The sequence below is a fragment of the Phalacrocorax carbo genome, chromosome 29 (assembly GCF_963921805.1).
Source record: "Phalacrocorax carbo chromosome 29, bPhaCar2.1, whole genome shotgun sequence".
NCBI lineage: Eukaryota > Metazoa > Chordata > Aves > Suliformes > Phalacrocoracidae > Phalacrocorax > Phalacrocorax carbo.
In genome coordinates, this window is record NC_087541.1 from 1494278 (window position 1) to 1555303 (window position 61026).

The following is a 61026-nucleotide window of genomic DNA, read 5'->3' on the forward strand; positions in this document are numbered from 1 at the left end:
TGGGTGTCACTCGGCTCATACTGGGCTCATACTGGGCTCATACTGGGTGTCACTGGGCTCATACTGGGCTCATACTGGGCTCATACTGGGCTCATACTGGGTGTCACTGGGCTCATACTGGGCTCATACTGGGTGTCACTGGGGTGTGACTGGGCTCATACTGGGCTCATACTGGGTGTCACTGGGCTCATACTGGGCTCATACTGGGCTCATACTGGGTGTCACTGGGCTGCCCTGTGCCCTCCCATTGCAGCAGCCCCCACATGGGGCGTGTCCATGACAGGGTGGGACGCCCAGGCCCCACCCCATGCCCGGCCCCGCCCACAGCTGGCCCCGCCCCCTGTCCGGCCCCGCCCCTCACCTCCCCACAGCCCTGCCCCCAGGCCCTGTGGCAGCCCGTCATTGCCCCGCACCCCCGCAACCGTCCCCTGGCGTCCTCCTAACGTCCCCTGGCAGCCCCCCAGCGCCCCCCAGCGCCCCCCAGCGCCCCCCAGCGCCCCCCCCAACACCCCCCAGCGCCCCCCAGCGCCCCCCGGCGGCACCTGCTTGTTCATGAGGACGTAGATGACGGGGTTGTAGACGGTGGAGGCCTTGGAGAAGACGGAGGGCAGCGAGGCCAGCCCCACCTCGAAGGGGCGCCCGCGGTGCGTCACCACCCACAGCGCGAAGGCGGCGTAGGGCGCCCAGCACACCAGGAAGCCCAGCACCATCACCACCACCATGCGCGTCACCTCCCGCTCCGCCTTCTGCGTCGTGGCCGACTGCTCCTGCTGCCGGGCCACCTGCGCCCGCCGACAGACACACGGACGCGCTGTGGGGCGGCGCCGGGCTGCCCCGGCCCCGCGGGGACCCCCCGATCCCCCCGGGCTGCCCCGGCCCCGCGGGGACCCCCCGATCCCCCCGGGCTGCCCCAGCCCCGCGGGGACCCCCCGACCCCCCCGGGCTGCCCCGGCCCCGCGGGGACCCCCCCTGACCCCCCCGGGCTGCCCCGGCCCCGCGGGGACCCCCCGATCCCCCCCGGGCTGCCCCGGCCCCGCGGGGACCCCCCGATCCCCCCCGGGCTGCCCCGGCTCTATAGGGACCCCCCTGACCCCCCCGGGCTGCCCCGGCCCCGCGGGGACCCCCCTGACCCCCCCGGGCTGCCCCGGCCCCGCGGGGACCCCCCTGACCCCCCCGGGCTGCCCCGGCCCCGCGGGGACCCCCCTGACCCCCCCGGGCTGCCCCGGCCCCGCGGGGACCCCCCTGACCCCCCCGGGCTGCCCCGGCTCTATAGGGACCCCCCCGATCCCCCCGGGCTGCCCCGGCCCCGCGGGGACCCCCCTGACCCCCCCGGGCTGCCCCGGCTCTATAGGGACCCCCCCGATCCCCCCCGGGCTGCCCCGGCCCCGCGGGGACCCCCCCGATCCCCCCCGGGCTGCCCCGGCTCTATAGGGACCCCCCCCAACCCCCGGGGAGCTGCCCCGGCTCTATAGGGGCCCCCCCTGACCCCCGGGGAGCTGCCCCGGCTCTATAGGGACCCCCCCGACCCCCAGGGAGCTGCCCCGGCTCTATAGGGACCCCCCCCGACCCCCAGGGAGCTGCCCCGGCTCTATAGGGACCCCCCCCAACCCCCGGGGAGCTGCCCCGGCTCTATAGGGACCCCCCCTGACCCCCGGGGAGCTGCCCCGGCTCTATAGGGACCCCCCCTGACCCCTGGGGAGCTGCCCCGGCTCTATAGGGACCCCCCCTGACCCCCGGGGAGCTGCCCCAGCTCTATAGGGACCCCCCCCAACCCCCGGGGAGCTGCCCCGGCTCTATAGGGACCCCCCCCTGACCCCCGGGGAGCTGCCCCGGCTCTATAGGGGCCCCCCCTGACCCCCAGGGAACCAATGGCTCTATAGAGTCCGCCTGAGGAACAGCCACTCCTATAGGGTCCCCCCAAGCAATGACCGTCTCCATAGGGTCCTCTCTGACCCCAGGGGAGCTGCCACCCCTATAGGGACCCCCCTGGGGAACAACCTCCCCTATAGGGTCCCCCGGGCAACCACCGTCCCTCCGGGCCCCCTCCTTGTCCCCCCAATAAAGGCGATGCTGCGCCCCCTCCCTGCCGCATGTCCTCCTTGGGGCCCGGCGGGTGGCCGCGGGGCGGGGCGGGGCGGGGCGGGGCGGGGCGGGGCGGGGCCGTACCGTGCGCAGCGTGAGGAGGAGGCGGCCGTAGGAGAAGATGATGATGGCGAGGGGCACGCCGAAGCAGAAGCAGAAGAGGAAGATGACGTAGGACTCGTTGTTCCACTTGTTGGCGGAGGTGTACCAGTCCGGGCCGCACGAGCACTGCAGCCCCTCGGGGATGTACCTGGGCGGGGCACGGCCACGCCTCGCACCGCGCCCGCGCCCCGCCCGCCCGCCCCGCCCCCGGGCCCCGCGCACCTGCTCCAGCCGAAGAGGGGGGGCAGGGCGGCGACGAGGCCGAAGAGCCAGGTGAGGGCGCAGCCCAGCAGGGCGTGGCTGCCCCGGAAGGTGAAGTTGCCCAGGGGTTTGCAGATCACCAGGAACCGCTCGAAGGCCACCACCGCCAGCGACCACAGGCTCACCATGCCTGCGGGAGGGCCGTGCCACGCCCCGTGCCGCGCCCCGCCCCGCGCCCCGCCCCACGCCCCACGGCCTCGTGAGCTTCTGCCCCACCCAACGTCCTCATGGCCTTGCGTCCTTCCGCCCCGTGTCCCACGCCCAACGTCCCACCCACCCAACGTCTCCATGCCCAACGTCCCCACGCCCTCGTGTCCTTCCACCCCGTGTCCCACCCACCCAACGTCCCCATGGCCAACGTCCCCATGGCCTTGTGTCCTTCTGCCCCATGTCCCACCTACCCCACGTCCCACCCACACAACGTCCCCATGGCCAACGTCCCCATGGCCTTGTGTCCTTCTGCCCCATGTCCCACCCACCCAACGTCCCCATGGCCAACATCCCCACGCCCTCATGTCCTTCCACCCCGTGTCCCACCCACCCAACGTCTCCATGGCCAACCTCCCCATGGCCTTGTGTCCTTCCACCCCGTGTCCCACCCACCCAACGTCCCCATGGCCAACGTCCCCACGCCCTCGTGTCCTTCCACCCCGTGTCCCACCCACCCAACGTCCCCATGGCCAACGTCCCCACGCCCTCGTGTCCTTCCACCCCGTGTCCCACCCACCCAACGTCCCCATGGCCAACGTCCCCATGGCCTTGTGTCCTTCTGCCCCGTGTCCCACCTACCCCACGTCCCACCCACCCAACGTAACGCCCCACACCCAACGTCCCCATGGCCTTGTGTCCTTCTGCCCCGTGTCCCACACCCAATGTCCCACCCACCCAACGTCCCCACGGCCTCATGTCCTCCTGCGCTGTGTCCCACCCACCCAATGTCCCCACACCCAACATCCCCATGGCCAACGTCCCCATGCCCTCACTTCCTTCCACCCCGTGTCCCACCTACCCCACGTCCCACCCACCCAACGTAATGCCCCACACCCAACGTCCCCACGCCCTCGTGTCCTTCCACCCCGTGTCCCACCCACCCCACATTCCTACAACCAACATCCCCATGGCCAACGTCCCCACACCCAACGTCCCCACGCCCTTGTGTCCTTCCACCCCATGTCCCACCCACCCCACATTCCTACAACCAACATCCCCATGGCCAACGTCCCCACACCCAACGTCCCCACGCCCTCGTGTCCTTCCACCCCATGTCCCACCCACCCCACATTCCTACAACCAACATCCCCATGGCCAACGTCCCCACACCCAACGTCCCCACGCCCTTGTGTCCTTCCACCCCATGTCCCACCCACCCCACATTCCTACAACCAACATCCCCATGGCCAACGTCCCCACACCCAACGTCCCCACGCCCTCGTGTCCTTCCACCCCATGTCCCACCCACCCCACATTTCTACAACCAACATCCCCATGACCAACGTCCCCACACTCAACATCCCCACGCCCTTGTGTCCTTCTGCCACGTGTCCCACCTACCCCACGTCCCACCCACCCAACCCAACGTCCCCATGGCCAACGTCCCCACACCCTTGTGTCCTTCCACCCCGTGTCGCACCCACCCCATGTCCCCACACCCTCGTGTCCTTCTGCCCCGTGTCCGACCCACCCATCCCCATGGCCAATGTCCCCACACCCTCGTGGCCTTCCACCCCGTGTCCCACCCACCCAACGTCCCCACACCCAACATCCCCATGGCCAACGTCCCCACGCCCTCGTGTCCCACCTACCCCACGTCCCACCCACCCAACATCCCCACGCCCTCATGTCCTTCCACCCCGTGTCCCACCCACCCAACGTCCCCATGCCCTTGTGTCCTCCTGCCACGTGTCCCACCCACGCAATGTCCCCACACCCAACATCCCCACAGCCAACGTCCCCACACCCTTGTGTCCTTCCACCCCGTGTCCCACCCACCCAACATCCCCGTGACCAACATCCCCACGCCCTCGTTTCCTTCCGCCCCGTGTCCCACCTACCCCACGTCCCACCCACCCAATGTCCCCACACCCAATGTCCCCACAGCCTCGTGTCCTTCCACCCCGTGTCCCACCCACCCAACATCTCCATGGCCAACGTCCCCACACCCAACGTCCCCACGCCCTCGCGTCCTACCCACCCCATGTCCCCACACCTAACGTCCCCATGGCCTCGTGTCCTTCCGCCCTGTGTCCCTGCGTCCCCGCGTCCCCCCGCCCCGTCGCCCTCCTGCTCCCTCCCCGTCCCGCCGAGGCCCCCCACCGCGGCCCCCGCCGCCCCCCCAGGCCCCGCGGTACCTCCCAGGGTGGCGGCGAAGCCCTCGATCTTGCAGGCGGTGGGGCCCAGGGCGAAGTACATCTGGGAGAAGCTGTAGAAGGCGGTGGTGGAGCCGATGCAGATGACCAGCAGGTTGGAGACGGCCAGGTTCACCAGGATGTAGTTGAGGTGGGAGCGCAGCTTCTTGTACTTGGCGGTGCAGAAGATGGTGAGGGCGTTGATGGGCGCCCCCAGGGCGATCAGCACGAACATGAAGGCCGCCATCGCCATGAAGATGCCGGGGCTGCCCAGGTGGGTCTGAGGCACCAGGAAGGGGCTCAGCGCCGTCACGTTGGGGGTCTCCAGGACCATGGGGATGAAGAAATCCTCCGGGAGCTCGTCCCGGCCCTCCCGTGACTTCTGCATGGCGGCGGGGACGGACGGGCGGGCGGGCGGCGGGGACGGGCGGGCGGCGGGACGGAGGGGCGCGGGACGGGGGGCGGCCGGCGGGACCCTTTATAGGGCGGGGGGCGGATGGGGCCGGGCCCCCCCCGGGCCTAATCGGGGCTAACGCCGCAAAGCGCGGCTGAGCCCGGCTTATCTGGCGGGCGGGCGCTGGCCAAGCCGGGCTTACCCACCCGCCAAGCGGCTTTCGGGGCGCCTAATCGCCCCCGAGCCCCGATTAGCGGGGTGGGGATCAGGGGGCATCTCACCCCCCCCCAGCCTTAATTAGCTCCCGCCACAGGGGGCGGGGCCCCCCGGCACCCTCCGTGCCCCCAAACCGCCCCCGCGGGTGGCTGGCACCCCCAAACCCCGCCAGGGCACCCCGCTCTGCCTGCACCCCCAAAGCGCCCCCCCAAACCTCCCGAGCCCACCCCGTGCCCCCCAACTGTCCCAATCCCCACTTGCACCCCCAAAACTGTCCCAATCCCCACCTGCACCCCCAAAACTGTCCTAATCCCCCCTGCACCCCCAAACTGCCCCAATCCCCACCTGCACCCCCAAAACTGTCCTAATCCCCCCTGCACCCCCAAACTGTCCCAATCCCCACCTGCACCCCCAAAACTGTCCCAACCCCCACCAGCACCCCCAAACTGTCCCAATCCCCACCTGCACCCCCAAAACTGTCCCAACCCCCACCAGCACCCCCAAACTGTCCCAACCCCCACCAGCACCCCCAAACTGTCCCAATCCCCACCTGCACCCCCAAACTGCCCCAGGACCACCCCGCACACCCAAACTGTCCCAATCCCCACCTGCACCCCCAAACTGCCCCAGGACCACCCCGCACCCCCAAACTGCCCCAATCCCCACCTGCACCCCCAAACTGCCCCAGGACCACCCCGCACCCCCAAACTGTCCCAATCCCCGCCTGCACCCCAAAACTGTCCCAATCCCCACCTGCACCCCCAAACTGCCCTGGGACCACCCCGCACCCCCAAACTGTCCCAATCCCAACCTGCACCCCCAAACTGTCCCAATTCCCCTCTGCACCCCCAAACTGTCCCAATCCCCACCTGCACCCCCAAACTGCCCTGGGACCACCCCGCACCCCCAAACTGTCCTAATCACTACCTGCACCCCAAAAACCACTCCTGAACCCCCAACACCCCAGACCCACACCAACTCCTACCTGCACCCCCAAACACCACCTGAGACCCCCAGCACCCCCAAACTGCCCTGATCCCTACCTGCACCCCCAGACTGCTCTGGGACCACCCCACACCCCCAAACCGCCCGGACTCCTACCTGCCCCCCTCCCCCTTGAGCCCCCTGCACCCCCAAACTGCTCTGGGACCACCCCACAGCCCCAAACCACCCCAACTCCTACCTGCCCCCCACCCCCCCGAGCCCCCTGCACCCCCAAACCACCCGGACTCCTACCTGCACCCCAAACACCTCCCGAGCCCCCCACCCCCCCGCCCCTGGGGTCCCGGCTGACCCGCCGCGGGTCCCTGGGAGCAGTGGGGGGGGTCGCGGCCCCCCGGGGGGGGGAACTACACATCCCAGCATGCCTTGTGGGGGGCAGGACCCCCCAGCACCCAGGGGTGTCGGGGCGCGCGTCCCCTTAATCCCGCAGGGTGTTAACGAGGCCGATCGCCTCGGCCGGGATTAGCGCTAAATCGGGACGCAGCCGACGCGATTAGGGCCGCTCTGGGGGGCGGCGGGGAGCCCCCCGCCCCGGGGGCACGGACGCCCCGAGCCCGGACGGAGCCGTGGGGAGACCCCTCGCCCCCTCGGGGCACCCCCCGCGCTGCTGGCGGGGGGCTGCCCCACGGCGGGGGCTGCCCCACGGCAGGGGGCCGGGGGGATTAGTGCCCAAGCCCTGCTCATCCCCCGCTGCCGCCGCGGGGGGGGGTCCCACGGCCCCACTGCCCCCTCGGGGGGCACCCAGGGGCGCGGGGCGGCCGTGCTGGGGCCCCCTCCCCGTTCTGGTGGCTGTGCAGGGGCTGGGGCACAAGGTGGGCATGGTGGCCCCACACGGTGACCATATGGGGGGCTGTGGGGTGGCCAGGCCGTAAGGCGGCCACGGTGGCCCCATGCAGTGGCCATATGGGGGGCCATGGGGTGGCCACTGTGACCATATGGGGTGCTATGGGGTGGCCATGGTGGCCATATGGGGGGCTATGGGGTGACCAGGCCATAGGGTGGCCACGATGGCCCCACGCGGTGGCCACATGGGGGGCCATGGGGTGGCCACGGTGGCCACATGGGGAGCCGTGGGGTGACCAGGCTGTGGGGTGGCTGCGGTGGCCCCACACGGTGGCCACATGGGGGGCTATGGGGTGACCAGGCCATGGGGTGGCCACGATGGCCCCACGCGGTGGCCACATGGGGGGCCATGGGGTGGCCACATGGGGGGCCGTGGGGTGGCCACATGGGGGGCCGTGGGGTGGCCACGGTGGCCACATGGGGAGCCGTGGGGTGACCAGGCTGTGGGGTGGCTGCGGTGGCCCCACACGGTGGCCACATGGGGGGCTGTGGGGTGGCCAGGCCGTGGGGCGGCCACGGTGGCCCTGTGTGTCAGCCCTCCTGGGGGCTGTGGGACCCCCAGGGCGGGCAGGGTGACCCTTACCTTGGGGTGTCCTCAGGAACCTGGGGTACCCGGGGGGCGGCTGGGGTACAGGGGGTCCCCTGATGTACCCATGGGGTGGTCGGGATACCCGGGGGTCCCCTGAGGTGCTGGGGGTTGTTGAAGCTCCCCTGAGGTACCTGAGAGACAGATGGGGGCCCCTGAGGTATTGGGGGGACAGAGGGGACCCCCGAGGTACCAGGAGGGACCCCTGAGGTATCGGGGTGCAGCTGGGAACCCCTGAGGTACCAGAGGGACGGGAGAGACCCCTGATATACTTGAGTGATAACTGGGGACCCCTGAGGTACCATGGGGATGGGGGGGGACCCCTGATGTCCCTGAGGGGTGGGGGAGACCCCTGAGGTGTCGGGAGAACCCCTGAAGTACTGAGGGGACGGGAGGGGACCCCTGATGTCCCTGAGGGGTGGTGGGGGACCCCTGAGGTATCGGGGGGACCCCTGAGGTACCGGGGGGACTAGGGGGGACCCCGGATGTCCCTGAGGGACAGTTGGGGACCCCTGACGTACCGGGGGACCCCTGAGGTACTGAGGGGACTGGGGGGGAACCCCTGATGTCCCTGAGGGGTGGTCGGGGACCCCTGAGGTACCGAGGGGACGGGAGGGGACCCCTGATGTCCCTGAGGGGTGGTCGGGGACCCCTGAGGTGTCGGGGTGACCCCTGAGGTACCGGGGGGACTAGGGGGGACCCCGGATGTCCCTGAGGGACAGTTGGGGACCCCTGAGGTACCGGGAGGACACCTGAGGTACCGGGGGGACCCCTGAGGTACCGGGGGGACTAGGGGGGACCCCGGATGTCCCTGAGGGACAGTTGGGGACCCCTGAGGTACCGGGGGGACTAGGGGGGACCCCGGATGTCCCTGAGGGACAGTTGGGGACCCCTGAGGTACCGGGGGGACGGGGGGGGACTCCTGAGGTACCGGGGAGCCCGGGGAGCCCCGGGACCCCTGAGGCGGTGGGGGGCGGTCGGGGCAGCCGGGGCCCGCTGAGGTACCTGGGGGTGCCGGGGGGGTCCCTGCGGCGCGGGGGGGCGGGGCGGGGCCCCGGACCGTTACGGCCGTTACATTTCAAACCCTTTTCCCAGCCCGGGGGGGGGGGGGGGGGCGGGTGGGGGGGGGTGGGGGGGGTGGAAGGACGGGCGCTCCCCGCCTCCCTTCGGGGCCGTGACGGGCGGCGCCGCCGGCCAATGAGAACGCGGCGTCCCGGCGGGGGCCCAACGGCCGGCCGCGCGCGCTTCGCCCGGCCCCGCCCCCTTTGGAACGTTGTAACTGACAGCGCTTCCCGCCAATTCCAACGGCCGCCGGGAGCGCGCCGGCTCCGCCCCCGGGGGAAAGCCGCCGGCCAATCGCCGTCTGCCCTCCGCTTGAGCGGCGGCGGCGGCGGCCAATAGGCGTGCGGGAGAGGCGGGGCGCGGGCCGCTCCGGGTTTCCTCTCCGGCTCGGTTTGGGCCCCCCCCCCCCTTCCACACGCGCTCCCTCCCCCTCCCCCCCCGCCCCCCCCCTTCGCGTCCCCCCCCCTCCCCCCCCCCGCGGGTTCTTCGCTGCGAAGAAAATGGCGGCGGCGCCGAGCGGAGACGAGGAGAGGCTGTGAGTGACCGGCGGGGCGGCGGCGGGGCCGGGGGGGGCGGCGGCGGCGGGCGGGGGGCGCGGGGTCCCGCCGCTGCTTTCCCGCGCGGGCGCGAGACGACCCCCCCCCATACACACACCCCCCACCCCCCTCCTCCCGTGCGCGCGCGCCCGGGCGGGAACGGGGTGGGGGGGGGGTGGGGGGGGAAGGGGGGTGTGCGTGTGTGGGGAGGGGGGGGGGTGTGTGTGTGTGTGTGCGCGCCGCGAGTGCGTCACTAACGGCCGCGGCCCCCCCGAGCCGGGAGCGGGGGGCGGGGGGGGGGCGCCTTCGGTGGGGGACCCCCCGGTGCACCCCTAAATACGGCCCCCCCAACACCCCCCTGCCTCCGCGCCCGGGATGGGCCCCCTCCCCGCGTGGACCCCGAAAAAGCGACCCCCGCCCCACGGTGCGCCCCGAAACGGGGCCTCACCCGCGCGCCCCGAAACGGGGGGACCCCCCTTGGCTGCGCCCCGAAACCTTCCCCCCCCCCCTCGACCCCCCCCCCCCCCCGCGCCTCGCTGGGCCGTGAAATACGGACCCCCCCCCACCCCCCCACCCCGCGCGGGCGCGAAATAGGGACCCCCCGGGTGCGCCCTGAAATGCGGCCCCCCCCGAAACGCGTCCCCACCCACCCCACCGCCCCCCCCCCGGCCTTGTCCCGCGCGCGCCGAAACTGCACGAATTACCCCCAAAATATGGTGCGGCGCGGGCGCTGCGCCCCGAAACGGCCCGGGCTGCCCCGAGACACGGCGCCCCGAAACGCCCGAAACCGCCCCGAAACGCGGCGCGAGACCTGCGCCCCGAAATGCTTCAAACTGCCCCAAAATACGGCGCTCGTGCTGCGCCCCGAAATGCTTCAAATTGCCCCAAAACACGGTGCTCGTGGTGCGCCCCGAAATGCTTCAAACTGCCCCAAAATACGGCGCTCGTGCTGCGCCCCGAAATGCTTCAAACTGCCCCAAAATACGGCGCTCGTGCTGCGCCCTGAAATGCTTCAAATTGCCCCGAAACACGGTGCTCGTGGTGCGCCCCAAAATGCTTCAAATTGCCCCAAAACACGGTGCTCGTGGTGCGCCCCGAAATGCTTCAAATTGCCCCGAAACACGGTGCTCGTGGTGCGCCCCGAAATGCTTCAAATTGCCCCAAAATACGGCGCTCGTGCTGCGCCCTGAAACGCTTCAAATTGCCCCGAAACATGGTGCTCGTGGTGCGCCCCAAAATGCTTTAAATGGCCCCAAAATACGGCACTCGTGGCGCGTCCCAAAATACGGTAAATTACCCCGAAACACGGTGCTCGTGGTGCGCCCCGAAATGTTTAAAATTGCCCCAAAATACGGCGCTTGTGGTGCGTCCCAAAATACGCTAAATTACCCTAGAATATGGCGCTCGGGCTGCGCCCCAAAATGCTTCAAATTACCCCGAAATACGGCGCTCGTGGCGCGTCCCAAAATACGGTAAATTACCCCGAAACACGGTGCTCGTGCTGCGCCCCGAAATGCTTCAAATCGCCCCAAAATACCCTAAATTACCCCAGAACACGGCGCTCGCGCTGCGCCCCGACACGCCCCGAATCACCCCAAACCGCCGCGTCCCGCCGACCCCTCGCTCGCCCCGACCCCCCGCTGCCCCCCAACCCCGCGCCCCAAAATGCCCCAAAATGCCCCAAACCGCCCCAAACGTCGCCGCCGCCGCCGCGCCCTCGCGCCCGGCTCGCCCTCGACGCCGCGCCCACCCCGCCGAGCCCCCGGCACGGCTTCCCCGCGGCGCCGAGCCCCCCCCCCACACCGGGGCGCCGCCGCCCCGCGCCCCCGCTGTGGGGGGGGTTGGGGGGGGCCGCCCCCCACCGCCGCCCCCCCCGGCACGCGACGGCGAGGGGTTGCGTTGGCGAGACCCGGCCTCCCCCCTCGCGGCGGCGGGACGGCACCGGGGCGGCCCTTGGGAGCTCCCCCTCGCCGGGGGTCCCGCGGGAGCCGCTGGGGGGGGTGTGTGTGGGGGGGGGGGTGTGGATTTCACCGCCCCCCCCCCCAAAAAACCCTCCCGCCCCGCTTCCCCTTCTCCCCGAAGTTCGGCGTCGGCGCCCTCCCGCTCCCCCTTCCCGCCTTTTCGGCCGCGACCTTCGGCGAGCCCGGGCGGGCCAGGGGGGAGCCCCCCGGGCCGGGGGTGGGGTGGGGTCCCCGGCAGCGCCCCCCCACCCCCCCGCCGTGCCCCCGCGCGGCTCCGCCGGCGGCCGAGGGAGCCGGTGCCCGTGTCCAGCGCGACCCGCGGCCTCCCGGGCCTCCTCAGCGACACGCAGGGGCCGTTCTGTGACGCTGGGGGGGGGGGGGGGTCGGGGGGCTGGGGGGGTGTGGGGGGTGGGGGGCCTCTTAATCCCCGCTCTCCGATTGCCGCCGCGCATCCCGACGCTGCCGCGGATGAACCCGGCGCCGGCCCTGCCCCGCCGGCTGCCGAGGGGGGGGACGCGCACACGCACGCACGGGGACGACGGCCCCGGGACCCCCCGACGCCGCCGCGAGACCCCCCCGGCGGGGCTTGTTGGGGGGCCGCCTTCGGCCGCCCGGGGCTCACCGGCCCTTCATTTCCTCCGGGGGGGTGGGGGGTCGCGCGTGCCCCCTCCCCAGCCTCACCTTCTCTGCTCTTTCCTTGCCAGGAGGGGACCGGCGGCACCGGACGGCGTTTGCCGGCGGCGGGGGAGCGAGGCCGGCGAGAGCGGGGGGGGGGTCCCCGCCGCGGCCCCCCGGGGACGCCGGCGTCCCCAGGAGGACCCTCGCGCCCCGAAACCGCTCCCCGGGGTGGGGGGGCGCCGCGGGGGCTGCCGGGCTTTGCCGAGAGCCTGTGCCCGCCATGGGGTCCCCGCCACGGGACGGCGGGTCCCCGGGGCGCCGCCGGCGTGGGGGTCCCGGGGGTCCGGCGGCGGCCGTGCCCGAGTGCCACCGAAACCCCCGCCGGCGGGGGGGCTGTGGGGGGGCGGGGGGCCGGCGCCGGGGGCCGCGGGCAGCCCACCCGGGCTATATTTAGCCGCGGAGGCTCCGGGGCACGGACGCCGCACCTTCGGCCTCCTGCAGCCGCGCGGGGACGGGGCCCTCGGGGACGCCGCGGCTTTGGGGGGGTGGGGGGGCGTCCCCCTCCCCGCCGCCGCCCCGGGAGCCCCCCTCGGCGCTTCCCCTCGCCAGCACTTGGGCGGCTTCGCCTTTCCCTCCCCGCGGCCGTACTTACAGCCCCGAGCGGTGCCGCTGCCCTCCCCCTCCTCCTCCTCCTCCTCCTCCCCCCCGGCCGGCCCGGGCTTTGCCCAAATCCCCGCCGATTTCCCCCGTTACCGCCGGGGCTGCGGGGCGGGGGGGCGGGGGTTCGCGGGATGTGTTCGTCGCTGATTTTCAGGACCACCCCATCCCGTGGAGCCGCGTCCGTCCGTCGGAGCCGCCGTCAACGCGTCCGTCCGTCGGCGCCGCCGTCCGCCGGCGCGTCCCTCCCGGCGCTGACCCCTCCGTCTGTGTTCGCAGGGAGGAGAAATCGGAGGAGAACCTACAGGGGCTGAAGGAGCGGCCCCCCAAGGCCAAGAAGGTGAAGAAGGAGCGGAAGGAGGAGAAGCAGCAGCAGCAGCAGCACGAGCCGGCGCAGCCCTCCGCCGAGCCGGCCGAGGCCGGCAAAGCCGAGACGTCAGAGGGCGCCGGGACGGCACCGGCGGCGCCGGAGGCCTCGGCCTCGCCCAAGCAGCGTCGCTCCATCATCCGCGACCGGGGGCCCATGTACGACGACCCGACGCTGCCCGAGGGCTGGACCCGCAAGCTCAAGCAGAGGAAATCGGGCCGCTCCGCCGGCAAGTACGACGTCTACCTGATCAAGTGAGTGGCCGGGAGGGCGCCCCGGGAAGGGGGCGGGGGGGGGGGGGTCCCGCCGCCCGCGCCCCTCCCCCCCTGACGCCTTCTCTCCCCCCCCACCCCCCACCCCCCGCCCCCCTCGCCCTCCGCAGCCCGCAGGGAAAAGCCTTCCGCTCCAAGGTGGAGCTGATCGCCTACTTCGAAAAGGTAGGAGACACCTCCCTGGACCCCAACGACTTCGACTTCACCGTCACCGGCCGCGGCAGCCCCTCGCGGCGGGAGCAGCGACCCCCCAAGAAGCCCAAGTCCCCCAAGGGCCCCGGGACGGGCCGCGGCCGGGGCCGCCCCAAGGGCAGCGGGGCGGCCAAGCCCAAGACGGCGGCGTCCGAGGGCGTGCAGGTGAAGCGGGTGATCGAGAAGAGCTCGGGCAAGCTGCTGGTGAAGATGCCCTTCCAGCCGGGGCAGCCGGGCGCCCGCGGCGAGGCGGGGGCCGCCACCACCTCGGCCCAGGTCCTGGCCGTGCGGCGGCCGGGCCGCAAGCGGCGAGCGGAGCCCGATAGCCAGGCCGTCCCCAAGAAGCGGGGCCGCAAGCCGGCGGGCGCGGGGGGCGCGGGCGGCCCGGCGGGGGCCGCGCCGGAGGCCAAGAAGAAGGCGGCCGCCCCGCCGGCGGTGCAGGAGACGGTGCTGCCCATCAAGAAGCGGAAGACGCGGGAGACGGTGGTCGTGGAGGCGCGGGAGGCCGCCAAGCCCCCGCCGCCGCCCCCCGAGCGCAGCCCCAAGGGACCCAGGAGCGCCCGCAGCCCCGGCCGCCGCAGCAAGGAGGGCAGCCCCAAGGGGCGCGGCGCGGCGCCGGCCCCCCCGCCCGCGCCGCCCGGCCGGAGGGAGCGGGGGGCTTCGCCGCCGCCGCCGCCCGAGCCCCCCGCCAGCCCCAAGGACAGCGCCAGCCCCCCCCCGCCGGCCCAGGACTTCAGCGGCAAGGGCTGCTCGGAGGATCGGGGGGGCCCGGCGGCCCCCGACGGCTGCGCCAAGGAGCCGCCCAAGACTCACCCCCCGCCGCCGCCGCCCCCCGCCGCCCTACAAACACCGAGGGGAGGCCGAGCACAAAGACACTGCCTCCTCTTCCTCCTCCTCCTCCTCTTCCTCCTCCTCCTCCTCCTCCTCCTCCTCCTCGTCGGCGGCGGCGCCCCCCCCTCCCAGCGCCTCCGTGCCGCGGCCCCCCGCCCGGGAGGAGGCGGTCGACACCAGGACGCCTGTCCCCGAGCGAGTCAGCTGACTGTGAGCGCGCCCGCGGGCGGACAGACCGACGGACGGACGGACAGGACCCCCCCCCTCCCCTCACCCCACCCTGCCCCCCCCAATCCCCCCCCCACCCCCCCGCGCGCGCACGCAGGCAGCCACACGCACCCCTCCCTCCGCCCCGCGCACCCCGACCCCCGCGGCCCCCGACCCCCCCCCCCCCCGCCGACCCCCCCCCGACCCCTGACCCCCCCCCCCCCCCCAGTTTTTATTACCGAAAAGCACAGCGAGGGGCGCGGAGCCCCCCCGGGCCCCCCCACTTTGCACTTTCGTCTCTAGAAAGGAGGGGAGGGGGGAGGGGGGGCGTCCCCCGGGACCCCCCGAGGCCGAGCTGGGGGGGGGGCGGGCGGGGGGGGCTCGGGGGGGGCCGGGGGGGCGCCTCCCCCTCCCCCCGTCGCCGCTTTACTCGTTCTTCCAGTTTTTTGTTCCACGTTTTTAGCCGATAGGGAACCATTTGCACTAAGGGGGCTGGGGGGGGGCGGGGATCCGGCCGCCGTCCAATGGGGAGAGGCTCCGCCCGCGGCGGGGGCGGGATCCTGCCGGAGCAGGGCCGAGGTCGGAGCCAATCGGGAGCGGCTTGGTGGGGCGGGGATCCAGCGTTGAGCCAATCAGGAGGGGCGCTGTGCTGGGGCGGGGTTCGGTTCGCCCAGGACCCGCTCCTGAGCCAATCGGGAGCGGCGCTTGGCAGGGCGGGGATCCGGCCTCGAGCCAATCGGGGGCAGCTTTCGATTTGCTTGGGATCTGGTGTTGAGCCAATCAGGAGCAGCGTCCAGTAGGGGTGGGATCTGGCCACGGGCCAATCAGGAGCAGCGTTCGGCAGAGGTGGGATCCGGCCGCGGGCCAATCAGGAGCAGCTCTCAGTTTGTTTGGGGGGTGCAGTGTGGAGCCAATCAGGAGTGGCGATCCAGTCTCCAGCCAATCAGGGGTGACTCGGCATGGAGGCGAGGTGAGGCCTCCCACGAGGGGGAGGGGCTCCAGGTGGGGGCGGGGCATGGAGAGGTGGGTGTGGCTCAGATGCTGGGTCACTCTGGGTTGAAGCGGGATCGGCCCTGGAGCCAATCAGGCGTGGGGGCGGGGCCAAGCTAGGCGTGCACGGTTGGGGGCGGGGCCAGATCCAGCCCCGGTCGCGCGGGAGCGACTCTGGGTTCAGATGGGATCCGGCCATGATCCAATCAGGAGTGGCTTTGGATTGGAGGGGCGGGTCCAGTCTCTACCCAGTGGGCAGTCGTGCCAGGCTGGGGCGGGGTCCGGTCGCGAGCCAATCGGGAGTCACTCTGGGTGGGACGGGGACCTGGTCCCCGTCCAATCGGGAGTGACTCTGTGTCAGGGAGGGATCCAGTCTGGAGCCAGTCAGAGGCATCAGCAGCTTGGGGCGGGATCCAGCCCGCAGCCAATCCGGCGTGAGGGTGGGAAGGAACGGGATCCGGTCCGCAGCCAATCAGGAGTAATCGTATGTTGGGGCAGGATCCAGCCCGCAGCCAATCAGGCGTGAGGGTGGGAAGGAACGGGATCCGGTCCGCAGCCAATCAGGAGTAATCGTATGTTGGGGCAGGATCCAGCCCGCAGCCAATCAGGCGTGAGGGTGGGTAGGAACAGGATCCGGTCTGCAGCCAATCAGGAGTAACCGTGTGTTGGGGCAGGATCCAGCCCGCAGCCAATCAGGCGTGAGGGTGGGTAGGAACAGGATCCGGTCTGCAGCCAATCAGGAGTAACCGTGTGTTGGGGCAGGATCCAGCCCGCAGCCAATCAGGCGTGAGGGTGGGTAGGAACAGGATCCGGTCTGCAGCCAATCAGGAGTAACCGTGTGTTGGGGCAGGATCCAGCCCGCAGCCAATCAGGCGTGAGGGTGGGTAGGAACAGGATCCGGTCTGCAGCCAATCAGGAGTAACCGTGTGTTGGGGCAGGATCCAGCCCGCAGCCAATCAGGCGTGAGGGTGGGTAGGAACAGGATCCGGTCTGCAGCCAATCAGGTGTGAGCACGGGTTTTGGGTGGGATCCGGTCGATCTAACGACAAGTGACCCGTCCGGGGGGGGAGGAGCGGGATCCGGTGCCCGTCCCCCGGCAGCCCCTGCCCCCACCCCGTGTGTGCCCCCGTCCCGGGGGGGGTCCCTGTCCCCGAGGGGGGGGTCCCCGTCCTGCACTTTACCGGCCCCGGGGGCGGGGGGGTGTCTCCCCGGGCCCCTCCCCCCCCCCCAATTCTTCCAGCCCCCCGGGACTGTTAGCGCTTGGCCCCCCCGCGGGCCCCGGCTCCTCATGGCAATAACGGGGGGGGGGGCCCGGCCCCGCGGCCAAAACCATGGAGAAAAGAGCAAAAAACAAAAAAGTGGAGCGGGGGGGGGGGGTGTCTGGCGGGGGGTCCGGCGGGGGCGGGGCCGCTGGGGGGGAGGGGCGCCCCGCACCTATTTATTATCTCTAGTCGCGCGAGGAGACGTTTGCCTTATAAATTTACAAGAAAAACCCCCTCGGCTGTCGATTCTTCTTGGGGGGGTCCCGCGGCGCCGCCCCTCCCCCCGCCGGGCCCCGCGCCCCTCCCCCCCCCCCGCGGGGCTCTGTGTCTGTGCTGGAGTGATCTATAAATCTGTGTGCACCCAACGCCTCCCGCCTCTGACGCTTTCATTCGGGCGCCGCAGCCCCCCGGCGCCCTGGGCCGCGGGGGGGGAGGGGCGGTCCGGGGGGAGGGGCTGCGCAGCCCCGCCGGGTCCCGGCTCTCCCTGAGTGACGTCACCGGATCCCGGCTCTCCCTGAGTGACGTCACCGGATCCCGGCTCTCCCTGAGTGACGTCACCGGATCCCGGCTCTCCCTGAGTGACGTCACCGGATCCCGGCTCTCCCTGCGCGATGTCACCGGGTCCCGGCTCTCCCTGAGTGACGTCACCGGATCCCGGCTCTCCCTGAGTGACGTCACCGGATCCCGGCTCTCCCTGCGCGATGTCACCGGGTCCCGGCTCTCCCTGAGTGACGTCACCGGATCCCGGCTCTCCCTGAGTGACGTCACTGGATCCCGGCTCTCCCTGCGCGATGTCACCGAATCCCGGCTCTCCCTGCGCGATGTCACCGGGCCCCGGCTCTCCCTGAGTGACGTCACCGGATCCCGGCTCTCCCTGCGCGATGTCACCGGATCCCGGCTCTCCCTGAGTGACGTCACCGGATCCCGGCTCTCGGATGATGTCACTGGATCCCTGCACTCATGGGGTGACGTCACCGGATCCCGGCTCTCCCTGAGTGACGTCACCGGATCCCGGCTCTCCCTGCGCGATGTCACCGGGTCCCGGCTCTCCCTGAGTGACGTCACCGGATCCCGGCTCTCCCTGAGTGACGTCACCGGATCCCGGCTCTCCCTGCGCGATGTCACCGAATCCCGGCTCTCCCTGCGCGATGTCACCGGGTCCTGGCTCTCCCTGAGTGACGTCACCGGATCCCGGCTCTCCCTGCGCGATGTCACCGGATCCCGGCTCTCCCTGAGTGACGTCACCGGATCCCGGCTCTCGGATGATGTCACTGGATCCCTGCACTCATGGGGTGACGTCACTGGATCCCGGCTCTCCCTGGGTGACATCACCGGAGCGCAGCTCTTCCCGGGTGACGTCACTGGATCCCAGCTCTCTCCAGTTGACATCACTGGATGACATCACTGACTGCCAGCTCTCCCCGGATGATGTCACCAGATCCTGGCTCTCCCTGGATGATGTCACGGGATCCTGGCTCTTCCCGGGTGACGTCACTGGATCCCAGCTCTCTCCAGCTGACATCACTGGATGACGTCACCGGATCCCGGCTCTCCCCTCCCTTCCAGCCCCTGGGAGCGTCCCCGTGTCCTGACAGCCGGGACATCACATCTGCGACGTCACACCCCCCCACCCCCCATTGCCGACGTCATTGCTTTGCTGATGTCACAGCGGGGAATCAGGCCGGGAAAAGCTGCGCAGCCCCGCCCCCTTGCGGTCAGACCCGCCCCTTCCCCTCGGGCCCCGCCCCTTCCCCTCGGGCCCCGCCCCCGGCTCAACCGAGGCGCGGGGAGGGAGACACCAGTTCCGCCACACCGAACATGGCGCCCGAGGCGACGTCGCGGCGGGACCCGGCACTTCCGCCACGCCGGAGATGGCGTCGGGGACGCGCCTGCGCGCTGGGGGCGGCCGCTCTTAAAAGGGAAGCGGCGGGACGGCGGCATGGCGAGACGGGGGCCGGGGCCGGGGCCGGGGCCGGGGCCGGGGCCGGGGCCGGGGCCGGGGCCGTTCCTGCACGAGGTGCCCGCCTGGCTCATGTGCAACTTCTGCCGCCTCATGGACGCGCTGAACCGCTCGGACTGGGAACGCTTCGGTAAGTGGCGCTGGGAAGGACCGGGACGCACCGGGCCAGCTGTCAGGGCCGGCGGGGGGGCGCTGGGAAGGACCGGGACGCACCGGGCCAGCTGTCAGGGCCGGCGGGGGGGCGCTGGGAAGGACCGGGACGCACCGGGCCAGCTGTCAGGGCCGGCGGGGGGGCGCTGGGAGGGACCGGGACGCACCGGGCCAGCTGTCAGGGCCGGCGGGGGGGCGCTGGGAGGGACCGGGACGCACCGGGCCAGCTGTCAGGGCCGGCGGGGGGGCGCTGGGAAGGACCGGGACGCACCGGGCCAGCTGTCAGGGCCGTCGGGGGGGCGCTGGGAAGGACCGGGACGCACCGGGCCAGCTGTCAGGGCCGGCGGGGGGGCGCTGGGAAGGACCGGGACGCACCGGGAGAGCTGTCAGGGCCGTCGGGGGGGCGCTGGGAAGGACCGGGACGCACCGGGCCAGCTGTCAGGGCCGGCGGGGGGGCGCTGGGAGGGACCGGGACTCACCGGGCCAGCTGTCAGGGCCGGCGGGGGGGCGCTGGGAGGGACCGGGACGCACCGGGCCAGCTGTCAGGGCCGGCGGGGGGGCGCTGGGAAGGACCGGGACGCACCGGGCCAGCTGTCAGGGCCGGCGGGGGGGCGCTGGGAGGGACCGGGACTCACCGGGCCAGCTGTCAGGGCCGGCGGGGGGGCGCTGGGAGGGACCGGGACGCACCGGGCCAGCTGTCAGGGCCGGCGGGGGGGCGCTGGGAAGGACCGGGACGCACCGGGAAAGCTGTCAGGGCCGGCGGGGGGGCCCTGGGAAGGACCGGGACGCACCGGGCCAGCTGTCAGGGCCGTCGGGGGGTCGATAGGAGGGACCGGGACGCACCGGGCCAGCTGTCAGGGCCGTCGGGGGGGCGCTGGGAGGGACCGGGACGCACCGGGAGAGCTGTCAGGGCCGGCGGGGGGGCGCTGGGAGGGACCGGGACGCACCGGGCCAGCTGTCAGGGCCGGCGGGGGGGCGCTGGGAAGGACCGGGACGCACCGGGAAAGCTGTGAGGGCCGGCGGGGGGGCGCTGGGAGGGACCGGGACGCACCGGGCCAGCTGTCAGGGCCGTCGGGGGGTCGATAGGAGGGACCGGGACGCACCGGGCCAGCTGTCAGGGCCGGCGGGGGGGCGCTGGGAAGGACCGGGACGCACCGGGCCAGCTGTCAGGGCCGGCGGGGGGCGCTGGGAGGGACCGGGACGCACCGGGCCAGCTGTCAGGGCCGTCGGGGGGGCGCTGGGAGGGACCGGGACTCACCGGGCCAGCTGTCAGGGCCGGCGGGGGGGCGCTGGGAGGGACCGGGACTCACCGGGCCAGCTGTCAGGGCCGGCGGGGGGGCGCTGGGAGGGACCGGGACTCACCGGGCCAGCTGTCAGGGCCGTCGGGGGGGCGCTGGGAGGGACCGGGACGCACCGGGCCAGCTGTCAGGGCCGGCGGGGGGGCGCTGGGAGGGACCGGGACGCACCGGGAGAGCTGTCAGGGCCGGCGGGGGGGCGCTGGGAGGGACCGGGACGCACCGGGAGAGCTGTCAGGGCCGTCGGGGGGGCGCTGGGAGGGACCGGGACGCACCGGGAGAGCTGTCAGGGCCGGCGGGGGGCCGCTGGGAGGGACCGGGACGCACCGGGCAAGCTGTCAGGGCCGTCGGGGGGCGCTGGGAAGGACCGGGACGCACCGGGCCAGCTGTCAGGGCCGGCGGGGGGGCCCTGGGAAGGACCGGGACGCACCGGGCCAGCTGTCAGGGCCGGCGGGGGGGCCCTGGGAAGGACCGGGACGCACCGGGCCAGCTGTCAGGGCCGGCGGGGGGGCGCTGGGAGGGACCGGGACGCACCGGGCCAGCTGTCAGGGCCGGCGGGGGGGCGCTGGGAGGGACCGGGACGCACCGGGCCAGCTGTCAGGGCCGTCGGGGGGGCGCTGGGAGGGACCGGGACGCACCGGGCCAGCTGTCAGGGCCGGCGGGGGGCCGCTGGGAGGGACCGGGACGCACCGGGCCAGCTGTCAGGGCCGTCAGGGGGGCGCTGGGAGGGACCGGGACGCACCGGGCCAGCTGTCAGGGCCGGCGGGGGGGCGCTGGGAGGGACCGGGACGCACCGGGCCAGCTGTCAGGGCCGTCGGGGGTCGCTGGGAGGGACCGGGACGCACCGGGCCAGCTGTCAGGGCCGGCGGGGGGGCGCTGGGAGGGACCGGGACGCACCGGGCCAGCTGTGAGGGCCGGCGGGGGGGCGCTGGGAAGGACCGGGACGCACCGGGCCAGCTGTCAGGGCCGGCGGGGGGGCGCTGGGAGGGACCGGGACGCACCGGGCCAGCTGTCAGGGCCGGCGGGGGGGCGCTGGGAAGGACCGGGACGCACCGGGCCAGCTGTCAGGGCCGGCGGGGGGGCGCTGGGAAGGACCGGGACGCACCGGGCCAGCTGTCAGGGCCGGCGGGGGGGCGCTGGGAGGGACCGGGACGCACCGGGCCAGCTGTCAGGGCCGGCGGGGGGGCGCTGGGAAGGACCGGGACGCACCGGGCCAGCTGTCAGGGCCGGCGGGGGGGCGCTGGGAAGGACCGGGACGCACCGGGCCAGCTGTCAGGGCCGGCGGGGGGGCGCTGGGAGGGACCGGGACGCACCGGGAGAGCTGTCAGGGCCGGCGGGGGGGCGCTGGGAGGGACCGGGACGCACCGGGAAAGCAGTCAGGGCCGGCGGGGGGGCGCTGGGAGGGACCGGGACGCACCGGGAAAGCTGTCAGGGCCGTCGGGGGGGCGCTGGGAGGGACCGGGACGCACCGGGAAAGCTGTCAGGGCCGTCGGGGGGTCGATAGGAGGCACCGGGACGCACCGGGCCAGCTGTCAGGGCCGGCGGGGGGGCACTGGGAAGGACCGGGACGCACCGGGCAAGCTGTCAGGGCCGGCGTGGGGGCCCTGGGAAGGACCGGGACGCACCGGGAAAGCTGTCAGGGCCGGCGGGGGGGCGCTGGGAGGGACCGGGACGCACCGGGCCAGCTGTCAGGGCCGGCGGGGGGGCGCTGGGAAGGACCGGGACGCACCGGGCCAGCTGTCAGGGCCGGCGGGGGGGCGCTGGGAGGGACCGGGACGCACCGGGCCAGCTGTCAGGGCCGGCGGGGGGTCGATAGGAGGGACCGGGACGCACCGGGCCAGCTGTCAGGGCCGGCGGGGGGGCCCTGGGAAGGACGGGGACGCACCGGGCCAGCTGTCAGGGCCGGCGGGGGGGCGCTGGGAGGGACCGGGACGCACCGGGAGAGCTGTCAGGGCCGGCGGGGGGGCGCTGGTAGGGACCGGGACGCACCGGGCCAGCTGTCAGGGCCGTCGGGGGGGCGCTGGGAAGGACCGGGACGCACCGGGCCAGCTGTCAGGGCCGGCGGGGGGGCGCTGGGAAGGACCGGGACGCACCGGGAGAGCTGTCAGGGCCGGCGGGGGGGCGCTGGGAAGGACCGGGACGCACCGGGCCAGCTGTCAGGGCCGGCGGGGGGGCGCTGGGAAGGACCGGGACGCACCGGGCCAGCTGTCAGGGCCGGCGGGGGGGCGCTGGGAAGGACCGGGACGCACCGGGCCAGCTGTCAGGGCCGGCGGGGGAGCGCTGGGAGGGACCGGGACGCACCGGGCCAGCTGTGAGGGCCGGCGGGGGGGCGCTGGGAGGGACCGGGACGCACCGGGCCAGCTGTGAGGGCCGGCGGGGGGGCGCTGGGAGGGACCGGGACGCACCGGGCCAGCTGTCAGGGCCGGCGGGGGGCCGCTGGGAGGGACCGGGACGCACCGGGCCAGCTGTCAGGGCCGGCGGGGGGGCGCTGGGAGGGACCGGGACGCACCGGGCCAGCTGTCAGGGCCGGCGGGGGGCCGCTGGGAGGGACCGGGACGCACCGGGCCAGCTGTGAGGGCCGGCGGGGGGGCGCTGGGAGGGACCGGGACGCACCGGGCCAGCTGTCAGGGCCGGCGGGGGGGCGCTGGGAAGGACCGGGACGCACCGGGCCAGCTGTCAGGGCCGGCGGGGGGGCGCTGGGAAGGACCGGGACGCACCGGGCCAGCTGTCAGGGCCGGCGGGGGGGCGCTGGGAGGGACCGGGACGCACCGGGAAAGCTGTCAGGGCCGGCGGGGGGGCGCTGGGGGGGACCGGGACGCACCGGGCCAGCTGTCAGGGCCGGCGGGGGGGCGCTGGGGGGGACCGGGACGCACCGGGCCAGCTGTCAGGGCCGGCGGGGGGGCGCTGGGAAGGACCGGGACGCACCGGGCCAGCTGTCAGGGCCGGCGGGGGGGCGCTGGGAGGGACCGGGACGCACCGGGCCAGCTGTCAGGGCCGGCGGGGGGCCGCTGGGAGGGACCGGGACGCACCGGGCAAGCTGTCAGGGCCGGCGGGGGGGCGCTGGGAGGGACCGGGACGCACCGGGCCAGCTGTGAGGGCCGGCGGGGGGGCGCTGGGAGGGACCGGGACGCACCGGGCCAGCTGTCAGGGCCGGCGGGGGGGCGCTGGGAAGGACCGGGACGCACCGGGCCAGCTGTCAGGGCCGTCGGGGGGGCGCTGGGAGGGACCGGGACGCACCGGGCCAGCTGTCAGGGCCGGCGGGGGGGCGCTGGGAAGGACCGGGACGCACCGGGAGAGCTGTCAGGGCCGGCGGGGGGGCGCTGGGAGGGACCGGGACGCACCGGGCCAGCTGTCAGGGCCGTCGGGGGGGCGCTGGGAAGGACCGGGACGCACCGGGCCAGCTGTCAGGGCCGGCGGGGCGGCGCTGGGAAGGACCGGGACGCACCGGGCCAGCTGTCAGGGCCGGCGGGGGGGCGCTGGGAAGGACCGGGACGCACCGGGCCAGCTGTCAGGGCCGGCGGGTGGGCACTGGGAGGGACCGGGACGCACCGGGCCAGCTGTCAGGGCCGGCGGGGGGGCGCTGGGAAGGACCGGGACGCACCGGGCCAGCTGTCAGGGCCGGCGGGGGGGCACTGGGAAGGACCGGGACGCACCGGGCCAGCTGTCAGGGCCGGCGGGGGGCGCTGGGAGGGACCGGGACGCACCGGGCCAGCTGTCAGGGCCGTCGGGGGGGCGCTGGGAAGGACCGGGACGCACCGGGCCAGCTGTCAGGGCCGGCGGGGGTCCCTGGGAAGGACGGGGACGCACCGGGCCAGCTGTCAGGGCCGTCGGGGGGGCGCTGGGAGGGACCGGGACGCACCGGGCCAGCTGTCAGGGCCGGCGGGGGGGCGCTGGGAGGGACCGGGACGCACCGGGCCAGCTGTCAGGGCCGTCGGGGGGGCGCTGGGAGGGACCGGGACGCACCGGGCCAGCTGTCAGGGCCGGCGGGGGGGCGCTGGGAGGGACCGGGACGCACCGGGCCAGCTGTCAGGGCCGTCGGGGGGGCGCTGGGAGGGACCGGGACGCACCGGGCCAGCTGTCAGGGCCGTCGGGGGGGCGCTGGGAGGGACCGGGACGCACCGGGCCAGCTGTCAGGGCCGGCGGGGGGGCGCTGGGAGGGACCGGGACGCACCGGGCCAGCTGTCAGGGCCGGCGGGGGGCCGCTGGGAGGGACCGGGACGCACCGGGCCAGCTGTCAGGGCCGGCGGGGGGGCGCTGGGAGGGACCGGGACGCACCGGGAAAGCTGTCAGGGCCGTCGGGGGGGCGCTGGGAGGGACCGGGACGCACCGGGCCAGCTGTCAGGGCCGGCGGGGGGGCGCTGGGAGGGACCGGGACGCACCGGGAAAGCTGTCAAGGCCGGCGGGGGGGCGCTGGGAGGGACCGGGACGCACCGGGCCAGCTGTCAGGGCCGGTGGGGGGGCGCTGGGAGGGACCGGGACGCACCGGGCCAGCTGTCAGGGCCGGTGGGGGGGCGCTGGGAGGGACCGGGACGCACCGGGCCAGCTGTCAGGGCCGGTGGGGGGGCGCTGGGAGGGACCGGGACGCACCGGGCCAGCTGTCAGGGCCGGCGGGGGGGCGCTGGGAGGGACCGGGACGCACCGGGCCAGCTGTCAGGGCCGGTGGGGGGGCGCTGGGAGGGACCGGGACGCACCGGGCCAGCTGTCAGGGCCGGCGGGGGGGCGCTGGGAGGGACCGGGACGCACCGGGCCAGCTGTCAGGGCCGGCGGGGGGGCGCTGGGAAGGACCGGGACGCACCGGGAGAGCTGTCAGGGCCGGCGGGGGGGCGCTGGGAGGGACCGGGACGCACCGGGCCAGCTGTCAGGGCCGGCGGGGGGGCGCTGGGAAGGACCGGGACGCACCGGGCCAGCTGTCAGGGCCGTCGGGGGGGCGCTGGGAGGGACCGGGACGCACCGGGCCAGCTGTCAGGGCCGGCGGGGGGGCCATGGGAGGGACCGGGACGCACCGGGCAAGCTGTCAGGGCCGTCGGGGGGGCGCTGGGAAGGACCGGGACGCACCGGGCCAGCTGTCAGGGCCGGCGGGGGGGCGCTGGGAGGGACCGGGACGCACCGGGCCAGCTGTCAGGGCCGGCGGGGGGGCCATGGGAGGGACCGGGACGCACCGGGCCAGCTGTCAGGGCCGTCGGGGGGCGCTGGGAGGGACCGGGACGCACCGGGCCAGCTGTCAGGGCCGTCGGGGGGGCGCTGGGAAGGACCGGGACGCACCGGGCCAGCTGTCAGGGCCGTCGGGGGGGCGCTGGGAGGGACCGGGACGCACCGGGAAAGCTGTCAGGGCCGGCGGGGGGCCGCTGGGAGGGACCGGGACGCACCGGGAAAGCTGTCAGGGCCGGCGGGGTGGCGCTGGGAGGGACCGGGACGCACCGGGCCAGCTGTCAGGGCCGGCGGGGGGTCGATAGGAGGGACCGGGACGCACCGGGCCAGCTGTCAGGGCCGGCGGGGGGGCGCTGGGAAGGACCGGGACGCACCGGGCCAGCTGTCATGGCCGGCGGGGGGGCGCTGGGAGGGACCGGGACGCACCGGGCCAGCTGTCAGGGCCGGCGGGGGGTCGATAGGAGGGACCGGGACGCACCGGGCCAGCTGTCAGGGCCGGCGGGGGGGCGCTGGGAGGGACCGGGACGCACCGGGCCAGCTGTCAGGGCCGGCGGGGGGGCGCTGGGAGGGACCGGGACGCACCGGGCCAGCTGTCAGGGCCGGCGGGGGGGCGCTGGGGGGGACCGGGACGCACCGGGCCAGCTGTCAGGGCCGTCGGGGGGGCGCTGGGAGGGACCGGGACGCACCGGGAAAGCTGTCAGGGCCGGCGGGGGGGCGCTGGGAGGGATCGGGACGCACCGGGAAAGCTGTCAGGGCCGTCGGGGGGGCGCTGGGAGGGATCGGGACGCACCGGGAGAGATGTCAGGGCCGGCGGGGGGGCGCTGGGAGGGATCGGGACGCACCGGGCCAGCTGTCAGGGCCGGCGGGGGGGCGCTGGGAGGGATCGGGACGCACCGGGAGAGCTGTCAGGGCCGGCGGGGGGGCGCTGGGAGGGATCGGGACGCACCGGGAAAGCTGTCAGGGCCGGCGGGGGGGCGCTGGGAAGGACCGGGACGCACCGGGAGAGCTGTCAGGGCCGGCGGGGGGGCGCTGGGAGGGACCGGGACGCACCGGGCCAGCTGTCAGGGCCGTCGGGGGGGCGCTGGGAGGGACCGGGACGCACCGGGCCAGCTGTCAGGGCCGGCGGGGGGGCGCTGGGAGGGACCGGGACGCACCGGGCCAGCTGTCAGGGCCGGCGGGGGGCGCTGGGAGGGACCGGGACGCACCGGGAGAGCTGTCAGGGCCGGCGGGGGGGCGCTGGGAGGGACCGGGACGCACCGGGCCAGCTGTCAGGGCCGTCGGGGGGGCGCTGGGAGGGACCGGGACGCACCGGGCCAGCTGTCAGGGCCGGCGGGGGGGCGCTGGGAGGGACCGGGACGCACCGGGAGAGCTGTCAGGGCCGGCGGGGGGGCGCTGGGAAGGACCGGGACGCACCGGGAGAGCTGTCAGGGCCGGCGGGGGGGCGCTGGGAAGGACCGGGACGCACCGGGCCAGCTGTCAGGGCCGTCGGGGGGGCGCTGGGAGGGACCGGGACGCACCGGGAAAGCTGTCAGGGCCGGCGGGGGGCCTCTGGGAAGGACCGGGACGCACCGGGCCAGCTGTCAGGGCCGTCGGGGGGGCGCTGGGAGGGACCGGGACGCACCGGGCCAGCTGTCAGGGCCGGCGGGGGGGCGCTGGGAGGGACCGGGACGCACCGGGCCAGCTGTCAGGGCCGGCGGGGGGGCGCTGGGAGGGACCGGGACGCACCGGGAGAGCTGTCAGGGCCGGCGGGGGGGCGCTGGGAAGGACCGGGACGCACCGGGAGAGCTGTCAGGGCCGGCGGGGGGGCGCTGGGAAGGACCGGGACGCACCGGGCAAGCTGTCAGGGCCGTCGGGGGGGCGCTGGGAAGGACCGGGACGCACCGGGCCAGCTGTCAGGGCCGTCGGGGGGGCGCTGGGAAGGACCGGGACGCACCGGGCCAGCTGTCAGGGCCGGCGGGGGGGCGCTGGGAGGGACCGGGACGCACCGGGAAAGCTGTCAAGGCCGGCGGGGGGGCGCTGGGGGGGACCGGGACTCACCGGGCCAGCTGTCAGGGCCGTCGGGGGGGCGCTGGGGGGGACCGGGACGCACCGGGCAAGCTGTCAGGGCCGTCGGGGGGGCGCTGGGAAGGACCGGGACGCACCGGGCCAGCTGTCAGGGCCGGCGGGGGGCCGCTGGGAGGGACCGGGACTCAACGGGCCAGCTGTCAGGGCCGGCGGGGGGGCGCTGGGAAGGACCGGGACGCACCGGGAAAGCTGTCAGGGCCGGCGGGGGGCCGCTGGGAGGGACCGGGACGCACCGGGCCAGCTGTCAGGGCCGGCGGGGGGGCGCTGGGAGGGACCGGGACGCACCGGGCCAGCTGTCAGGGCCGGCGGGGGGGCGCTGGGAGGGACCGGGACGCACCGGGAGAGCTGTCAGGGCCGTCGGGGGGGCGCTGGGAGGGACCGGGACGCACCGGGAGAGCTGTCAGGGCCGTCGGGGGGGCGCTGGGAGGGACCGGGACGCACCGGGCCAGCTGTCAGGGCCGGCGGGGGGGCGCTGGGAGGGACCGGGACTCACCGGGCCAGCTGTCAGGGCCGGCGGGGGGGCGCTGGGAGGGACCGGGACGCACCGGGCCAGCTGTCAGGGCCGTCGGGGGGGCGCTGGGAGGGACCGGGACGCACCGGGCCAGCTGTCAGGGCCGGCGGGGGTCCCTGGGAAGGACGGGGACGCACCGGGCCAGCTGTCAGGGCCGGCGGGGGGGCGCTGGGAGGGACCGGGACGCACCGGGCCAGCTGTGAGGGCCGGCGGGGGGGCGCTGGGAGGGACCGGGACGCACCGGGCCAGCTGTCAGGGCCGGCGGGGGGGCGCTGGGAAGGACCGGGACGCACCGGGCCAGCTGTCAGGGCCGTCGGGGGGGCGCTGGGAGGGACCGGGACGCACCGGGCCAGCTGTCAGGGCCGTCGGGGGGGCGCTGGGAGGGACCGGGACGCACCGGGCCAGCTGTCAGGGCCGTCGGGGGGGCGCTGGGAGGGACCGGGACGCACCGGGCCAGCTGTCAGGGCCGTCGGGGGGGCGCTGGGAGGGACCGGGACGCACCGGGCCAGCTGTCAGGGCCGTCGGGGGGGCGCTGGGAGGGACCGGGACGCACCGGGCCAGCTGTCAGGGCCGTCGGGGGGGCGATGGGAAGGACCGGGACGCACCGGGCCAGCTGTCAGGGCCGTAGGGGGGGCGCTGGGAGGGACCGGGACGCACCGGGCCAGCTGTCAGGGCCGGCGGGGGGTCGATAGGAAGGACCGGGACGCACCGGGCCAGCTGTCAGGGCCGTAGGGGGGGCGCTGGGAGGGACCGGGACGCACCGGGCCAGCTGTCAGGGCCGTAGGGGGGGCGCTGGGAGGGACCGGGACGCACCGGGAGAGCTGTCAGGGCCGGCGGGGGGGCGCTGGGAGGGACCGGGACGCACCGGGAGAGCTGTCAGGGCCGGCGGGGGGGCGCTGGGAGGGACCGGGACGCACCGGGCAAGCTGTCAGGGCCGGCGGGGGGGCGCTGGGAGGGACCGGGACGCACCGGGCAAGCTGTCAGGGCCGGCGGGGGGGCGCTGGGAGGCACCGGGACGCACCGGGCCAGCTGTCAGGGCCGGCGGGGGGGCGCTGGGAAGGACCGGGACGCACGGGGAAAGCTGTCAGGGCCGGCGGGGGGGCGCTGGGAGGGACCGGGACGCACCGGGAGAGCTGTCAGGGCCGGCGGGGGGGCGCTGGGAAGGACCGGGACGCACGGGGAAAGCTGTCAGGGCCGGCGGGGGGGCGCTGGGAAGGACCGGGACGCACGGGGAAAGCTGTCAGGGCCGTCGGGGGGGCGCTGGGAGGGACCGGGACGCACCGGGCCAGCTGTCAGGGCCGGCGGGGGGGCGCTGGGAGGGACCGGGACGCACCGGGCCAGCTGTCAGGGCCGGCGGGGGGGCCCTGGGAAGGACCGGGACGCACCGGGCCAGCTGTCAGGGCCGGCGGGGGGGCGCTGGGAGGGACCGGGACGCACCGGGAGAGCTGTCAGGGCCGGCGGGGGGGCGCTGGGAGGGACCGGGACGCACCGGGCCAGCTGTCAGGGCCGGCGGGGGGCCGCTGGGAGGGACCGGGACGCACCGGGCCAGCTGTCAGGGCCGGCGGGGGGGCGCTGGGAGGGACCGGGACGCACCGGGCCAGCTGTCAGGGCCGGCGGGGGGGCGCTGGGAGGGACCGGGATGCACCGGGCCAGCTGTCAGGGCCGGCGGGGGGTCGATAGGAAGGACCGGGACGCACCGGGCCAGCTGTCAGGGCCGTAGGGGGGGCGCTGGGAGGGACCGGGACGCACCGGGCCAGCTGTCAGGGCCGGCGGGGGGGCGCTGGGAGGGACCGGGACGCACCGGGAAAGCTGTCAAGGCCGGCGGGGGGGCGCTGGGGGGGACCGGGACGCACCGGGCCAGCTGTCAGGGCCGGTGGGGGGGCGCTGGGAGGGACCGGGACGCACCGGGCAAGCTGTCAGGGCCGGCGGGGGGGCGCTGGGAGGGACCGGGACGCACCGGGCCAGCTGTCAGGGCCGGCGGGGGGGCGCTGGGAGGGACCGGGACGCACCGGGCCAGCTGTCAGGGCCGTCGGGGGGGCGCTGGGAAGGACCGGGACGCACCGGGCCAGCTGTCAGGGCCGGCGGGGGGGCGCTGGGAGGGACCGGGACGCACCGGGCCAGCTGTCAGGGCCGGCGGGGGGCCGCTGGGAGGGACCGGGACGCACCGGGCCAGCTGTCAGGGCCGGCGGGGGGGCGCTGGGAAGGACCGGGACGCACCGGGAGAGCTGTCAGGGCCGGCGGGGGGGCGCTGGGAAGGACCGGGACGCACCGGGAGAGCTGTCAGGGCCGGCGGGGGGGCGCTGGGAAGGACCGGGACGCACCGGGCCAGCTGTCAGGGCCGGCGGGGGGGCGCTGGGAGGGACCGGGACGCACCGGGCCAGCTGTCAGGGCCGGCGGGGGGGCGCTGGGAGGGATCGGGACGCACCGGGAGAGCTGTCAGGGCCGGCGGGGGGGCGCTGGGAAGGACCGGGACGCACCGGGAGAGCTGTCAGGGCCGGCGGGGGGGCGCTGGGAAGGACCGGGACGCACCGGGCAAGCTGTCAGGGCCGTCGGGGGGGCGCTGGAAAGGACCGGGACGCACCGGGCCAGCTGTCAGGGCCGTCGGGGGGGCGCTGGGAAGGACCGGGACGCACCGGGCCAGCTGTCAGGGCCGGCGGGGGGGCGCTGGGAAGGACCGGGACGCACCGGGCCAGCTGTCAGGGCCGGCGGGGGGGCGCTGGGAGGGACCGGGACGCACCGGGAGAGCTGTCAGGGCCGGCGGGGGGGCGCTGGGAGGGACCGGGACGCACCGGGCCAGCTGTCAGGGCCGGCGGGGGGGCGCTGGGAAGGACCGGGACGCACGGGGAAAGCTGTCAGGGCCGGCGGGGGGGCGCTGGGAGGGACCGGGACGCACGGGGAAAGCTGTCAGGGCCGGCGGGGGGGCGCTGGGAAGGACCGGGACGCACGGGGAAAGCTGTGAGGGCCGGCGGGGGGGCGCTGGGAGGGACCGGGACGCACCGGGCCAGCTGTCAGGGCCGTCGGGGGGGCGCTGGGAAGGACCGGGACGCACGGGGAAAGCTGTCAGGGCCGGCGGGGGGGCGCTGGGAAGGACCGGGACGCACGGGGAAAGCTGTGAGGGCCGGCGGGGGGGCGCTGGGAGGGACCGGGACGCACCGGGCCAGCTGTCAGGGCCGTCGGGGGGGCGCTGGGAAGGACCGGGACGCACGGGGAAAGCTGTCAGGGCCGGCGGGGGGGCGCTGGGAAGGACCGGGACGCACCGGGCCAGCTGTCAGGGCCGGCGGGGGGGCGCTGGGAAGGACCGGGACGCACCGGGCCAGCTGTCAGGGCCGGCGGGGGGCCGCTGGGAGGGACCGGGACGCACCGGGCCAGCTGTCAGGGCCGGCGGGGGGGCGCTGGGAGGGACCGGGACGCACCGGGCCAGCTGTCAGGGCCGGCGGGGGGGCGCTGGGAAGGACCGGGACGCACCGGGCCAGCTGTCAGGGCCGGCGGGGGGCCGCTGGGAGGGACCGGGACGCACCGGGCCAGCTGTCAGGGCCGGCGGGGGGGCGCTGGGAGGGACCGGGACGCACCGGGCCAGCTGTCAGGGCCGGCGGGGGGGCGCTGGGAAGGACCGGGACGCACCGGGAAAGCTGTCAGGGCCGTCGGGGGGGCGCTGGGAGGGACCGGGACGCACCGGGAGAGCTGTCAGGGCCGGCGGGGGGGCGCTGGGAAGGACCGGGACGCACGGGGAAAGCTGTCAGGGCCGGCGGGGGGGCGCTGGGAAGGACCGGGACGCACGGGGAAAGCTGTCAGGGCCGGCGGGGGGCCGCTGGGAGGGACCGGGACGCACCGGGCCAGCTGTCAGGGCCGGCGGGGGGGCGCTGGGAGGGACCGGGACGCACCGGGCCAGCTGTCAGGGCCGGCGGGGGGGCGCTGGGAAGGACCGGGACGCACCGGGCCAGCTGTCAGGGCCGGCGGGGGGCCGCTGGGAGGGACCGGGACGCACCGGGCCAGCTGTCAGGGCCGGCGGGGGGGCGCTGGGAGGGACCGGGACGCACCGGGCCAGCTGTCAGGGCCGGCGGGGGGGCGCTGGGAAGGACCGGGACGCACGGGGAAAGCTGTCAGGGCCGGCGGGGGGGCGCTGGGAGGGACCGGGACGCACCGGGAGAGCTGTCAGGGCCGGCGGGGGGGCGCTGGGAAGGACCGGGACGCACGGGGAAAGCTGTCAGGGCCGGCGGGGGGGCGCTGGGAAGGACCGGGACGCACGGGGAAAGCTGTCAGGGCCGTCGGGGGGGCGCTGGGAGGGACCGGGACGCACCGGGCCAGCTGTCAGGGCCGGCGGGGGGGCGCTGGGAGGGACCGGGACGCACCGGGCCAGCTGTCAGGGCCGGCGGGGGGGCCCTGGGAAGGACCGGGACGCACCGGGCCAGCTGTCAGGGCCGGCGGGGGGGCGCTGGGAGGGACCGGGACGCACCGGGAGAGCTGTCAGGGCCGGCGGGGGGGCGCTGGGAGGGACCGGGACGCACCGGGCCAGCTGTCAGGGCCGGCGGGGGGCCGCTGGGAGGGACCGGGACGCACCGGGCCAGCTGTCAGGGCCGGCGGGGGGGCGCTGGGAGGGACCGGGACGCACCGGGCCAGCTGTCAGGGCCGGCGGGGGGGCGCTGGGAGGGACCGGGATGCACCGGGCCAGCTGTCAGGGCCGGCGGGGGGTCGATAGGAAGGACCGGGACGCACCGGGCCAGCTGTCAGGGCCGTAGGGGGGGCGCTGGGAGGGACCGGGACGCACCGGGCCAGCTGTCAGGGCCGGCGGGGGGGCGCTGGGAGGGACCGGGACGCACCGGGAAAGCTGTCAAGGCCGGCGGGGGGGCGCTGGGGGGGACCGGGACGCACCGGGCCAGCTGTCAGGGCCGGTGGGGGGGCGCTGGGAGGGACCGGGACGCACCGGGCAAGCTGTCAGGGCCGGCGGGGGGGCGCTGGGAGGGACCGGGACGCACCGGGCCAGCTGTCAGGGCCGGCGGGGGGGCGCTGGGAGGGACCGGGACGCACCGGGCCAGCTGTCAGGGCCGTCGGGGGGGCGCTGGGAAGGACCGGGACGCACCGGGCCAGCTGTCAGGGCCGGCGGGGGGGCGCTGGGAGGGACCGGGACGCACCGGGCCAGCTGTCAGGGCCGGCGGGGGGCCGCTGGGAGGGACCGGGACGCACCGGGCCAGCTGTCAGGGCCGGCGGGGGGGCGCTGGGAAGGACCGGGACGCACCGGGAGAGCTGTCAGGGCCGGCGGGGGGGCGCTGGGAAGGACCGGGACGCACCGGGAGAGCTGTCAGGGCCGGCGGGGGGGCGCTGGGAAGGACCGGGACGCACCGGGCCAGCTGTCAGGGCCGGCGGGGGGGCGCTGGGAGGGACCGGGACGCACCGGGCCAGCTGTCAGGGCCGGCGGGGGGGCGCTGGGAGGGATCGGGACGCACCGGGAGAGCTGTCAGGGCCGGCGGGGGGGCGCTGGGAAGGACCGGGACGCACCGGGAGAGCTGTCAGGGCCGGCGGGGGGGCGCTGGGAAGGACCGGGACGCACCGGGCAAGCTGTCAGGGCCGTCGGGGGGGCGCTGGAAAGGACCGGGACGCACCGGGCCAGCTGTCAGGGCCGTCGGGGGGGCGCTGGGAAGGACCGGGACGCACCGGGCCAGCTGTCAGGGCCGGCGGGGGGGCGCTGGGAAGGACCGGGACGCACCGGGCCAGCTGTCAGGGCCGGCGGGGGGGCGCTGGGAGGGACCGGGACGCACCGGGAGAGCTGTCAGGGCCGGCGGGGGGGCGCTGGGAGGGACCGGGACGCACCGGGCCAGCTGTCAGGGCCGGCGGGGGGGCGCTGGGAAGGACCGGGACGCACGGGGAAAGCTGTCAGGGCCGGCGGGGGGGCGCTGGGAGGGACCGGGACGCACGGGGAAAGCTGTCAGGGCCGGCGGGGGGGCGCTGGGAAGGACCGGGACGCACGGGGAAAGCTGTGAGGGCCGGCGGGGGGGCGCTGGGAGGGACCGGGACGCACCGGGCCAGCTGTCAGGGCCGTCGGGGGGGCGCTGGGAAGGACCGGGACGCACGGGGAAAGCTGTCAGGGCCGGCGGGGGGGCGCTGGGAAGGACCGGGACGCACGGGGAAAGCTGTGAGGGCCGGCGGGGGGGCGCTGGGAGGGACCGGGACGCACCGGGCCAGCTGTCAGGGCCGTCGGGGGGGCGCTGGGAAGGACCGGGACGCACGGGGAAAGCTGTCAGGGCCGGCGGGGGGGCGCTGGGAAGGACCGGGACGCACCGGGCCAGCTGTCAGGGCCGGCGGGGGGGCGCTGGGAAGGACCGGGACGCACCGGGCCAGCTGTCAGGGCCGGCGGGGGGCCGCTGGGAGGGACCGGGACGCACCGGGCCAGCTGTCAGGGCCGGCGGGGGGGCGCTGGGAGGGACCGGGACGCACCGGGCCAGCTGTCAGGGCCGGCGGGGGGGCGCTGGGAAGGACCGGGACGCACCGGGCCAGCTGTCAGGGCCGGCGGGGGGCCGCTGGGAGGGACCGGGACGCACCGGGCCAGCTGTCAGGGCCGGCGGGGGGGCGCTGGGAGGGACCGGGACGCACCGGGCCAGCTGTCAGGGCCGGCGGGGGGGCGCTGGGAAGGACCGGGACGCACCGGGAAAGCTGTCAGGGCCGTCGGGGGGGCGCTGGGAGGGACCGGGACGCACCGGGAGAGCTGTCAGGGCCGTCGGGGGGGCGCTGGGAGGGACCGGGACGCACCGGGCCAGCTGTCAGGGCCGGCGGGGGGGCGCTGGGAGGGACCGGGACTCACCGGGCCAGCTGTCAGGGCCGGCGGGGGGGCGCTGGGAGGGACCGGGACGCACCGGGCCAGCTGTCAGGGCCGTCGGGGGGGCGCTGGGAGGGACCGGGACGCACCGGGCCAGCTGTCAGGGCCGGCGGGGGTCCCTGGGAAGGACGGGGACGCACCGGGCCAGCTGTCAGGGCCGGCGGGGGGGCGCTGGGAGGGACCGGGACGCACCGGGCCAGCTGTGAGGGCCGGCGGGGGGGCGCTGGGAGGGACCGGGACGCACCGGGCCAGCTGTCAGGGCCGGCGGGGGGGCGCTGGGAAGGACCGGGACGCACCGGGCCAGCTGTCAGGGCCGTCGGGGGGGCGCTGGGAGGGACCGGGACGCACCGGGCCAGCTGTCAGGGCCGTCGGGGGGGCGCTGGGAGGGACCGGGACGCACCGGGCCAGCTGTCAGGGCCGTCGGGGGGGCGCTGGGAGGGACCGGGACGCACCGGGCCAGCTGTCAGGGCCGTCGGGGGGGCGCTGGGAGGGACCGGGACGCACCGGGCCAGCTGTCAGGGCCGTCGGGGGGGCGATGGGAAGGACCGGGACGCACCGGGCCAGCTGTCAGGGCCGTAGGGGGGGCGCTGGGAGGGACCGGGACGCACCGGGCCAGCTGTCAGGGCCGGCGGGGGGTCGATAGGAAGGACCGGGACGCACCGGGCCAGCTGTCAGGGCCGTAGGGGGGGCGCTGGGAGGGACCGGGACGCACCGGGCCAGCTGTCAGGGCCGTAGGGGGGGCGCTGGGAGGGACCGGGACGCACCGGGAGAGCTGTCAGGGCCGGCGGGGGGGCGCTGGGAGGGACCGGGACGCACCGGGAGAGCTGTCAGGGCCGGCGGGGGGGCGCTGGGAGGGACCGGGACGCACCGGGCAAGCTGTCAGGGCCGGCGGGGGGGCGCTGGGAGGGACCGGGACGCACCGGGCAAGCTGTCAGGGCCGGCGGGGGGGCGCTGGGAGGCACCGGGACGCACCGGGCCAGCTGTCAGGGCCGGCGGGGGGGCGCTGGGAAGGACCGGGACGCACGGGGAAAGCTGTCAGGGCCGGCGGGGGGGCGCTGGGAGGGACCGGGACGCACCGGGAGAGCTGTCAGGGCCGGCGGGGGGGCGCTGGGAAGGACCGGGACGCACGGGGAAAGCTGTCAGGGCCGGCGGGGGGGCGCTGGGAAGGACCGGGACGCACGGGGAAAGCTGTCAGGGCCGTCGGGGGGGCGCTGGGAGGGACCGGGACGCACCGGGCCAGCTGTCAGGGCCGGCGGGGGGGCGCTGGGAGGGACCGGGACGCACCGGGCCAGCTGTCAGGGCCGGCGGGGGGGCCCTGGGAAGGACCGGGACGCACCGGGCCAGCTGTCAGGGCCGGCGGGGGGGCGCTGGGAGGGACCGGGACGCACCGGGAGAGCTGTCAGGGCCGGCGGGGGGGCGCTGGGAGGGACCGGGACGCACCGGGCCAGCTGTCAGGGCCGGCGGGGGGCCGCTGGGAGGGACCGGGACGCACCGGGCCAGCTGTCAGGGCCGGCGGGGGGGCGCTGGGAGGGACCGGGACGCACCGGGCCAGCTGTCAGGGCCGGCGGGGGGGCGCTGGGAGGGACCGGGATGCACCGGGCCAGCTGTCAGGGCCGGCGGGGGGTCGATAGGAAGGACCGGGACGCACCGGGCCAGCTGTCAGGGCCGTAGGGGGGGCGCTGGGAGGGACCGGGACGCACCGGGCCAGCTGTCAGGGCCGGCGGGGGGGCGCTGGGAGGGACCGGGACGCACCGGGAAAGCTGTCAAGGCCGGCGGGGGGGCGCTGGGGGGGACCGGGACGCACCGGGCCAGCTGTCAGGGCCGGTGGGGGGGCGCTGGGAGGGACCGGGACGCACCGGGCAAGCTGTCAGGGCCGGCGGGGGGGCGCTGGGAGGGACCGGGACGCACCGGGCCAGCTGTCAGGGCCGGCGGGGGGGCGCTGGGAGGGACCGGGACGCACCGGGCCAGCTGTCAGGGCCGTCGGGGGGGCGCTGGGAAGGACCGGGACGCACCGGGCCAGCTGTCAGGGCCGGCGGGGGGGCGCTGGGAGGGACCGGGACGCACCGGGCCAGCTGTCAGGGCCGGCGGGGGGCCGCTGGGAGGGACCGGGACGCACCGGGCCAGCTGTCAGGGCCGGCGGGGGGGCGCTGGGAAGGACCGGGACGCACCGGGCCAGCTGTCAGGGCCGGCGGGGGGGCGCTGGGAAGGACCGGGACGCACCGGGAGAGCTGTCAGGGCCGGCGGGGGGGCGCTGGGAGGGACCGGGACGCACCGGGCCAGCTGTCAGGGCCGGCGGGGGGGCGCTGGGAAGGACCGGGACGCACCGGGAGAGCTGTCAGGGCCGGCGGGGGGGCGCTGGGAAGGACCGGGACGCACCGGGAGAGCTGTCAGGGCCGGCGGGGGGGCGCTGGGAAGGACCGGGACGCACCGGGCCAGCTGTCAGGGCCGGCGGGGGGGCGCTGGGAGGGACCGGGACGCACCGGGCCAGCTGTCAGGGCCGGCGGGGGGGCGCTGGGAGGGATCGGGACGCACCGGGAGAGCTGTCAGGGCCGGCGGGGGGGCGCTGGGAAGGACCGGGACGCACCGGGAGAGCTGTCAGGGCCGGCGGGGGGGCGCTGGGAAGGACCGGGACGCACCGGGCAAGCTGTCAGGGCCGTCGGGGGGGCGCTGGAAAGGACCGGGACGCACCGGGCCAGCTGTCAGGGCCGTCGGGGGGGCGCTGGGAAGGACCGGGACGCACCGGGCCAGCTGTCAGGGCCGGCGGGGGGGCGCTGGGAAGGACCGGGACGCACCGGGCCAGCTGTCAGGGCCGGCGGGGGGGCGCTGGGAGGGACCGGGACGCACCGGGAGAGCTGTCAGGGCCGGCGGGGGGGCGCTGGGAGGGACCGGGACGCACCGGGCCAGCTGTCAGGGCCGGCGGGGGGGCGCTGGGAAGGACCGGGACGCACGGGGAAAGCTGTCAGGGCCGGCGGGGGGGCGCTGGGAGGGACCGGGACGCACGGGGAAAGCTGTCAGGGCCGGCGGGGGGGCGCTGGGAAGGACCGGGACGCACGGGGAAAGCTGTGAGGGCCGGCGGGGGGGCGCTGGGAGGGACCGGGACGCACCGGGCCAGCTGTCAGGGCCGTCGGGGGGGCGCTGGGAAGGACCGGGACGCACGGGGAAAGCTGTCAGGGCCGGCGGGGGGGCGCTGGGAAGGACCGGGACGCACCGGGCCAGCTGTCAGGGCCGGCGGGGGGGCGCTGGGAAGGACCGGGACGCACCGGGCCAGCTGTCAGGGCCGGCGGGGGGCCGCTGGGAGGGACCGGGACGCACCGGGCCAGCTGTCAGGGCCGGCGGGGGGGCGCTGGGAGGGACCGGGACGCACCGGGCCAGCTGTCAGGGCCGGCGGGGGGGCGCTGGGAAGGACCGGGACGCACCGGGAAAGCTGTCAGGGCCGGCGGGGGGCCGCTGGGAGGGACCGGGACGCACCGGGCCAGCTGTCAGGGCCGGCGGGGGGGCGCTGGGAGGGACCGGGACGCACCGGGCCAGCTGTCAGGGCCGGCGGGGGGGCGCTGGGAGGGACCGGGACGCACCGGGAGAGCTGTCAGGGCCGGCGGGGGGGCGCTGGGAGGGACCGGGACGCACCGGGAGAGCTGTCAGGGCCGGCGGGGGGGCGCTGGGAAGGACCGGGACGCACCGGGAAAGCTGTCAGGGCCGGCGGGGGGCCGCTGGGAGGGACCGGGACGCACCGGGAGAGCTGTCAGGGCCGGCGGGGGGGCGCTGGGAGGGACCGGGACGCACCGGGCCAGCTGTCAGGGCCGGCGGGGGGGCGCTGGGAAGGACCGGGACGCACCGGGCCAGCTGTCAGGGCCGGCGGGGGGCCGCTGGGAGGGACCGGGACGCACCGGGCCAGCTGTCAGGGCCGTCGGGGGGGCGCTGGGAAGGACCGGGACGCACCGGGCCAGCTGTCAGGGCCGTCGGGGGGGCGCTGGGAAGGACCGGGACGCACCGGGCCAGCTGTCAGGGCCGTCGGGGGGGCGCTGGGAAGGACCGGGACGCACCGGGCCAGCTGTCAGGGCCGGCGGGGGGGCGCTGGGAGGGACCGGGACGCACGGGGAAAGCTTTCAGGGCCGGCGGGGGGGCGCTTGGAGGGACCGGGACGCACCGGGAGAGCTGTCAGGGCCGGCGGGGGGGCGCTGGGAGGGACCGGGACGCACCGGGCCAGCTGTCAGGGCCGGCGGGGGGGCGCTGGGAAGGACCGGGACGCACCGGGCCAGCTGTCAGGGCCGGCGGGGGGGCGCTGGGAAGGACCGGGACGCACGGGGAAAGCTTTCAGGGCCGGCGGGGGGGCGCTTGGAGGGACCGGGACGCACCGGGAGAGCTGTCAGGGCCGGCGGGGGGGCGCTGGGAGGGACCGGGACGCACCGGGAAAGCTGTCAGGGCCGTCGGGGGGGCGCTGGGAGGGACCGGGACGCACCGGGAAAGCTGTCAGGGCCGTCGGGGGGTCGATAGGAGGCACCGGGACGCACCGGGCCAGCTGTCAGGGCCGGCGGGGGGGCACTGGGAAGGACCGGGACGCACCGGGCCAGCTGTCAGGGCCGGCGGGGGGTCGATAGGAGGCACCGGGACGCACCGGGCCAGCTGTCAGGGCCGGCGGGGGGGCACTGGGAAGGACCGGGACGCACCGGGCCAGCTGTCAGGGCCGGCGGGGGGGCGCTGGGAGGGACCGGGACGCACCGGGCCAGCTGTCAGGGCCGGCGGGGGGGCGCTGGGAAGGACCGGGACGCACCGGGCCAGCTGTCAGGGCCGGCGGGGGGGCGCTGGGAGGGACCGGGACGCACCGGGCCAGCTGTGAGGGCCGGCGGGGGGCCGCTGGGAAGGACCGGGACGCACCGGGCCAGCTGTGAGGGCCGGCGGGGGGGCGCTGGGAGGGACCGGGACGCACCGGGAGAGCTGTCAGGGCCGTCGGGGGGGCGCTGGGAAGGACCGGGACGCACCGGGCCAGCTGTCAGGGCCGGCGGGGGGGCGCTGGGAGGGACCGGGACGCACCGGGAAAGCTGTCAGGGCCGGCGGGGGGGCGCTGGGGGGGACCGGGACGCACCGGGCCAGCTGTCAGGGCCGGCGGGGGGGCGCTGGGAAGGACCGGGACGCACCGGGCCAGCTGTCAGGGCCGGCGGGGGGGCGCTGGGAAGGACCGGGACGCACCGGGAGAGCTGTCAGGGCCGGCGGGGGGGCGCTGGGAGGGACCGGGACGCACCGGGCCAGCTGTCAGGGCCGGCGGGGGGCCGCTGGGAGGGACCGGGACGCACCGGGCAAGCTGTCAGGGCCGGCGGGGGGGCGCTGGGAGGGACCGGGACGCACCGGGCCAGCTGTGAGGGCCGGCGGGGGGGCGCTGGGAGGGACCGGGACGCACCGGGCCAGCTGTGAGGGCCGGCGGGGGGGCGCTGGGAGGGACCGGGACGCACCGGGCCAGCTGTCAGGGCCGGCGGGGGGGCGCTGGGAAGGACCGGGACGCACCGGGAGAGCTGTCAGGGCCGGCGGGGGGGCGCTGGGAGGGACCGGGACGCACCGGGCCAGCTGTCAGGGCCGGCGGGGGGTCGATAGGAGGGACCGGGACGCACCGGGCCAGCTGTCAGGGCCGGCGGGGGGGCGCTGGGAGGGACCGGGACGCACCGGGCCAGCTGTCAGGGCCGGCGGGGGGGCGCTGGGAGGGACCGGGACGCACCGGGCCAGCTGTCAGGGCCGGCGGGGGGGCGCTGGGGGGGACCGGGACGCACCGGGCCAGCTGTCAGGGCCGTCGGGGGGCCGCTGGGAGGGACCGGGACGCACCGGGAAAGCTGTCAGGGCCGGCGGGGGGGCGCTGGGAGGGATCGGGACGCACCGGGAAAGCTGTCAGGGCCGTCGGGGGGGCGCTGGGAGGGATCGGGACGCACCGGGAGAGATGTCAGGGCCGGCGGGGGGGCGCTGGGAGGGATCGGGACGCACCGGGAGAGCTGTCAGGGCCGTCGGGGGGGCGCTGGGAGGGATCGGGACGCACCGGGAGAGATGTCAGGGCCGGCGGGGGGGCGCTGGGAGGGATCGGGACGCACCGGGAAAGCTGTCAGGGCCGTCGGGGGGGCGCTGGGAGGGATCGGGACGCACCGGGAGTGATGTCAGGGCCGGCGGGGGGGCGCTGGGAAGGACCGGGACGCACCGGGAGAGCTGTCAGGGCCGGCGGGGGGGCGCTGGGAGGGACCGGGACGCACCGGGCCAGCTGTCAGGGCCGTCGGGGGGGCGCTGGGAGGGACCGGGACGCACCGGGCCAGCTGTCAGGGCCGGCGGGGGGGCGCTGGGAGGGACCGGGACGCACCGGGCCAGCTGTCAGGGCCGGCGGGGGGCGCTGGGAGGGACCGGGACGCACCGGGAGAGCTGTCAGGGCCGGCGGGGGGGCGCTGGGAGGGACCGGGACGCACCGGGCCAGCTGTCAGGGCCGTCGGGGGGGCGCTGGGAGGGACCGGGACGCACCGGGCCAGCTGTCAGGGCCGGCGGGGGGGCGCTGGGAGGGACCGGGACGCACCGGGAGAGCTGTCAGGGCCGGCGGGGGGGCGCTGGGAAGGACCGGGACGCACCGGGAGAGCTGTCAGGGCCGGCGGGGGGGCGCTGGGAAGGACCGGGACGCACCGGGCCAGCTGTCAGGGCCGTCGGGGGGGCGCTGGGAGGGACCGGGACGCACCGGGAGAGCTGTCAGGGCCGGCGGGGGGCCTCTGGGAAGGACCGGGACGCACCGGGCCAGCTGTCAGGGCCGGCGGGGGGGCGCTGGGAGGGACCGGGACGCACCGGGCCAGCTGTCAGGGCCGTCGGGGGGGCGCTGGGAGGGACCGGGACGCACCGGGCCAGCTGTCAGGGCCGGCGGGGGGGCGCTGGGAGGGACCGGGACGCACCGGGAGAGCTGTCAGGGCCGGCGGGGGGGCGCTGGGAAGGACCGGGACGCACCGGGAGAGCTGTCAGGGCCGGCGGGGGGGCGCTGGGAAGGACCGGGACGCACCGGGCAAGCTGTCAGGGCCGTCGGGGGGGCGCTGGGAAGGACCGGGACGCACCGGGCCAGCTGTCGGGGCCGTCGGGGGGGCGCTGGGAAGGACCGGGACGCACCGGGCCAGCTGTCAGGGCCGGCGGGGGGGCGCTGGGAAGGACCGGGACGCACCGGGCCAGCTGTCAGGGCCGGCGGGGGGCCGCTGGGAGGGACCGGGACGCACCGGGCCAGCTGTCAGGGCCGGCGGGGGGCGCTGGGAGGGACCGGGACGCACCGGGCCAGCTGTCAGGGCCGGCGGGGGGCCGCTGGGAGGGACCGGGACGCACCGGGCCAGCTGTCAGGGCCGGCGGGGGGGCCCTGGGAATGACCGGGACGCACCGGGCCAGCTGTCAGGGCCGGCGGGGGGGCGCTGGGAGGGACCGGGACGCACCGGGCCAGCTGTCAGGGCCGGCGGGGGGGCGCTGGGAGGGACCGGGACGCACCGGGCCAGCTGTCAGGGCCGGCGGGGGGCCGCTGGGAGGGACCGGGACGCACCGGGCCAGCTGTCAGGGCCGGCGGGGGGGCGCTGGGAGGGACCGGGACGCACCGGGCCAGCTGTGAGGGCCGGCGGGGGGGCGCTGGGAGGGACCGGGACGCACCGGGAGAGCTGTCAGGGCCGGCGGGGGGGCGCTGGGAGGGACCGGGACGCACGGGGAAAGCTGTCAGGGCCGGCGGGGGGGCGCTGGGAAGGACCGGGACGCACGGGGAAAGCTGTCAGGGCCGTCGGGGGGGCGCTGGGAAGGACCGGGACGCACCGGGCAAGCTGTCAGGGCCGGCGGGGGGGCGCTGGGAAGGACCGGGACGCACCGGGCCAGCTGTCAGGGCCGGCGGGGGGCCGCTGGGAGGGACCGGGACGCACCGGGCCAGCTGTCAGGGCCGGCGGGGGGTCGATAGGAAGGACCGGGACGCACCGGGCCAGCTGTCAGGGCCGTCGGGGGGTCGATAGGAGGGACCGGGACGCACCGGGCCAGCTGTCAGGGCCGGCGGGGGGTCGATAGGAAGGACCGGGACGCACCGGGCCAGCTGTCAGGGCCGTAGGGGGGGCGCTGGGAGGGACCGGGACGCACCGGGCCAGCTGTCAGGGCCGGCGGGGGGGCGCTGGGAGGGACCGGGACGCACCGGGCAAGCTGTCAGGGCCGGCGGGGGGGCGCTGGGAGGGACCGGGACGCACCGGGCCAGCTGTCAGGGCCGGCGGGGGGGCGCTGGGAAGGACCGGGACGCACCGGGAGAGCTGTCAGGGCCGGCGGGGGGGCGCTGGGAAGGACCGGGACGCACGGGGAAAGCTGTCAGGGCCGGCGGGGGGGCGCTGGGAAGGACCGGGACGCACGGGGAAAGCTGTCAGGGCCGGCGGGGGGGCGCTGGGAGGGACCGGGACGCACCGGGCCAGCTGTCAGGGCCGGCGGGGGGGCGCTGGGAAGGACCGGGACGCACCGGGCCAGCTGTCAGGGCCGTCGGGGGGGCGCTGGGAAGGACCGGGACGCACGGGGAAAGCTGTCAGGGCCGTCGGGGGGGCGCTGGGAAGGACCGGGACGCACCGGGCCAGCTGTCAGGGCCGGCGGGGGGGCGCTGGGAGGGACCGGGACGCACCGGGCCAGCTGTCAGGGCCGGCGGGGGGGCGCTGGGAGGGACCGGGACGCACCGGGCCAGCTGTCAGGGCCGGCGGGGGGGCGCTGGGAGGGACCGGGACGCACCGGGAGAGCTGTCAGGGCCGGCGGGGGGGCGCTGGGAGGGACCGGGACGCACCGGGCCAGCTGTCAGGGCCGTCGGGGGGGCGCTGGGAGGGACCGGGACGCACCGGGCCAGCTGTCAGGGCCGGCGGGGGGGCGCTGGGAGGGACCGGGACGCACCGGGCCAGCTGTGAGGGCCGGCGGGGGGGCGCTGGGAGGGACCGGGACGCACCGGGAGAGCTGTCAGGGCCGGCGGGGGGGCGCTGGGAGGGACCGGGACGCACCGGGAAAGCTGTCAGGGCCGTCGGGGGGGCGCTGGGAGGGACCGGGACGCACGGGGAAAGCTGTCAGGGCCGGCGGGGGGGCGCTGGGAGGGACCGGGACGCACCGGGCCAGCTGTCAGGGCCGGCGGGGGGGCGCTGGGAGGGACCGGGACGCACGGGGAAAGCTGTCAGGGCCGGCGGGGGGGCGCTGGGAGGGACCGGGACGCACCGGGCCAGCTGTCAGGGCCGGCGGGGGGGCGCTGGGAGGGACCGGGACGCACGGGGAAAGCTGTCAGGGCCGTCGGGGGGGCGCTGGGAGGGACCGGGACGCACCGGGCCAGCTGTCAGGGCCGGCGGGGGGGCGCTGGGAGGGACCGGGACGCACCGGGAGAGCTGTCAGGGCCGGCGGGGGGGCGCTGGGAAGGACCGGGACGCACCGGGAGAGCTGTCAGGGCCGGCGGGGGGGCGCTGGGAAGGACCGGGACGCACCGGGCCAGCTGTCAGGGCCGGCGGGGGGGCGCTGGGAGGGACCGGGACGCACCGGGAGAGCTGTCAGGGCCGGCGGGGGGGCGCTGGGAAGGACCGGGACGCACCGGGAGAGCTGTCAGGGCCGGCGGGGGGGCGCTGGGAAGGACCGGGACGCACCGGGCAAGCTGTCAGGGCCGTCGGGGGGGCGCTGGGAAGGACCGGGACGCACCGGGCCAGCTGTCAGGGCCGTCAGGGGGGCGCTGGGAAGGACCGGGACGCACCGGGCCAGCTGTCAGGGCCGGCGGGGGGGCGCTGGGAAGGACCGGGACGCACCGGGCCAGCTGTCAGGGCCGGCGGGGGGCCGCTGGGAGGGACCGGGACGCACCGGGCCAGCTGTCAGGGCCGGCGGGGGGGCGCTGGGAGGGACCGGGACGCACCGGGCCAGCTGTCAGGGCCGGCGGGGGGGCGCTGGGAGGGACCGGGACGCACCGGGCCAGCTGTCAGGGCCGGCGTGGGGGCGCTGGGAAGGACCGGGACGCACCGGGCCAGCTGTCAGGGCCGGCGGGGGGGCGCTGGGAGGGACCGGGACGCACCGGGAAAGCTGTCAAGGCCGTCGGGGGGGCGCTGGGGGGGACCGGGACGCACCGGGCCAGCTGTGAGGGCCGGCGGGGGGGCGCTGGGAGGGACCGGGACGCACCGGGCCAGCTGTCAGGGCCGTCGGGGGGGCGCTGGGAAGGACCGGGACGCACCGGGCCAGCTGTGAGGGCCGGCGGGGGGGCGCTGGGAGGGACCGGGACGCACCGGGCCAGCTGTCAGGGCCGGCGGGGGGGCGCTGGGAGGGACCGGGACGCACCGGGAGAGCTGTCAGGGCCGGCGGGGGGGCGCTGGGAGGGACCGGGACGCACCGGGAAAGCTGTCAGGGCCGGCGGGGGGGCGCTGGGAGGGACCGGGACGCACCGGGAAAGCTGTCAGGGCCGGCGGGGGGGCGCTGGGAAGGACCGGGACGCACCGGGAAAGCTGTCAGGGCCGGCGGGGGGGCGCTGGGAGGGACCGGGACGCACCGGGCCAGCTGTCAGGGCCTTCGGGGGGGCGCTGGGAGGGACCGGGACGCACCGGGCCAGCTGTCAGGGCCGGCGGGGGGGCGCTGGGAGGGACCGGGACGCACCGGGCCAGCTGTCAGGGCCGGCGGGGGGGCGCTGGGAAGGACCGGGACGCACCGGGCAAGCTGTCAGGGCCGTCGGGGGGGCGCTGGGAAGGACCGGGACGCACCGGGCCAGCTGTCAGGGCCGGCGGGGGGCCGCTGGGAGGGACCGGGACGCACCGGGAGAGCTGTGAGGGCCGGCGGGGGGGCGCTGGGAGGGACCGGGACGCACCGGGAAAGCTGTCAGGGCCGGCGGGGGGCGCTGGGAGGGACCGGGACGCACCGGGCCAGCTGTCAGGGCCGGCGGGGGGCCGCTGGGAGGGACCGGGACGCACCGGGAAAGCTGTCAGGGCCGGCGGGGGGCGCTGGGAGGGACCGGGACGCACCGGGCCAGCTGTCAGGGCCGGCGGGGGGGCGCTGGGAGGGACCGGGACGCACCGGGCCAGCTGTCAGGGCCGGCGGGGGGGCGCTGGGAGGGACCGGGACTCAACGGGCCAGCTGTCAGGGCCGGCGGGGGGCGCTGGGAAGGACCGGGACGCACCGGGCCAGCTGTCAGGGCCGGCGGGGGGCCGCTGGGAGGGACCGGGACGCACCGGGCCAGCTGTCAGGGCCGGCGGGGGGCGCTGGGAGGGACCGGGACGCACCGGGCCAGCTGTCAGGGCCGGCGGGGGGCCGCTGGGAGGGACCGGGACGCACCGGGCCAGCTGTCAGGGCCGGCGGGGGGGCGCTGGGAGGGACCGGGACGCACCGGGAGAGCTGTCAGGGCCGGCGGGGGGGCGCTGGGAGGGACCGGGACGCACCGGGCCAGCTGTCAGGGCCGGCGGGGGGGCGCTGGGAGGGACCGGGACGCACCGGGAGAGCTGTCAGGGCCGGCGGGGGGGCGCTGGGAGGGACCGGGACGCACCGGGCCAGCTGTCAGGGCCGGCGGGGGGGCGCTGGGAGGGACCGGGACGCACCGGGCCAGCTGTCAGGGCCGTCGGGGGGGCGCTGGGAGGGACCGGGACGCACCGGGCCAGCTGTCAGGGCCGGCGGGGGGGCGCTGGGAGGGACCGGGACGCACCGGGCCAGCTGTGAGGGCCGGCGGGGGGGCGCTGGGAGGGACCGGGACGCACCGGGAGAGCTGTCAGGGCCGGCGGGGGGGCGCTGGGAAGGACCGGGACGCACGGGGAAAGCTGTCAGGGCCGGCGGGGGGGCGCTGGGAGGGACCGGGACGCACGGGGAAAGCTGTCAGGGCCGTCGGGGGGGCGCTGGGAAGGACCGGGACGCACGGGGAAAGCTGTCAGGGCCGGCGGGGGGGCGCTGGGAGGGACCGGGACGCACCGGGCCAGCTGTCAGGGCCGGCGGGGGGGCGCTGGGAAGGACCGGGACGCACGGGGAAAGCTGTCAGGGCCGTCGGGGGGGCGCTGGGAAGGACCGGGACGCACCGGGCCAGCTGTCAGGGCCGGCGGGGGGCCGCTGGGAGGGACCGGGACGCACCGGGCCAGCTGTCAGGGCCGGCGGGGGGGCGCTGGGAGGGACCGGGACGCACCGGGCCAGCTGTCAGGGCCGTCGGGGGGGCGCTGGGAGGGACCGGGACGCACCGGGCCAGCTGTCAGGGCCGGCGGGGGGGCGCTGGGAGGGACCGGGACGCACCGGGAAAGCTGTCAGGGCCGGCGGGGGGGCGCTGGGAAGGACCGGGACGCACCGGGCCAGCTGTCAGGGCCGGCGGGGGGGCGCTGGGAGGGACCGGGACGCACCGGGCCAGCTGTCAGGGCCGGCGGGGGGGCGCTGGGAAGGACCGGGACGCACCGGGCAAGCTGTCAGGGCCGTCGGGGGGGCGCTGGGAAGGACCGGGACGCACCGGGAGAGCTGTCAGGGCCGTCAGGGGGGCGCTGGGAAGGACCGGGACGCACCGGGAGAGCTGTCAGGGCCGGCGGGGGGGCGCTGGGAGGGACCGGGACGCACCGGGCCAGCTGTCAGGGCCGTCAGGGGGGCGCTGGGAAGGACCGGGACGCACCGGGCCAGCTGTCAGGGCCGGCGTGGGGGCGCTGGGAAGGACCGGGACGCACCGGGCCAGCTGTCAGGGCCGGCGGGGGGGCGCTGGGAGGGACCGGGACGCACCGGGAAAGCTGTCAAGGCCGTCGGGGGGGCGCTGGGGGGGACCGGGACGCACCGGGCCAGCTGTGAGGGCCGGCGGGGGGGCGCTGGGAGGGACCGGGACGCACCGGGAAAGCTGTCAGGGCCGGCGGGGGGGCGCTGGGAGGGACCGGGACGCACCGGGAAAGCTGTCAGGGCCGGCGGGGGGGCGCTGGGAGGGACCGGGACGCACCGGGAAAGCTGTCAGGGCCGTCGGGGGGGCGCTGGGAAGGACCGGGACGCACCGGGAGAGCTGTCAGGGCCGGCGGGGGGGCGCTGGGAGGGACCGGGACGCACCGGGAAAGCTGTCAGGGCCGGCGGGGGGGCGCTGGGAGGGACCGGGACGCACCGGGCCAGCTGTCAGGGCCGGCGGGGGGGCGCTGGGAGGGACCGGGACGCACCGGGCCAGCTGTCAGGGCCGGCGGGGGGGCGCTGGGAGGGACCGGGACGCACCGGGCCAGCTGTCAGGGCCGGCGGGGGGGCGCTGGGAAGGACCGGGACGCACCGGGCCAGCTGTCAGGGCCGGCGGGGGGCCGCTGGGAGGGACCGGGACGCACCGGGAGAGCTGTGAGGGCCGGCGGGGGGGCGCTGGGAGGGACCGGCACGCACCGGGCCAGCTGTCAGGGCCGTCGGGGGGGCGCTGGGAGGGACCGGGACGCACCGGGCCAGCTGTCAAGGCCGGCGGGGGGGCGCTGGGAGGGACCGGGACGCACCGGGAAAGCTGTCAGGGCCGGCGGGGGGCGCTGGGAGGGACCGGGACGCACCGGGCCAGCTGTCAGGGCCGGCGGGGGGCCGCTGGGAGGGACCGGGACGCACCGGGAAAGCTGTCAGGGCCGGCGGGGGGCGCTGGGAGGGACCGGGACGCACCGGGCCAGCTGTCAGGGCCGGCGGGGGGGCGCTGGGAGGGACCGGGACGCACCGGGCCAGCTGTCAGGGCCGGCGGGGGGGCGCTGGGAGGGACCGGGACGCACCGGGCCAGCTGTCAGGGCCGGCGGGGGGCGCTGGGAGGGACCGGGACGCACCGGGCCAGCTGTCAGGGCCGGCGGGGGGGCGCTGGGAGGGACCGGGACGCACCGGGCCAGCTGTCAGGGCCGGCGGGGGGGCGCTGGGAGGGACCGGGACGCACCGGGCCAGCTGTCAGGGCCGGCGGGGGGGCGCTGGGAGGGACCGGGACGCACCGGGCCAGCTGTCAGGGCCGGCGGGGGGCGCTGGGAGGGACCGGGACGCACCGGGCCAGCTGTCAGGGCCGGCGGGGGGCGCTGGGAAGGACCGGGACGCACCGGGCCAGCTGTCAGGGCCGGCGGGGGGCCGCTGGGAGGGACCGGGACGCACCGGGCCAGCTGTCAGGGCCGGCGGGGGGCGCTGGGAGGGACCGGGACGCACCGGGCCAGCTGTCAGGGCCGGCGGGGGGCCGCTGGGAGGGACCGGGACGCACCGGGCCAGCTGTCAGGGCCGGCGGGGGGGCGCTGGGAAGGACCGGGACGCACCGGGAGAGCTGTCAGGGCCGGCGGGGGGGCGCTGGGAGGGACCGGGACGCACCGGGCCAGCTGTCAGGGCCGGCGGGGGGGCGCTGGGAGGGACCGGGACGCACCGGGAGAGCTGTCAGGGCCGGCGGGGGGGCGCTGGGAGGGACCGGGACGCACCGGGCCAGCTGTCAGGGCCGGCGGGGGGGCGCTGGGAGGGACCGGGACGCACCGGGCCAGCTGTCAGGGCCGTCGGGGGGGCGCTGGGAGGGACCGGGACGCACCGGGCCAGCTGTCAGGGCCGGCGGGGGGGCGCTGGGAGGGACCGGGACGCACCGGGCCAGCTGTGAGGGCCGGCGGGGGGGCGCTGGGAGGGACCGGGACGCACCGGGAGAGCTGTCAGGGCCGGCGGGGGGGCGCTGGGAAGGACCGGGACGCACGGGGAAAGCTGTCAGGGCCGGCGGGGGGGCGCTGGGAGGGACCGGGACGCACGGGGAAAGCTGTCAGGGCCGTCGGGGGGGCGCTGGGAAGGACCGGGACGCACGGGGAAAGCTGTCAGGGCCGGCGGGGGGGCGCTGGGAGGGACCGGGACGCACCGGGCCAGCTGTCAGGGCCGGCGGGGGGGCGCTGGGAAGGACCGGGACGCACGGGGAAAGCTGTCAGGGCCGTCGGGGGGGCGCTGGGAAGGACCGGGACGCACCGGGCCAGCTGTCAGGGCCGGCGGGGGGCCGCTGGGAGGGACCGGGACGCACCGGGCCAGCTGTCAGGGCCGGCGGGGGGGCGCTGGGAGGGACCGGGACGCACCGGGCCAGCTGTCAGGGCCGTCGGGGGGGCGCTGGGAGGGACCGGGACGCACCGGGCCAGCTGTCAGGGCCGGCGGGGGGGCGCTGGGAGGGACCGGGACGCACCGGGAAAGCTGTCAGGGCCGGCGGGGGGGCGCTGGGAAGGACCGGGACGCACCGGGAGAGCTGTCAGGGCCGGCGGGGGGGCGCTGGGAGGGACCGGGACGCACCGGGCCAGCTGTCAGGGCCGGCGGGGGGGCGCTGGGAAGGACCGGGACGCACCGGGCAAGCTGTCAGGGCCGTCGGGGGGGCGCTGGGAAGGACCGGGACGCACCGGGAGAGCTGTCAGGGCCGTCAGGGGGGCGCTGGGAAGGACCGGGACGCACCGGGAGAGCTGTCAGGGCCGGCGGGGGGGCGCTGGGAGGGACCGGGACGCACCGGGCCAGCTGTCAGGGCCGTCAGGGGGGCGCTGGGAAGGACCGGGACGCACCGGGCCAGCTGTCAGGGCCGGCGTGGGGGCGCTGGGAAGGACCGGGACGCACCGGGCCAGCTGTCAGGGCCGGCGGGGGGGCGCTGGGAGGGACCGGGACGCACCGGGCCAGCTGTCAAGGCCGTCGGGGGGGCGCTGGGGGGGACCGGGACGCACCGGGCCAGCTGTGAGGGCCGGCGGGGGGGCGCTGGGAGGGACCGGGACGCACCGGGAAAGCTGTCAGGGCCGGCGGGGGGGCGCTGGGAGGGACCGGGACGCACCGGGAAAGCTGTCAGGGCCGGCGGGGGGGCGCTGGGAGGGACCGGGACGCACCGGGAAAGCTGTCAGGGCCGTCGGGGGGGCGCTGGGAAGGACCGGGACGCACCGGGAGAGCTGTCAGGGCCGGCGGGGGGGCGCTGGGAGGGACCGGGACGCACCGGGAAAGCTGTCAGGGCCGGCGGGGGGGCGCTGGGAGGGACCGGGACGCACCGGGAAAGCTGTCAGGGCCGTCGGGGGGGCGCTGGGAAGGACCGGGACGCACCGGGAGAGCTGTCAGGGCCGGCGGGGGGGCGCTGGGAGGGACCGGGACGCACCGGGCCAGCTGTCAGGGCCGGCGGGGGGCCGCTGGGAGGGACCGGGACTCAACGGGCCAGCTGTCAGGGCCGGCGGGGGGGCGCTGGGAAGGACCGGGACGCACCGGGAAAGCTGTCAGGGCCAGCGGGGGGCCGCTGGGAGGGACCGGGACGCACCGGGAGAGCTGTCAGGGCCGGCGGGGGGGCGCTGGGAGGGACCGGGACGCACCGGGAAAGCTGTCAGGGCCGGCGGGGGGGCGCTGGGAGGGACCGGGACGCACCGGGAAAGCTGTCAGGGCCGTCGGGGGGGCGCTGGGAAGGACCGGGACGCACCGGGAGAGCTGTCAGGGCCGGCGGGGGGGCGCTGGGAGGGACCGGGACGCACCGGGCCAGCTGTCAGGGCCGGCGGGGGGCCGCTGGGAGGGACCGGGACTCAACGGGCCAGCTGTCAGGGCCGGCGGGGGGGCGCTGGGAAGGACCGGGACGCACCGGGAAAGCTGTCAGGGCCAGCGGGGGGCCGCTGGGAGGGACCGGGACGCACCGGGAGAGCTGTCAGGGCCGGCGGGGGGGCGCTGGGAGGGACCGGGACGCACCGGGCCAGCTGTCAGGGCCGGCGGGGGGGCGCTGGGAAGGACCGGGACGCACCGGGAAAGCTGTCAGGGCCGGCGGGGGGCCGCTGGGAGGGACCGGGACGCACCGGGAGAGCTGTCAGGGCCGGCGGGGGGGCGCTGGGAGGGACCGGGACGCACCGGGCCAGCTGTCAGGGCCGGCGGGGGGGCGCTGGGAGGGACCGGGACGCACCGGGCCAGCTGTCAGGGCCGGCGGGGGGGCGCTGGGAGGGACCGGGACGCACCGGGCCAGCTGTCAGGGCCGGCGGGGGGGCGCTGGGAGGGACCGGGACGCACCGGGCCAGCTGTCAGGGCCGGCGGGGGGGCGCTGGGAGGGACCGGGACGCACCGGGAGAGCTGTCAGGGCCGGCGGGGGGGCGCTGGGAGGGACCGGGACGCACCGGGCCAGCTGTCAGGGCCGGCGGGGGGGCGCTGGGAGGGACCGGGACTCACCGGGCCAGCTGTCAGGGCCGGCGGGGGGGCGCTGGGAGGGACCGGGACGCACCGGGCCAGCTGTCAGGGCCGGCGGGGGGCGCTGGGAAGGACCGGGACGCACCGGGAGAGCTGTCAGGGCCGGCGGGGGGGCGCTGGGAGGGACCGGGACGCACCGGGCCAGCTGTCAGGGCCGGCGGGGGGGCGCTGGGAGGGACCGGGACGCACCGGGCCAGCTGTCAGGGCCGGCGGGGGGGCGCTGGGAAGGACCGGGACGCACCGGGCAAGCTGTCAGGGCCGTCGGGGGGGCGCTGGGAAGGACCGGGACGCACCGGGCCAGCTGTCAGGGCCGGCGGGGGGCCGCTGGGAGGGACCGGGACGCACCGGGAGAGCTGTGAGGGCCGGCGGGGGGGCGCTGGGAGGGACCGGGACGCACCGGGAGAGCTGTCAGGGCCGGCGGGGGGCCGCTGGGAGGGACCGGGACGCACCGGGAAAGCTGTCAGGGCCGGCGGGGGGCGCTGGGAGGGACCGGGACGCACCGGGCCAGCTGTCAGGGCCGGCGGGGGGGCGCTGGGAGGGACCGGGACGCACCGGGCCAGCTGTCAGGGCCGGCGGGGGGGCGCTGGGAGGGACCGGGACGCACCGGGCCAGCTGTCAGGGCCGGCGGGGGGCGCTGGGAAGGACCGGGACGCACCGGGCCAGCTGTCAGGGCCGGCGGGGGGGCGCTGGGAGGGACCGGGACGCACCGGGCCAGCTGTCAGGGCCGGCGGGGGGGCGCTGGGAGGGACCGGGACGCACCGGGCCAGCTGTCAGGGCCGGCGGGGGGGCGCTGGGAGGGACCGGGACGCACCGGGCCAGCTGTCAGGGCCGGCGGGGGGCGCTGGGAGGGACCGGGACGCACCGGGCCAGCTGTCAGGGCCGGCGGGGGGCCGCTGGGAGGGACCGGGACGCACCGGGCCAGCTGTCAGGGCCGGCGGGGGGGCGCTGGGAAGGACCGGGACGCACCGGGAGAGCTGTCAGGGCCGGCGGGGGGGCGCTGGGAGGGACCGGGACGCACCGGGCCAGCTGTCAGGGCCGGCGGGGGGGCGCTGGGAGGGACCGGGACGCACGGGGAAAGCTGTCAGGGCCGGCGGGGGGGCGCTGGGAAGGACCGGGACGCACGGGGAAAGCTGTCAGGGCCGTCGGGGGGGCGCTGGGAAGGACCGGGACGCACGGGGAAAGCTGTCAGGGCCGGCGGGGGGGCGCTGGGAGGGACCGGGACGCACCGGGCCAGCTGTCAGGGCCGGCGGGGGGGCGCTGGGAAGGACCGGGACGCACGGGGAAAGCTGTCAGGGCCGTCGGGGGGGCGCTGGGAAGGACCGGGACGCACCGGGCCAGCTGTCAGGGCCGGCGGGGGGCCGCTGGGAGGGACCGGGACGCACCGGGCCAGCTGTCAGGGCCGGCGGGGGGGCGCTGGGAGGGACCGGGACGCACCGGGCCAGCTGTCAGGGCCGTCGGGGGGGCGCTGGGAGGGACCGGGACGCACCGGGCCAGCTGTCAGGGCCGGCGGGGGGGCGCTGGGAGGGACCGGGACGCACCGGGAAAGCTGTCAAGGCCGGCGGGGGGGCGCTGGGGGGGACCGGGACGCACCGGGCCAGCTGTCAGGGCCGGTGGGGGGGCGCTGGGAGGGACCGGGACGCACCGGGCCAGCTGTCAGGGCCGGCGGGGGGGCCATGGGAGGGATCGGGACGCACCGGGAAAGCTGTCAGGGCCGGCGGGGGGGCGCTGGGAAGGACCGGGACGCACCGGGAGAGCTGTCAGGGCCGGCGGGGGGGCGCTGGGAAGGACCGGGACGCACCGGGCCAGCTGTCAGGGCCGGCGGGGGGGCCCTGGGAAGGACCGGGACGCACCGGGCCAGCTGTCAGGGCCGGCGGGGGGGCGCTGGGAGGGACCGGGACGCACCGGGCCAGCTGTCAGGGCCGGCGGGGGGGCGCTGGGAGGGACCGGGACGCACCGGGCCAGCTGTCAGGGCCGGCGGGGGGGCCATGGGAGGGACCGGGACGCACCGGGCCAGCTGTCAGGGCCGTCGGGGGGGCGCTGGGAGGGACCGGGACGCACCGGGCCAGCTGTCAGGGCCGTCGGGGGGGCGCTGGGAGGGACCGGGACGCACCGGGCCAGCTGTCAGGGCCGGCGGGGGGGCCATGGGAGGGACCGGGACGCACCGGGCCAGCTGTCAGGGCCGGCGGGGGGGCGCTGGGAGGGACCGGGACGCACCGGGCCAGCTGTCAGGGCCGGCGGGGGGGCCATGGGAGGGACCGGGACGCACCGGGCCAGCTGTCAGGGCCGTCGGGGGGGCGCTGGGAAGGACCGGGACGCACCGGGCCAGCTGTCAGGGCCGGCGGGGGGCGCTGGGAGGGACCGGGACGCACCGGGCCAGCTGTCAGGGCCGGCGGGGGGCCGCTGGGAAGGACCGGGACGCACCGGGCCAGCTGTCAGGGCCGGCGGGGGGGCGCTGGGAGGGACCGGGACGCACCGGGCCAGCTGTCAGGGCCGGCGGGGGGGCGCTGGGAGGGACCGGGACGCACCGGGCCAGCTGTCAGGGCCGGCGGGGGGGCGCTGGGAAGGACCGGGACGCACCGGGAGAGCTGTCAGGGCCGGCGGGGGGGCGCTGGGAGGGACCGGGACGCACCGGGCAAGCTGTCAGGGCCGTCGGGGGGGCGCTGGGAAGGACCGGGACGCACCGGGCCAGCTGTCAGGGCCGTCAGGGGGGCGCTGGGAAGGACCGGGACGCACCGGGCCAGCTGTCAGGGCCGGCGGGGGGGCGCTGGGGGGGACCGGGACGCACCGGGCCAGCTGTGAGGGCCGGCGGGGGGGCGCTGGGAGGGACCGGGACGCACCGGGCAAGCTGTCAGGGCCGGCGGGGGGGCGCTGGGAGGGACCGGGACGCACCGGGAAAGCTGTCAGGGCCGGCGGGGGGGCGCTGGGAGGGACCGGGACGCACCGGGAAAGCTGTCAGGGCCGTCGGGGGGGCGCTGGGAAGGACCGGGACGCACCGGGAAAGCTGTCAGGGCCGTCGGGGGGGCGCTGGGAAGGACCGGGACGCACCGGGAAAGCTGTCAGGGCCAGCGGGGGGCCGCTGGGAGGGACCGGGACGCACCGGGAGAGCTGTCAGGGCCGGCGGGGGGGCGCTGGGAGGGACCGGGACGCACCGGGAGAGCTGTCAGGGCCGGCGGGGGGGCGCTGGGAGGGACCGGGACGCACCGGGCCAGCTGTCAGGGCCGGCGGGGGGGCGCTGGGAAGGACCGGGACGCACCGGGAAAGCTGTCAGGGCCGGCGGGGGGCCGCTGGGAGGGACCGGGACGCACCGGGAGAGCTGTCAGGGCCGGCGGGGGGGCGCTGGGAGGGACCGGGACGCACCGGGCCAGCTGTCAGGGCCGGCGGGGGGGCGCTGGGAGGGACCGGGACGCACCGGGAGAGCTGTCAGGGCCGGCGGGGGGGCGCTGGGAGGGACCGGGACGCACCGGGCCAGCTGTCAGGGCCGTCGGGGGGGCGCTGGGAGGGACCGGGACTCAACGGGCCAGCTGTCAGGGCCGGCGGGGGGGCGCTGGGAGGGACCGGGACGCACCGGGCCAGCTGTCAGGGCCGTCGGGGGGCCGCTGGGAGGGACCGGGACTCAACGGGCCAGCTGTCAGGGCCGGCGGGGGGGCGCTGGGAGGGACCGGGACGCACCGGGCCAGCTGTCAGGGCCGGCGGGGGGGCGCTGGGAGGCACCGGGACGCACCGGGCCAGCTGTCAGGGCCGGCGGGGGGGCGCTGGGAGGGACCGGGACGCACCGGGCCAGCTGTCTGGGCCGGCGGGGGGGCGCTGGGAGGGACCGGGACGCACCGGGCCAGCTGTCAGGGCCGGCGGGGGGGCGCTGGGAGGGACCGGGACGCACCGGGCCAGCTGTCAGGGCCGGCGGGGGGGCGCTGGGAGGGACCGGGACGCACCGGGCCAGCTGTCAGGGCCGGCGGGGGGGCGCTGGGAAGGACCGGGACGCACCGGGCCAGCTGTCAGGGCCGGCGGGGGGCGCTGGGAAGGACCGGGACGCACCGGGAGAGCTGTCAGGGCCGGCGGGGGGGCGCTGGGAGGGACCGGGACTCACCGGGCCAGCTGTCAGGGCCGTCGGGGGGGCGCTGGGAAGGACCGGGACGCACCGGGCCAGCTGTCAGGGCCGTCGGGGGGGCGCTGGGAGGGACCGGGACGCACCGGGCCAGCTGTCAGGGCCGGCGGGGGGGCGCTGGGAAGGACCGGGACGCACCGGGCCAGCTGTCAGGGCCGGCGGGGGGGCGCTGGGAGGGACCGGGACGCACCGGGCCAGCTGTCAGGGCCGGCGGGGGGCCGCTGGGAGGGATCGGGACGCACCGGGCCAGCTGTCAGGGCCGTCGGGGGGGCGCTGGGAAGGACCGGGACGCACCGGGCAAGCTGTCAGGGCCGGCGGGGGGGCGCTGGGAGGGACCGGGACGCACCGGGCCAGCTGTCAGGGCCGGCGGGGGGGCGCTGGGAAGGACCGGGACGCACCGGGCAAGCTGTCAGGGCCGTCGGGGGGGCGCTGGGAAGGACCGGGACGCACCGGGCCAGCTGTCAGGGCCGGCGGGGGGCCGCTGGGAGGGACCGGGACGCACCGGGAGAGCTGTCAGGGCCGTCGGGGGGGCGCTGGGAAGGACCGGGACGCACCGGGCCAGCTGTCAGGGCCGTCGGGGGGGCGCTGGGAAGGACCGGGACGCACCGGGCCAGCTGTCAGGGCCGTCGGGGGGGCGCTGGGAAGGACCGGGACGCACCGGGAGAGCTGTCAGGGCCGGCGGGGGGTCGATAGGAGGGACCGGGACGCACCGGGCCAGCTGTCAGGGCCGGCGGGGGGTCGATAGGAGGGACCGGGACGCACCGGGCCAGCTGTCAGGGCCGGCGGGGGGGCGCTGGGAGGGACCGGGACGCACCGGGAAAGCTGTCAGGGCCGGCGGGGGGCGCTGGGAAGGACCGGGACGCACCGGGCCAGCTGTCAGGGCCGGCGGGGGGCGCTGGGAGGGACCGGGACGCACCGGGCCAGCTGTCAGGGCCGGCGGGGGGGCGCTGGGAGGGACCGGGACGCACCGGGCCAGCTGTCAGGGCCGGCGGGGGGCCGCTGGGAGGGACCGGGACTCACCGGGCCAGCTGTCAGGGCCGTCGGGGGGGCGCTGGGAGGGACCGGGACGCACCGGGAGAGCTGTCAGGGCCGGCGGGGGGCGCTGGGAAGGACCGGGACGCACCGGGCCAGCTGTCAGGGCCGGCGGGGGGGCACTGGGAAGGACCGGGACGCACCGGGCCAGCTGTCAGGGCCGGCGGGGGGCGCTGGGAAGGACCGGGACGCACCGGGCCAGCTGTCAGGGCCGGCGGGGGGGCACTGGGAAGGACCGGGACGCACCGGGCCAGCTGTTAGGGCCGGCGGGGGGGCACTGGGAAGGACCGGGACGCACCGGGCCAGCTGTCAGGGCCGGCGGGGGGCGCTGGGAGGGACCGGGACGCACCGGGCCAGCTGTCAGGGCCGGCGGGGGGGCGCTGGGAGGGACCGGGACGCACCGGGAAAGCTGTCAGGGCCGGCGGGGGGGCGCTGGGAGGGACCGGGACGCACCGGGCCAGCTGTCAGGGCCGGCGGGGGGGCGCTGGGAGGGACCGGGACGCACCGGGCCAGCTGTCAGGGCCGTCGGGGGGGCGCTGGGAGGGACCGGGACGCACCGGGCCAGCTGTCAGGGCCGGTGGGGGGGCGCTGGGAGGGACCGGGACGCACCGGGCCAGCTGTCAGGGCCGGCGGGGGTCGCTGGGGGCACTGGGAGCACTGGGAGTACCGGGACGCACTGAGGGCACTGGGGGCAGTGGGGGCAGTGGTAGCGTTGGGAGCATTGGGGGCACTGGGGGCACTGGGGGCGGTGGGGGCACCGGGAGCAGTGGGAGTACCCGGAGCACTGCGGGCGCTGGGGGCACTGGGACACCGGGAGCACCGGGAGCATTGGGGCACTGGGGGCACTGGGGGCACTGGGAGTGATGGGGAGCACCGGGAGCACTGGGGCACTGGGGGCACTGTGAGGGAGCAATGGGAGCACCGGGAGCACCGGGAGCACCGGGAGCACTGGGGGCACCGGGAGCACTGGGAGCACTGTGGCACTGGGGGCACTGGGGGCACTGGGTGCACTGGGGCACCGGGAGCACTGGGGCACTGGGGGCACTGGGGGCACTGGGGCACTGGGGCACTGGGGGCACTGGGGGCACTGGGGCACTGGGGCACTGGGGCACTGGGGCACTGGGGGCACCGGGAGCACTGGGAGCACTGGGGGCACTGGGGCACTGGGGGCACCGGGAGCACTGGGGGCACTGGGGCACTGGGGGCACTGGGGGCACCGGGAGCACTGGGGCACTGGGGGCACTGGGGGCACTGGGGGCACCGGGAGCACTGGGGCACTGGGGCACTGGGGGCACTGGGGCACTGGGGCGCTGGGGGCACCGGGAGCACTGGGAGCACTGGGGCACTGGGGGCACTGGGGGCACTGGGGGCACTGGGGCACTGGGGCACTGGGGGCACTGGGGCACTGGGGCACTGGGGGCACCGGGAGCACTGGGAGCACTGGGGCACTGGGGCACTGGGGGCACTGGGGCACTGGGGGCACCGGGAGCACTGGGGCACTGGGGGCACTGGGGCACTGGGGGCACTGGGGGCACTGGTGACGGCCACAGCCTCGCGGCTGGTGCCGGAGCAGGGCGAGCTCCGCCTGGCCGCCGCCGGCCCCGGCCCCACGGCCGCGGTGCTGTGGGGCTGGGCTCAGCGCAACGGCCGCCTGCGGGAGCTGCTCGAGCTGCTGCGGGGGCTGCACCTGCTGCGGGCGCACGACCTGCTGGCGGCCTGTGAGACCCCCCGCGATCCCCCCGGCACCCCCCCGGCGCCCCGGGACCCCCCGGGACCCCCTGGGAAACCCGCCCCCCAGACCCGCCCTGGGACCCCCACGGGACCCCCGGCGACTCCCCGCCCCCCAGACCCCGCCTGGGACCCCACCGACCCCCCGCTCCCAAGACCCCCCCGCCCCCCGTCACACCCCGCCCCCCCGCGACGCCCCGCCCCGCCGATCCTCCGGGACCCCTCGACTCCCCCCAACCCCCCACCCCCCCGGGACCCCCAAACCCTCGCAGCTCCCTGGGACCCCTCGACCCCCCGACCCCGCCCCCCGTGACCCCCCCCCGGGACCCCTGACCGCTCCAGGACCCCTCCTGGCATCCTCCAACACCCCCCTCCCCCCATTTGGACCCCCCTTGGGACCCCCAAGCTCTCCAGGACCACCCTGGGATCCCCCAAACCCCCACCTATTTGGGGCCCTTGAGCCCCCCTGAGACCCCCCCCAGGACCCCCAACACCCCCCTGGGACCCTCCTGAGGCTCCCCAGGAACCCCCCCGGGACGCCTGAGCCCTCTGGGACCCCCCGGCATCTCCCAGAGTCCCTGAAAACCCTGCCGGACCCCCCCTGAGCCCTCCGGGACCTCCCCATAACCTCTGCGACCCCCCCCCAGCACCCCCAGATCCCCGCTGATCCACTCTGGGACCCCCCAACCCTTGCTGGAGCCCCCCAGATCCCCCCCAACCACCTGCCAAGCCCCCGGGACACCCCCCCCCGGACTGACCCCGCTGTGTCCCCAGGGTACCCCGGCCTGGCCTCCCCCAGCGAGCCCCCCCCGCTGCCCCCCCTGGACCCCCCCGCGTTCTCCGTCACCCCCAGCCCGCGGCTGCTCCCCACGGCCCCCCCGGGCCCCCCTCAGACGCGTTCACCGCCTCTGCCTGGGACCCCCGAAACAGCCCCCCCCAGGTAACGCCCGGAAAAGGGAGAGGGGGTCTGATGGGGGGGCACAGCCCCCCAGCTGACTCCCTTCCCCCCCCCCAACTGACTCCCTTCCCCCCCCAGAGCCATCCCTGCCCCTCCCGGGCCCCCCCCCCCAGCGCCCTCCTCAGCACCCCCTGCCTAGACCCCCCGTTCCCGGACCCCCCGTGCCCCCCCGATGAGGTACGGGCTGGGGGGGGGCAAAGGGGGGTAACTGGGGTTACGGGGGGGGTGGGAGGGGCTGGGGGGGCAATGGGGGGGGCTCCTTGGAGAGCACTGAAGTGTTTGGGGGGGTGATGGGGGTCAGATGGGGGTAGAGGGGATATTTGGGGGGGCATTTGGGGGGGCTGGGGGCCCTGGGGGTATTTTGGGGGGCCCTGGGGGAATTTGGGGGGCTGGGGGGGCCCTGGGGGGGGCCTGGGGTATTTTGGGGGACCCGGGAGGTATTTGGGGGCTGGGGGGGCCCGGGGGGAATTTGGGGGCCCGGGGGGGTATTTGGGGGGGATGGGGGCCCTGGGGGTATGTGGGGGGCCCTGGGGGTGTTTGGGGGCCCCGAGTTATTCGGGGGGCTCTGGGGTGTTTGGGGGTCCCGGGGTTATTCGGGGGGCCCTGGGGGTATTTGGGGGGCCCCGGGGTTATTCGGGGGGCCCTGGGGGTATGTGGGGGGCTGTGGGGGTGTTTGGGGGCCCCGGGGTTATTCGGGGGCCCCGGGGGTCCGCCCCATTGCCCCCCGTCCCCGCAGGCTCTGGCCTCGCTGTGCTCGTCCATGGCCTCGCTGAGCCCGCGTCCCCCCCGCGGCGCCCCGGGCCCCCTCCCCGCCCCCCCGCCGCCCCCAACCCTTTTGCTGGCGGCTGGGGGAGCTGGCGGGGGCCACGGGGGGCTTCGCCGACAGCCACAAGGTGGGCGAGGGGGGCTTCGGGGTGGTCTATCGCGCCCGCCTGCGCCACACCGACTACGCCGTCAAGCGCCTGCGGCGGGTACGCGGCGCCCGGGGGGGTCCCCGTGTCCCCCGGGACCCCCCCGTGTCCCCCCCATATCCCCCCGGGACCCCCCCGTGTCCCCCCCCATCCCCCCCGGGACCCCCCCGTGTCCCCGGGACCCCCCCGTGTCCCCCCCATATGACCCCCGGGACCCCCCGTGTCCCCCCCCATATCCCCCCGGGACCCCCCCGTGTCCCCCGGGACCCCCCGTGTCCCCCCCATATCCCCCCCGGGACCCCCGTGTCCCCCCCCATATCCCCCCGGGACCCCCCCGTGTCCCCCGGGACCCCCCCGTGTCCCCCCCATATCCCCCCCGGGACCCCCGTGTCCCCCCCCATATCCCCCCGGGACCCCCCCGTGTCCCCCGGGACCCCCCCGTGTCCCCCCCATATCCCCCCCGGGACCCCCCGTGTCCCCCCCCATATCCCCCCGGGACCCCCCCGTGTCCCCCCCATATCCCCCAC

At 77.4% G+C, this 61026-nt stretch overlaps 3 protein-coding genes and 1 long non-coding RNA gene across 4 annotated transcripts in view; 3 read left to right on the top strand and 1 right to left on the bottom strand.

Moving 5' to 3' along the window:
• Positions 1–5193, bottom strand: part of LOC135318295 (blue-sensitive opsin) — a 12225-nt gene extending 7032 nt beyond the window's left edge. Inside the window, exons 1-4 of the mRNA XM_064475463.1 lie at positions 4794–5193; positions 2407–2575; positions 2167–2332; positions 543–782 (exon numbers count right to left, since the gene is read on the bottom strand). Of these exons, the coding sequence (XP_064331533.1) occupies positions 543–782; positions 2167–2332; positions 2407–2575; positions 4794–5178 (960 nt within the window). The 5' untranslated portion in view covers positions 5179–5193. The remainder of the gene's footprint in view (positions 1–542; positions 783–2166; positions 2333–2406; positions 2576–4793) is intronic.
• Positions 5194–9359: 4166 nt separating this feature from the next.
• On the top strand, positions 9360–14624 carry MECP2 (methyl-CpG binding protein 2). The gene is given in 4 exon segments (XM_064475462.1): positions 9360–9428; positions 12945–13286; positions 13415–14335; positions 14337–14624. Coding segments are annotated over 4 exon segments (1497 nt in total). The 5' UTR covers positions 9360–9393; the 3' UTR covers positions 14536–14624.
• A 140-nt stretch (positions 14625–14764) lies between these two features.
• On the top strand, positions 14765–17020 carry LOC135318313 (uncharacterized). The gene is made up of 2 exons (XR_010376585.1): positions 14765–15336; positions 15381–17020. It is a non-coding gene; the product is annotated as an uncharacterized LOC135318313 (long non-coding RNA).
• Positions 17021–18544: 1524 nt separating this feature from the next.
• Positions 18545–60586, top strand: LOC135318285 (interleukin-1 receptor-associated kinase 1-like). The gene is made up of 5 exons (XM_064475444.1): positions 18545–18876; positions 58453–58620; positions 59405–59570; positions 59667–59765; positions 60325–60586. Exons 1-4 carry the CDS (start codon positions 18726–18728, stop codon positions 59725–59727), a joined length of 546 nt encoding a protein of 181 aa, XP_064331514.1. The 5' UTR covers positions 18545–18725; the 3' UTR covers positions 59728–59765; positions 60325–60586.
• The last annotated feature ends 440 nt before the right edge of the window (positions 60587–61026 follow it).

Coding starts and splice junctions, on each gene's coding strand:
- LOC135318285 (XM_064475444.1), top strand. CDS start 18,726: ATGGCGAGACGGGGGCCGGGGCCGGGGCCGGGGCCGGGGCCGGGGCCG. Junction 58,621..59,404: donor GCACGACCTGCTGGCGGCCT/GTGAGACCCCCC, acceptor CTGTGTCCCCAG/GGTACCCCGGCCTGGCCTCC. Junction 59,571..59,666: donor CCCGAAACAGCCCCCCCCAG/GTAACGCCCGGA, acceptor TTCCCCCCCCAG/AGCCATCCCTGCCCCTCCCG.